This window comes from Oncorhynchus mykiss, chromosome 2, assembly GCF_057628025.1.
Source record: "Oncorhynchus mykiss isolate SJ-2025 chromosome 2, ASM5762802v1, whole genome shotgun sequence".
NCBI lineage: Eukaryota > Metazoa > Chordata > Actinopteri > Salmoniformes > Salmonidae > Oncorhynchus > Oncorhynchus mykiss.
Window position 1 is genome coordinate 41,976,345 of NC_143023.1, and position 72,089 is coordinate 42,048,433.

Below are 72,089 nucleotides of genomic sequence, written 5' to 3' on the forward strand. Positions count from 1 at the left end.
GAGACGGGTGAGATGGAGGACCGAATGTACCCCTGTCCCAGAGACTCCGTGATATATGTCTCCATAGCCAACGTCTCCTCCTGGGATAATGGGTACACGTGACTCTTGGGAAGCGCAGCGTCTACCTGGAGATCTATCGCACAATCCCTTCCCGGTCGATGTGGTGGTAATTTAGTCGCCTTCTTTTTACTGAAAGCGATTGCCAAATCGGCATACTCGGGGGGAATGCACACCGTGGGACCCTGGTCTGGACTCTCCACCGACGTGGCACCGATGGAAACTCCCAGACACCTTCCAGAACACTCCTCTGACCACCCCTGGAGAACCCCCTGTCTCCACGAAATTTTAGGATTGTGCCGGGCCAGCCAGGGAATCCCTAGCACCACTGGAAACGCAGGCGCATCAATAATGTAGAGACTGATACGCTCCCTATGATTCCCCTGCGTTACCATGTCCAGTGGAACCGTGGTCTCCCTGACCACCCCTGACCCTAATGGCCGGCTATCTAGGGAGTGCACGGGAAAGGGAGAATCTATCGGCACAAGCGGAACACCTAATTTAATAGCGAGTCCGCGATCCATAAAGTTCCCAGCTGCGCCTGAATCGACTAGCGCCCTATGCTGGGAAGAGGGGAAAAATTTAAGGAAAAAAATCAAGACAAACATGTGACCAACAGGGGGTTCTGGGTGAGTTTGGTGCTGACTCACCTGGGGTGATCGAGAAATGTTCCGCCTGCCATCTCGACTCCCAGACGGACCCCCCCAGCACCGATCGGCCGTGTGTCCTCTCCGACCACAGCTGGTGCAGAGGGAGCCTCCTCCTCCGGTACCCCTCGGCACAGTCCCTCCCAACTCCATCGGAACGGGAGTGACGGTGCTGGGTGGTGGAACACACAGGACCCTCTCCGAACGCCCGCGGGCAGCCAGCAGATTGTCCAGTCGGATGGACATGTCAATTAGCTCATCCAGGGAAAGAGCGGTGTCCCGACACGCTAGCTCCCTGCGGACGTCCTCCCGGAGACTACACCGGTAATGGTCGATAAGAGCCCTGTCGTTCCACCCAGATCCTGCTGCCAAGGTCCGGAACTCCAACGCGTAATCCTGGGCGCTCCTCTTCTCCTGCCGGAGATGGAATAGTCGCTCTCCCGCTGCTCGGCCATCTGGAGGGTGGTCAAACACTGCGCGGAAGCGGCGGGAAAACTCTGGGTAGTGCTCCTTCGCTGAGTCTGGGCCATTCCAGACTGCGTTCGCCCACTCCAGAGCACGACCCGTGAGACAGGAGATGAGGACACTCACCCTCTCCGCTCCCGAGGGAGTGGGTCTGACGGTGGCTAGGTACAGTTCCAGCTGGAGTAAGAACCCCTGGCACCCCGCCGCCGCTCCATCATAGACCCTCGGGAGCGTAAGACGGAGGGTGCTGGAGTCGGGAGATGGGGAGTCCTGAGGGGGGGGAGCCGAAGGTGGAGAGAGGAGACCACTTCTCTCCCATCGGTCCATTCTCTCCATCACTTGATCCATAGCCGTTCCGATCCGATGGAGAACGGTGGTATGATGTAGAACCCTTTCCTCCATCGATGGGAGGGGATTGGCTGTTGCTCCTGCTGACTCCATTCCTCAGGGTGCGGGATTCTGTAACGTTCTGAGTGTAGTGGGTGAGAAGTCAGGCGCAGGAAGCAGAGAGTTCAGGGGAGTGCTATTTTAATGCACCACAACGGTGAACATAAGCCAACCCCACGAAAACACAGGGCGTAAACAAAACAAACGCCCCAAACAGGGGGACTTAAACGGTCCAGAAAAGACCCACGAAATGGGAAAGCACGTAACTCACAGACGTGCACACAAGTTTACACAACACAGAAGGTCACAATAATTAATCCCGCACAAGGAACCAGGCGGGCCGGCTGACTAAATAAAGCCTCACTAATTATACAGAATTCAAAACAGGTGCACTCAATGAACACATAAGGGAGGGGGAGGAAATAATCAGTGGCAGCTAGTAGGCCGGCGACGACGACCGCCGAGCGCCACCCGAACGGGAAGGGGAGCCACCTTCGGTCGGAGTCGTGACAGGGACAACCTGTATTTGCCCAACAAGAAAATTGTTTCCATTTACCGTGGCAAATGTTTCTCTACGTTTTGCTACAGTGTGCACTACTGAATACGACCCAGGTTTCTCTCCTTGTCTCCTGTCCTTCTTGATCTCTGATCTTATCTGTCTGGATAGAGTGATACAAAAAGAATGGCAAGAAAAATGATTCAATCTGCTCCAAGTCGTCTCAGATCATAGATCATTATATCAAACCTTGTTATTAGCTTTCAATGGGTGGTAACTCCACCAGTTATCTATGGACCTTTGGTTCAGGTCCGAGCCAGGGTGGCTTTACAGTACCCTTTTCACACTATGGTATCGTCCTGAAACGTGCTGTGAGAGTGCAGTCCAGTTCGACACAATCGTCTGGAAAAAAAGGAACTGGTAGGACTGAGTTTACCCTTCTGTTGTCACATTTTTTTATTTATTTACCATTAACACCACCTTCAGAATTACATCTTGAATGCCTTTAACAATCACTTTTTTTCTCTCTCTCACATAAACAAATTTGTGGGGGGAAATTATTTGCATTCCGCAATTTCGTAGGAGGTAAAACGAGATACAGGTTACACAGCCATTGTACCTGTCACATATTGCAGTTCCGTCACGAGGGACCGAACCATATCAGTCTGCCTGGAGCGTCGCGGGCCTCCCCTAATATATAATCTGTTGTTACTCTGTCACCGCGAGGAGCTCGTCGAGCCCTGGGAGACGCTACAGAAATTCATTAATCTAATTAAATACGTCGCATTGCCCAAATGAGACGCTGCCCTGGCTTTGCTGCAGGATACGTGCAAAGTAAGGCTTTATTCCACAAGAGAAGCATACAGCCGACTAGCACTAACGCTCACATGCTTCATTAAACTCTTAATGACCTATTGTTTCTAACTAGTTTGTGGTGTTTTAATGTGAATCTACAGGAGGTTAAATGTAATCTACATTTTCTAATCTACTGGTCCATTACCAAGGAGTCAAAATGTTATTGGTTTTGTGAGTAAGAAGACTTTAAATGGCACTGATAACACTCCCGAGGGGTAGTAGTGGGGTTTCAGCTGTGTAATTGAATTCAGCTTTTTTTCTTTCTTTTTGGGGGAGAGAAAGGGGAAGCATTTTCTGTTGCGCTCAGTCACTCAGGTCGTGGAGTGTCTCTCTTCAGTTCCGGTTGGATCACACTCTCAGTGCTCCGCATCCTCTTCTTACGCCCGGGTCACCATGACAACCTATTCAGAAGAGCGTTATCTGAAGATGCCATAGGAGTGTGCGTGTGTGTGTGTGTGTGTGTGTGTGTGTGTGTGTGTGTGTGTGTGTGTGTGCACACACGCATCTGTGTGTGTGTGTGTATGCACACACTTACAGTACATGTGCGCTAGTGTGGGTGGGTGTGTTTTTGTCCTATGCACTTCCCTGTGCTGCCACCTGGATCCAGATAAGCCAAAGGATTTATCACCCAGTGAATTGCCTTTGAGTGGTGGATAAAATGGCTCCAATACATTCTCACATGAAAACGCTGCGAGGTTAACGAGTGCCAAATTCACAGAGGACTAAATCTATTAGGAGTTTCATGGATGGAATCAATCAACATGCACCACTCTGATGCACTGATTTGTCATTTTGAAGCATTGCCTATTTGAATTCCAAAACACAATCTGCATGGAATGTTTCGCTTTGATTTTGATTGGCTCTTCATCAATGAGATGGAAGGAATTGAACTAATTTGATTTCTATCATGTTACACGTTTATTAGCACGGGCTGTCTGTAGCAGTTGACTGCTGTTTCTCACTCTGTTATGAAGCTGGAGTCTGTTTTCAAGTCTGTCATAATAGCAAAACAGCAGAATACTTCTAGCAGGGGTTATTGCACATCACCTATAGTGGGGTATTGGCCTATTGCTTAGTTTTAGTCTCATCAACAACTGACTTACACCTGTTTTCCAAATGTTGCAACCCTCCACATCCACATTCTGTTGTTTAGAAGTACAGTACTCTCTATTGTTGACATTGATCTGTTTTGACATAAAAACTTGTGAGGCACTGTGAGTGGAGGGATTGCTTGCCACAGTTCATTCTAGGTAGCAAAGGATGAGGAAGAGGTAGAGGGGGAGAAATAGTAGTTAGTAGAAGATCACTGAGATTGAGTGATGATGAAGTGTCCAGTAGCAGGCCCTGGTTCACTAGAAATAGCCTGTTTTCATGTTAGCTCAGGCTTGTCCTCTCTGGGATGTGTGGTTTGGAAAGTGGATTACATGTTTTCCAATCGTGTTGGTGCAATATTCACAAGTATGTGGTGTTCACAACGCTTAGTACAAAACTCAAAACAGATCATCAAAAAGGCAGTTCTTTCAAAACTCTAAGCACATTTTCCATTGACTAAATAAACACACAAAATCATACACATACACTTTTTCACCAAATGTAGTCAGTGTTTCATCTAGAAATACATGTTTCACATAGCAATACATGCTCATATAAAGTAATTGCTTTTCACAAATCAATGCTCATATTACTTTTGATATGATTGTCTTCTCATTTGTTAAAATAGATTTGACTTAATCTGACTGTTCTTAATTGATAATCACCTAACTATTTTGGTTAAGTGGTTTGTCTGGTTTGTCTGACAAACTGGTTTGTCTACAACAGATTTTGAGAACTACACAACGTAAATGTATGTTTTCATATAAAAAAAAAAATTAAATCTGAGATCGACAAGATCAGCTATGTACTGTATTTAATGCATCCCCTAAATGCTGACCACACCGCTTGTGTCAGGTGCGCGAGCATTGCAAAATAAATGTAAACATCATTGCACCCACACTGCTTGCACCCTTCAACGAGCGTCTGTGTAGCCAGGCGCTAAAATAGAACTTGGTTCTATTTGTGACCCTTGACCCGCTGCAAGTCCCACCTCTCTCATCTCCTCATTGTTTTTTGGTAGCATATACCCACGTGGGTGAGATGAACTGAGGTCCACACTCCAGTCCAGTTGGTAGTGATAATGCACCTTAATGCACCTGGTTGCCAACCACCATATAAAGTCCACAGAAGGAGAAGAAGCCTGAAGGAGGAGAGATGACTAGAAACTAACTTGGTTTACCCTTTTATCTGTGGATTCGTTTTCAGAGTAGAGGACCGTGTGCATTTCAGGTAAAATAGCAACCCCATTTTTATATCCCAGGACAAATTAGCTAGCAACAGCAAGCTAGCTAGCTAAATTGCCAGAAATGTTTAATGGTTTTCGAACTGTCGCCAAATGAATATAGTTGGTTCAGAGTTTGTTTTCACATTTCAACCTGCTTGTCCTGATCGTGTCTGGTGTGGGTGGACAAAATCAACATTTGCGCGATGGTGCACGCAGACGCACTTGCGCAAGCGGTCTGGTCAGCATGTTATACAGTACTTGTATCCAAAGTTTCAGTTTTTTTTGTTGATGGGGGCGTTTCACACTGTTTTACTAAATTGACATTGGCCGATGCAGTACTGTAAAACTATAATATATGCCATTCACATAGCAGGCGTTTTTATCCAAAGTGACAACAGTGAGTCCACACATTTCTGTGTGTGACCCTAGTGGGAATATAACCCACCACTCTTGCGTGTTGCTAGTGCCATGCTCTTACTAACTGAGCCACACAGGACCACTACAATACATAAGTACAATACAATATTGTAAAATACAATACATGATTACAATACAGGTGGAAGGTATGATCGCCATCCCATGAGCATGCCACCCTGCTCCAGGCCGTACATGAGGCATGCAATGGCATCAATACAGACCTATGTCAGGCTTAGATTTACCATGCCAGGTGCATGAACAATGGGATGTCGATGAGAACCTATGGCCAAATGCTCAAGACAGGCTTGATGCAACCTAATGCCCGTTAAATGTTTCTTTCATTCATATAATTTGTTTCATTTAATTACAGTACACCTACATTAAAATGATATCTGAACAATGCATTTATTTTTGCATCAATGATTGTGAAATAGGTATTCAATGACGCCTTTGATCACACATGGGATAGAAATGATGGAAATGGGTAGTGCAAGTCTATTGCCTAATGTAAAAGCAGTGTAATGTACATATAATATTCAAAGGACAATTTTGAAACATGTATCTTGCTTTTTTTTGCTATTGAATTAACTGGTTGTTAGAACATCAATGCTCTCATGGCATTTCACAGTAAACTGGATCAATGGTTGTGTGGTGAAAGATGTCTCCAAACAAAATGTCTGCACAATATAAGGGTTTGAATATAAGACTTTCTGTGTTACAATAGTTACCAGTTTATAGTTTTGTACTAAGAGTTTTGAAAATTCACTGTGATGTGTGTGTGTGTGTGTGTGTGTGTGTGCCTGGGCACAGATGTCAGTTCAACGTCTAGTTTTGATTTACATTTGTTTGGGTTGTCAACTAACGTGAATTCAATGTGAACTCAACGTAACATTTCACCCTGTCATTGGATTTAGGTTAGAAGAGGTTAAAAGATGACATTCACTTCCGTTGATGACTTTTTGCAAATCCAATAAGTTGTCCATGTTGATTCAAATCAAATCAAATCACATGTTATTTGTCACATGCGCCGAATACAACAGGTGTCGTAGACCTTACAGTGAAATACTTACTTACAAGCCCTTAACCAACAATGCTTTATGAAGTTAAGAAAAAAATAGATAAGTAAAAAATGTCAAATATAAAATAAAAGTAACAAATAACAAACAGCAGCAGTAAAATAACAAGCGAGGCTATATACAGGGGGTACCGGTACAGAGTCAATGTGTGGGGGCACCGGTTAGTCCAGGAAATTGAGGTAATATGTACATGTAGGTAGAGTTAAAGTGACGACTATACATACAGTGCCTTGCGAAAGTATTCGGCCCCCTTGAACTTTGCGACCTTTTGCCACATTTCAGGCTTCAAACATAAAGATATAAAACTGTCTTTTTTTGTGAAGAATCAACAACAAGTGGGACACAATCATGAAGTGGAACGACATTTATTGGATATTTCAAACTTTTTTAACAAATCAAAAACTGAAAAATTGGGCGTGCAAAATTATTCAGCCCCTTTACTTTCAGTGCAGCAAACTCTCTCCAGAAGTTCAGTGAAGATCTCTGAATGATCCAATGTTGACCTAAATGACTAATGATGATAAATACAATCCACCTGTGTGTAATCAAGTCTCCGTATAAATGCACCTGCACTGTGATAGTCTCAGAGGTCCGTTAAAAGCGCAGAGAGCATCATGAAGAACAAGGAACACACCAGGCAGGTCCGAGATACTGTTGTGAAGAAGTTTAAAGCCGGATTTGGATACAAAAAGATTTCCCAAGCTTTAAACATCCCAAGGAGCACTGTGCAAGCGATACTATTGAAATGGAAGGAGTATCAGACCACTGCAAATCTACCAAGATCTGGCCGTCCCTCTAAACTTTCAGCTCATACAAGGAGAAGAGTGATCAGAGATGCAGCCAAGAGGCCCATGATCACTCTGGATGAACTGCAGAGATCTACAGCTGAGGTGGGAGACTCTGTCCATCGGACAACAATCAGTCGAATATTGCACAAATCTGGCCTTTATGGAAGAGTGGCAAGAAGAAAGCCATTTCTTAAAGATATCCATAAAAAGTGTTGTTTAAAGTTTGCCACAAGCCACCTGGGAGAAACACCAAACATGTGGAAGAAGGTGCTCTGGTCAGATGAAACCAAAATTGAACTTTTTGGCAACAATGCAAAACGTTATGTTTGGCGTAAAAGCAACACAGCTCATCACTCTGAACACACCATCCCCACTGTCAAACATGGTGGTGGCAGCATCATGGTTTGGGCCTGCTTTTCTTCAGCAGGGACAGGGAAGATGGTTAAAATTGATGGGAAGATGGATGGAGCCAAATACAGGACCATTCTGGAAGAAAACCTGATGGAGTCTGCAAAAGACCTGAGACTGGGACGGAGATTTGTCTTCCAACAAGACAACGATCCAAAACATAAAGCAAAATCTACAATGGAATGGTTCAAAAATAAACATATCCAGGTGTTAGAATGGCCAAGTCAAAGTCCAGACCTGAATCCAATCGAGAATCTGTGGAAAGAACTGAAAACTGCTATTCACAAATGCTCTCCATCCAACCTCACTGAGCTCGAGCTATTTTGCAAGGAGGTATGGGAAAAAAAATTCAGTCTCTCGATGTGCAAAACTGATAGAGACATACCCCAAGCTACTTACAGCTGTAATCGCAACAAAAGGTGGCGCTACAAAGTATTAACTTAAGGGGGCTGAATAATTTTGCACGCCCAATTTTTCAGTTTTTGATTTGTTAAAAAAGTTTGAAATATCCAATAAATGTCATTCCACTTCATGATTGTGTCCCACTTGTTGTTGATTCTTCACAAAAAAAATACAGTTTTATATCTTTATGTTTGAAGCCTGAAATGTGGCAAAAGGTCGCAAAGTTCAAGGGGGCCGAATACTTTTGCAAGGCACTGTACATTAGAAACAGAGAGTAGCACCAGCGTAAAAGAGGGCTCTGGGTAGGCCTTTGATTAGCTGTTTAGGAGTCTTATAGCTTGGGTGTAGAAGCTGTTAACCTCTACAGGATGGGTGAGTCCCCCGCCGAGACTATTTAGCTAACATAGGCTAATGTGATTAGCATGACGTTGTAAATAACAAGAACATTTCCCAGGACATAGACATATCTGATATTGGCAGAAAGCTTAAATTCTTGTTAATCTAACTGCACCGTCCAATTTACAGTAGCTATTACAGTGAAAGAATACCATGCTATTGTTTGAGGAGAGTGCACATTTATGAACTTGAAAATGCATTAATAATCCAATTAGGCACATTTGGGCAGTCTTGATACAGAATTTTGAACTGAAATTGTCACGTCCTGACCATAGAAAGCCTTTATTTTCTATGGTAGAGTAGGCCAGGGCGTGACTAAGGGCTTAGTCTAGTTTATTATTTCTATGTGGGGTTCTAGGTTTGTTTTTCTATGTTGGTGTTTGTGTAAGATTCCCAATTAGAGGCAGCTGGTGATTGTTGTCTCTAATTGGGGATCATATTTATGTAGCTGTTTTTCTCACCTGTGTTATGGGATATTGTTTTGAGTAAGTGTATGTAGCACCTCTGTTGTCATGGTTTGTTGTTTCGTTTGTTTGTTTATTGTTTGTTTTGATAAGTTTCACTATTAAATATTATGTGGAACTCAACATACGCTGTGCCTTGGTCCGACCATTATTACGAACAGCGTGACAGAAATGCAACGGTTCATTGTATCAGTCTAAAAATGTGCACATACACTGCTGCCATCTTGTGGCCAAAATTGTGCCTGGGCTGGAATAATACATTATAGCCTTTCTCTTGCTTTTCAAAGACGGTACAAAATTATTATTATTTTTTTCAATAATTGTTTTAATTAATGTAGGAAAATATAGCACATTATATCTGGTAAAAGATAATACAAACTTCAAAGTGTTTCCTTTCAAATGGTATCAAGAATATGCATATCCTTGCATCAGGTTCAGAGCTACAGGCAGTCAGATTTGGGTATTTGGGTCATTTTAGGCGAAAATTGAAAAAAGGGGCGGTTCCTTTTAAGAAGCCCTTTTGGACCTCGACTTGCCTCTAAGGTACCGCTTGCCGTGTGTTGGCAGAGAGAACAGTATATGACTAGGGTGGCTGGAGTCTTTGACAATTTTTAGGGCCTTCCTCTGACACTGCCTGATATAGACTGTGTGTGTCTGTGTGTGAATGTGTGTGAGCTGTCGTATGTGACACTGAGCAACACTCACTCGCTAGCTGTTCAGTTTTGGAAATATGTCTGGTTTACATTTCTCGAATAATAAATTATCGTTAATTGCAATTATAAATTATACTTTAAAATGTACTGGAGTTTGTTTCAAGCTGTGTGGAGACCAGGGTTTCAGATAGGGGAGAACGAACGTGAAAAGTAGAGAAGTCGTATTATTGGTGAGGAAATAACAAGGCAGAAATGCATTTGTCTTGCACTGCTTCATACCTCTCTCTCTCTCTTTCTCTCTCTCTCTCTCTCTTTCTCTCTTTCTCTCTTTCTCTCTCTGTTGATGGATGACAACCTTTCTGCTCAGTTGCCTTGTTTGTCTATTGTGGCGGAGCAAAGTGACCATGGATAGACAGGAGCAGAAAAAAACCTCTCCCCAAGCTAATAAGCAGCATTATTCAAATAAAGGCTGTGTTGTCAGAGCAGAACTGTCTACAGCAGTGTACTCTACATCACTTGTTATCTGAGCTGCTTCCTTCAGTGGACACAACATCCTCTTTTTCATTTTGCAGAAATGTACTCCATCTACCACGACTTATAGAAAAGTACAATAGCAACTTTTATGCTGGATACTACACTGACTGGTTCAACATTTAGATTTTGCTTGTAGAATAAACTGCTTTAAATGAAATGGAGTATAATGAATAACTACACAGTAATAACTAAAAGAACCCCAGTGTTGTTAATACCAGAGTTGAACCAAAGCCACACCCACCATATCACAATTCCCAGCATGCTCTATTGCAGGTTGATTTTTCAAATTGTTTGTTTCAATATCTATATTTTTGCTTGTACATTGATTGATTTAATGTTAACATCTTCGCTAAGGATCTTACTTGGCGAAATCCACAGGACTGAAAATGGATGAACACAACAACCATGTCTCCGTCACTAATAAATACTGTCATGAGTGGTAACTCTACGATTCACTCGAAAGGCAAAATATATGCAATATATGCAAATAAGGCTTTACACTAAGCAGTGAGTTAATGTAATACTCTTCCATTGCTTATTAGGGTAAACACTCTCAGTGTCAAATTTAACACTATCTGTTTTCATTTAACACAAGACGTGACACCTTAAGGGGGTGTGCTAAAGTATTTGGCTTACCAGGTTACAGTACTTTTACACCCTTACATTGTTGTCATACATAGTGTCCTAGATCACAGATGGCCACTGAGCTAAAAGCACATAACACTACTTCAGGAACTGCAATTTCACACAGTTTGTCGATGGCAGTGATGTGGCACATGGTGAAAACCAGGAGCTTTGCTTTGCTTTCAATGGCTGCAACAGTTGACAGGAGGAGCAGTGGAGAAGAAAGGAGTAGAGAACTGGTCTTTGTAAAAGCTCATTTTGGGGGGGTGGGGGGTGGGGGGGCTTTGGTGGGTGTTAGAGGAAGCTCTTCAGACAGAGCCCCATCTCCGTCTGTCACAAATCATTTCTGCTCGGGCAGTGAGGAGAGGCGAAATGTCAAAATATTTGAATAAATTCCGCAGAAGCCTGTTGAGAGGGAGGAGGAGGGCAAAGGAGGGAAGAGAGGTGTATGTATTGTTGTCAGTGGTGGGGTGGATAGAGGTGGTGAGGAGAGGACGGGTGGCATTTGAAATAGCCCTCACAGCTGGAGGTGGAGAAATATGGACTAAATAGAAACTGGTCAACATAGTTGTATTATGGCCTGTTTTGACGACCATGTATCTGCCGTGTTTGGATATGACTGTGAATCTTCAGTATTAAACCTCTGTGGCTGTTTATCCACCCTTTCACCGATGTACCGTTACATAGCAACAACGTATTTTCTGGCTTCACCTTGCTAATGCCCTACCCCTGACCATTTGTCCATACCATTCTACTGACCACAGCCCTCCACTACCAGCTCGAGTGAGTCCAGAGAGAGGGAGAGAGAGGATGACAAACATAATCCCCTCTGTGCAGCCATGTTAACCTTTTGGATGGGAGAACCTCCAGGAGTGTGTGGTGTGTTAGTTCACTGTGAGTAGCTAAGCGCCTGCTGTGAGGTTCGTGGTGTAGCGTGTGTCCTCTGTGTCTGAGGCTGTCATAGCGACGAGTCGACGACGCACTGCGTCAAGGCTGCTCTGCTTTACGGTATAAGAGCATCCCTGAGACCTTGAGAGGTGAGAGAGTTTTCCTGCACCAGGACTGGTGTTTACTGTAACCCTGGCTCATAGCAATAGAATGACTAGATAAGAATGCCATTCTGTCTACTCCATGGATGAATTGGGAGGATGGGAGATGCCCTGGTACACTGCATTTCTGAACTAAAAGGAAAGTGGGAGGGGTGGAGAGACGATGTTGGGAGCTCAAAGGAACAATATATCTATACAATATTATAATTGTCAATATGGATCACACTCTGTGGACGGTTTATTGGGTTTAGACTATTAACGATTTTGCATGCTGGGGTCCCGCATAGGCCTATACTCAAGTACCTACCACCCCCCAAACTCAAGAAACCCCCCTCCCCCCACTCAAGAGCTCATCATCGCTGACCAAATCCAACTGTGGGCTATTTTTTTAACCTCTTTTGTTTTCACCATGAATTGTAATGGCTTTACATCACAAGCACTTTTGACTCTCCTTCCTGTTCTAGGCATGACATTTGAATGTGTTTGTGTCGACACTGCCGTGAGCTGGAACAGTGCCAAGTTGATATACAGTATATCATCAACCTAATGAGCTAATGTTTGGTCGGCTTCCTTTTCCTTTATACCCCCATTGATGTTCAGTTGTTAGGTGAAAAGTAAATAAAGAACAGGATCTGATAATAACAAAGGTCTAATGATGGTTGTTTGTTAAAGACTCTGAGTATATGCTCTTTATTCCGGGGTGCATTTAATAATCTCTTTGTTTAGAAGATCTCTGGGGTCTATGAGAAGTTGCAGGGTCAGAGTCTCCTCTGTGTGCTTGGGAACTCTTTAACAGTGTATTTAATTAGGCTTCTAATCAGCCACGAAACACAAAATAAAATGAAACATTCTGTGTCTGTTTACTTTCCACCCCAACCCACCTCCAATTTGCATGTACCAGGCAAAAAAAAAAAAAAAAACATTTATCGAAAGGAAAGATCAAGGTCATGACTTTTCTCCGCAACCAATTTCCTGAAACCAATGAAAGAGTTAGCGGTGAAGTTCAGTTGTAGGACGCGCACTGGAAAACAATAGCAGAAGGAGATGACAGCTCTTCGGCTATCTTGCTGTATTTCTTCCTGTGCTAATTATATTTGCAGATTCTGTCATTTAGACAAAAGCCTGAGAGCTTTTGTAATCAGGGTGAAGTATTTCAAATGCTCTTTAGATAGTATTGCCAACCTTTAAAACTGGAGTCAAATGCTAGATATGGGATCAATTTGATTGGGAGGTTGGAATTTAAAACTTAATTAATGGGATTATATCTTATAAATGATTACAAATGATGGTTGGCTCTGATGAATGGTGAAAGGTATGGCCTAATAATAACGATTGTTTTATGCAAAGGCTATTGCCGCCCTCAAGTCAAAATGGGTTTTGTTCTTGGATTTGGACAAACCTTTACTAACAAAAGTGTAACTTCTGCTAAGCATTCTCAATACACATTGAAGTACAGTTGAAGTCGGAAGTTTACATACACTTTAGCCAAATACATTTAAACTCAGTTTTTCACAATTCCTGACATTTAATCCGAGTAAAAATTCCCTGTTTTAGGTCAGTTAGAATCACCACTTTATTTTAAGAATGTGAAATGTCAGAATAATAGTAGAGAGAATGATTTATTTCAGCTTTTATTTATTTCATCACATTCCCAGTGGGTCAGATATTTGCATACACTCAATGAGTATTTGGTAGCATTGCCTTTAAATTGTTTAACTTGGGTCAAACGTTTCAGGTAGCCTTCCACAAGCTTCCCACAATAAGTTGGGTGAATTTTGGCCCATTCCTCCTGACAGAGCTGGTGTAACTGAGTCAGGTTTGTAGGCCTCCTTGCTCGCACATGCTTTTTCAGTTCTGCACACGAATTGTCTATAGGATTGAGGTCAGGGCTTTGTGATGGCCACTCCAATACCTTGACTTTGTTGTCCTTAAGCCATTTTGCCACAACTTTGGAAGTATGCTTGGGGTCATTGTCTATTTGGAAGACTCATTTGCGACCAAGCTTTAACTTCCTGACTGATGTCTTGAGTTGTTGCTTCAATACATCCACATATTTTTTCTTCCTCATGATGCCATCTATATTGTGAAGTGCACCAGTCCCTCCCGCAGCAAAGCACCCCCACAACATGATGTTGCCACCCCCACGCTTAACGGTTGGGATGGTGTTTTTTCGGCTTGCAAGCCTCCCCCTTTTTCCTCCAAACATAATGATGGTCATTATGGCCATACAGTTCTAGTTTTGTTTCATCAGACCAGAGGACGTTTCTCCAAAAAGTACGATCTTTGTCCCCATGTGCAGTTGCAAACCATAGTCTGGCTTTTTTATGACGGTTTTGGAGCAGTGGCTTCTTCCTTGCTGAGTGGCCTTTCAGGTTATGTCGATATAGGGCCTGTTTTACTGTGGATATAGATACATTTGTACCTGTTTCCTCCAGCATCTTCACAAGGTCCTTTGCTGTTGTTCTGGGATTGATTTGCACTTTTCGCACCAAAGTATGTTCATCTCTAGGAGACAGAACGCGTCTCCTTCCTGAGTGGTATGACGGCTGCGTGGTCCCATGGTGTTTATACTTGCGTACTATTGTTTGTACAGATGAATGTGGTACCTTCAGGTGTTTGGAAATTGCTCCCAAGGATGAACCAGACTTGTGGAGGTCTACTATTTTTTTTTAGGTCTTGGCTGATTTCTTTTTATTTTCCCATGATGTCAAGCAAAGAGGCACTGAGTTTGAAGGTAGGCCTTGAAATACATCCACAGGTACACCTCCAATTGACTCAAATGATGTCAATTAGCCTATCAGAAGCTTCCAAAACCATGACATCATTTTCTGGAATTTTCCAAGCTGTTTAAAGGCACAGTCAACGTAGTGTATGTAAACTTCTGAAATTCACTGGAATTGTGATACAGTGAATTATAAGTGAAATAATCTGTCTGTAAACAATTGTTGGAAAAATGACTTGTGTCATGCACAAAGTAGATGTCCTAACCGACTTGCCAAAACTATTGTTTGTTAACAAGAAAAATGAGTTTTAATGACTCCAACCTAAGTGTATGTAAACTTCCGACTTCAACTGTGGGTGCCATTCTTTGCAAGGCATCGGAAAACCTCCCTGGTCTTTGTGGTAGAATCTGTGTTTGAAATTCACTGCTCGACTGAGGGACCTTGTGTGGGGAACAGAGATGAGGTAGTCGTTCAAAAATCATGTTAACTATTTGCACACAGTGAGTCCATGCAATTTATTTTGTGACTTAAGCACATTTTTACTCCTAAACTGACTTAGCCTTGCCATAACAAAAGGGGTTGAATACTTGTTGACGCAAGACATTTTTTATTAGTTTGTAAAAATGTTGATGTCAATTAGCCTATCAGAAGCTTCTAAAGCCATGACATAATTTTCTGGAATTTTCCAAGTTGTTTAAAGGCACAGTCAACTTAGTGTATGTAAACTTCTGACCCACTGGAAATGTGATAGAGTGGAATATAAGTGAAATAATCTGTTTGTAAACAGTTGTTGGAAAAATGACTTGTGTCATGCACAAGGTAGATGTCCTAACCGACTTGCCAAAACTGTAGTTTGTTAACAATACATTTGTGGAGTGGTTGAAAAATAAGTTTTAATGACTCCAAGTGTATGTGAACTTCTGACTTCAACTGTATATCAGATTAAAAAATGCAAAGAATGCTCTTCTTCGTCTTCAGTCCTTTTTGTTTTTTTTCCCCTAGCATCTCCTCCTACAACCTCACTAAAAGCCTCCTGTGCCCTTGGTTGTAACGCAATAGGTGTATGATTTCAGGTGAGTATGTGTGTCTTTTGCTGTGTTTCTGTGCCATTCCACTCACTTTCTTGACTTTTCCTTCATCTTCTCTTCTATTCTTCATATTGATACAGTATACACCTACCCTCCTCTATTATTCACTGCATTCACTGCTTTTCCCCCCACTTACACATTACCTCCTCTCTTTTCAACCTCAGTCTTTCTTCACCTTTCTTTACCCTCTGTGTTTGTAGAGGATACCTTGTGCAGCAGCCTGTGATGTGACTTCAATCGAGCATCATGCTGGGGTGATGTGCAGCATACATTTGTTAACACCTGTTGGGATATCAAATGCATGTGAATAATAAACATGCTGGCACCTGGAAGTCAAGTTTCTAATAACTGGGACGTTTGACCGCTGACTTATTTGATGTGAGAAAAATCAAATATATATATATATAAATATATATATATATATATATATATATGTGTATATATATATATATATATATATATACTGTTTTGACATTGTCTACCATTGTCTGTTTTCTGTATTCAACTTCGATGAGGGTTGGTGAACATACTGAGTGCACCCTATCTATTTCTATGGTAAGGCATGGTATTGGTCAGATTCTATACTAATGTCGAGGGGGATGGGCACTAGGCATGGCTGGATGTTCTATGCACCCCATGAGATGTTACCCCATGTGGCTTGACTAAGGCTGCCTGGGAGGTTGAGCATGGCTATAACAATGCAGAGTGGCTTCTCTCTCTACTGTCTGTCGGTTTCCAGGGGAAATGGAAGGAAGCCTGTGATGTGACTTCCGCTTTTGGACGATAACAAGGCTACACTCTCTCTGAACTTCTCCTCGACATTTACTGGATTGGTTGAACAGTGCAGAAGAGAACCTCCCCCGACAACCCCCCCCCCCCCCCGTCCTTTACAATGGTGCCGTGACCCAAACCTACAGTTGCGCTCAGCTCAACGCTGGGGTCGCTGTTGAGTAAGTTTGAGGGGTGAATGTAGCACATGTGGATGTGTGAAACTTTGTCCTCAGCTTGAAGTGTCCCCACTTGCCCCAGCGAATAGCCAGCTTGAAGTGTGGCACCGACCGGTAAGACGCTTCAGGAGGGTGATCACATGTTCTAGTAAGGCAGAGGTCCCAAGTTTGCGCCAGGTATTGGCCGAATCGGGAGGAAGTGGTACTCGCTAAGCAAGCCAGTATTTTACATTAGGTTAGTCTGACCCCCTCTTTAGCCTCTCCACAGAGGCAAGAGAGGGGCATATTCATTATTTAACTAAGCTTCTGACAGCTGGGGCAAAGCACAGGGACAGAAATGAACTTTTTTTTGTGTTTGTGTCTATGTGTGTGTGGTCATTTGCATTTGTGTGTGCTCACCCATGTGTATATGCATGTGTGCACAGTGGGCCGGAACAAAGGCCTGACAGTAGACAGGCTAGGCGGCGGTGATGCCTAGAGGAACTGTCAATCACAGAACTGGCAGCCCCGGTGCCTGCTGGCTCCAAATCATCCCCCTCCTCTCTCGTTAACTCTGCAGCTGGATGGACACCAGCTTCTCCTCTGATACTCTCCTCTGTTCCAGTGTCTTGGTAATGTACCTCAGCCAGTGTCCAATGACCACAGCAGTCTCAAAGCCTATTCTAGGGATAAGAAATAATCAAAGGAAATTATTACAATTTTTAACATATAATATAATTGAACGCATTGAATTGTTCTCCTTTCTAATTTTTGTCTGACAAGAAAAATATGCTAATCGTGTCAATTAATTTATCATGCCAAATATATTTGGCTATTTGAATTGAAATCAAAGCTTCAAAGATAAAAAACGTTTTTGATGTTCATGAAAATGATGTATTTTTTTTTACAAAAAACCCCCAAAAGGTTCAAATTGATAGAAAGAGAGAAATGCAGCTCTGTTAGTCAAAGGTAATTAATCGGCTCTCTTCACCCACAAAGGACGCCTGCTAATGAGAGCTTGGCTTGTGATTGGCTGCTGAGGGTTCCGTAGAGACCCACTGCTCTTTTGTGGTGACAATAGGGCCTCAATGCACCAGAGAGACAAAGTGACTGGACAAGTCATTCATCTATGCAAATGCTAGCCAAGACATGACCATAAGCATCCATTAATCTCTCTCTCTCTCTCTCTCTCTCTCTCTATATATATATATCTCTATATCTCTATATCTCTATATATCTATATCTCTCTCTCTATATCTCTATATCTCTCTCTCTATATCTCTCTCTCTATATCTCTCTCTCTCTCTCTATATCTATTTATTTATCTCTCTCTGTGTGTGTGTGAGTGAGGGACAGCCAACAATGCAGTCCCTCTGCCTTGAGAGGTCAGAGGCAGGTTGTGGCAGGAGAGTGCTCTGTTAGGAGAGGATAAATGTCACATCACTACATTCTCAGTCAATTCTGACAGACAAATGTTTTATTCACACTTTTTTTACATTCCTGATTATAATCACACACACAACCAGAATAAATATATTTCCAGTACAAAAGACTATAATTCCCACAATGCTCTGCTTCATAGGCATTAATACTCGATGTAAACAGAAGTGAGAACAAAAGTCTGCCGTTTTAGGATTTCTGTTAAAATAATCTCAGATATGGAACAAAGACAGTCTTGCTATATGAATGCTTAGTTTGATCTACTGTTAACGTAAGTACATATTAAACCTTGTTATGTTTGTTTTTATTATTGAGTCTGCCACAGTAGTTGGTCGTTTGCTAGCTAGACAAATCATGCTAGCTAACGTTAGCTATCTGGCTACAATATCCATTTACATGTTATTCAGTTACAAACGTCACATTATCATGTCTTCTGAATAAGTGAGCATTTGCATCAATTTTAGCTGAAATGATATTTATTTTTACTGGTTTATTTTTGGTCCACCATATGTCAAGATAATCACAGCTAACCTAGCCACATTCCTGGGTGATTAACGTTAATGTGTGTTCCATGGTTTCTCATTAGCTAGCTATAGTACATCACAAGAACAACTAATTAACGTAACAACAACGACGTCGACGTAACAAGCTATATCTGGCATTGCTGCAATGGCATGTTCTGTCGCTAGTTGACAGATGTTTGGGGTAGGGTTAGCTTAGCTAGCTATGTCAAGAATTTGTGGAAACTAAAGGGATTCTAGCTACACAAATTGTCTGGGGTGGGGGTAGGCCCACGGAGAGGGAAGTAGAGGAAAGATAATTTGACAAACATCTGTGAAGGAACATCAAAAGCTTTGATGTTTCAGCTCAACTTTTAAGTATTGTTTATCAATAATACAATAATTTTACTTTTTGAAGGTATTATCTATCTGGTGCTGAAATGTTTTTATTCTTTTGCCAGTGTCTTTGCAAGGAAACTTGCTTTCCAATCTGTTGGTTTGAGACTAAATTCATGTGGTGGAGCAGGCTATAATTTATGATTGCTTTATGACATTGATATAGCCTAGGCCTAACCAAAGAGGAAGATTGTGTTATTGGAAAACCGAATGGTTAGGCAGGAAGTACGACAGCAGTTCTTCCTCATTTTAGACATGTAACATTAAGCCTAGGCTAGGCGTTTTTGTGTAAGACTGAAACTACAGTGTGAACTTCGATAATAACATGAGTGGTGTGATCTCATTGGGGAGTGTTTTGTGTGCTATCTGACCAAAAACTGAGGGGTGTACTACATTTAGCATTTTAGTCATTTAGCAGACACTCTTATCCAGAGTGATTTCTAGTAGTGAGTGCATACATTTTCAGAATGTGTTTTCTTCATACTGGTCCCTGTAGAACCCACAGTCCTGATGTTGCAAGCACCATGCTCTACCAACTGGCGACACAGGACCACAGAATCAATAATTAAGCCAGCTATCTGGTTCATTAGAAAAGCTAAACTAAGAAATATGTTTTTGGTTGTTGGGTCAATCAGACCATGCCTATTTCAAGCTCATCTTAAAAAATAAAATGTAAATGTTTTTTTCAGAATATTTAGACAAGTTAGCTGGCTAACTCATTGATCTTGCTTTGTAGTATATCCCTCTCCTTGAGCCATTTGCTACTTACCTCCAACCAAAGTGACATCATCAGGACTAGTTATCAAGGAGAGTTAGCCCATTTTCTCCACCGTGTGGCAGAGTGGTACTGTAGCAAACATCTGTTCGTTGTGAAGAAACAGACAGCAAACCAAAAAACATACATACTGCTAAGGTAGAGAATAGTTTAGGGAGTAAATGTTATCTTAAGGGTTACATGGAGAAAGTCTGACCTCTGAAATGAAAATGGATGGCCCTCCCTCAAGCAAAATATATTTAACCTAAACCCTCCCTGAATGCTTTGAAAAACAAGTGACCCTCCCCTAAACCCCAAATAATAATTAAAACAATATGGATAGCAGAGAACATGTCTACCATTTGCCTTCACTTCTTTGAATTTTTTGTCCTGTTGGCGTTACATGGCAATGCAGAAATTTTGATAATGCTCAGGGCTGCGAGCCAGAAGGTTGTGGGTTCACTGTGGAGAAGAGTAGGGGTGGAAAGATCTCATTTATAGTAAAAACATTAGATGAATCTATCATCGTATTTGCTGGCTTACATTTGTCTGCGTGGGTAAGCATACTCTGTCTGGGCAGGCCTAACTTTTGCAAGTACCAAGCTCAGATTCCTAATTACGCCTCAGATTTAATTATTAACAGGGATAGTTTCTGTAAATTGTGTGGTATAAAATTACACAGAATGATGTGGAATTGCATGCCAAATCAGTGTGTCTTGTTTGCAACGAAACTCTCCATGTTAATAATTAAATCTGAGACTTCATTAGGAATCTGAGCTTGGTACTTTCAAAAGTTAGGCCTACGCAGACAGAGTATGCCTACTCACGCATAAAAATGTATGTTTTAACTGCTGGCTACTTTTCTTCCGTGGCTTAACCCAATGAGAGAAGGTTACAAGTGTTTCCCTAAAACTGTCTGGGTTTAAACATATTTTATTGTACAAAAAGTGAGTAGCTTAATCAATTGATGGTGACAATTAGATTACTTCCCAAGTAAAGTCTAGTTTTTGTTTCTTCGGCTATAGAAGGTTTTTTAGCTCAGCCTCTGAATGTCAACTAAACAATGATATTCCCATATGCATCCGAGTCAAGTCATTCCTCTGTATTTTACAGCTTGTTTCCAGCATAAAACATTGCGGACCAAAGCGCTGTTATACAGTGCCTTCGGAAAGTATTCAGACCCCTTCACTTTTTCCACATTTTTGTTACGTTACTGCCCTTATTCTTAAATGGATTCAATTGAAAAATCCTCAGCAATCTACACACAATAGCCCATAATTACGACGCAAAAACAGATTTTTAGAAATGTATTAAAAATACAAAAACGGATACCTTATTTACAGTAGTAATCAGACCCTTTGAGCTCAGGTGCATCCTGTTTCCGCTGATCTTCCTTGAGATGGTTCTACAACTTGATTGGTGTCCACCTGTGGTAAATTAAATTGATTGGACATGATTTGGAAGGGCACACACCTACCTATATAAAGTCCCACAGTTGACAGAGCAAAAACCAAGCCATGAGGTCGAAGGAATTGTCCGTAGACCTCTTAGACAGGATTATGTCGAGGCACAGATCTGGGGAAGGGTACCAAAACATGTCTGCAGCATTGAATGTCCCCAAGGACACAGTGGCCTCCATCATTCTTAAATCAAAGAAGTTTGGAACCACCAAGACTCTTCCTAGAGCTGGCTGCCCGGCCAAACTGAGCAATCGGGGGAGAAGGGCCTTGGTCAGGGAGGTGACCAAGAACCCGATGGTCACTCTGACAGAACTCCAGAGTTCCTCTGTGGAGATGGGAGAACCTTCCAGAAGGACATCCATCTCTGCAGCACTCCACCGATCAGGCCTTTATGGTAGACGGAAGCCAGACGGAAGCCCCACCTCAGTAAAAGGCACATGACAGCCCACTTGGAGTTTGCCAAAAGTCACCTAAAGACTCTGACCATGAGAAGCAAGATTCTCTGGTCTGATGAAACCAAGATTGAACTCTGGCCTGAATGCCAAGCATCACGTCTGGAGGAAACCTGGCACCATCCCTACTGTGAAGCATGGTGGTTATCATGCTGTGGGGATGTTTTTCAGCGGCAGGGACTGGCAGACTCGTCAGGATTGAGGCAAAGATGAGCGGAGCAAAGTACAGAGAGATCCTTGATGAAAACCTGCTCCAGAGTGCTCGGGACCTCCGACTAGGGCAAAGGTTTACCTTCCAACAGGACAATGACCTTAAGCACACAGCCAAGACAATGCGGGAGTGGCTTCGGGACAAGTCTTTGAGTGGCCCAGCCAGAGCCTGAACTTGAACCCGATCGAACATCTCTGGAGAGACCTGAAAATAGCTGTGCATCCCCATCAAACCTGACAGAGCTTAAGAGGATCTGCAGAAAAGAAATGGGAGATACTCTCCAAATACAGATGTGCCAAGCTTGTAGTGTCATACCCAAAAAGACTCAAGGCTTCAACAAAGTACTGAGTAAAGGGTCTGAATACTTATGTAAATGTGATATTTTCATTTTTTAATTTTAAAAAAAATAAATTAGAGAAAATGTCTTAACCTGTTTCTTTGTCATTGTTTTTTTCCCCCAATCAATTTTAGAATAAGGCTGTAACCTAACAACGTGGGAAAAGTACTTTCCGAAGGCACGGTTTTAAGACGACAAAGAAGGCCTCTGCTTTTTGACATTTTCTTTAATAAAAGGCAGGCTTATGGCACCCTCTCATACCCCCTCAATTTGAGTCTTGGATTTAACTTAACAGCCCTTCACTGACATGGAGGTAGGCTATTTAAAGAGTGCATGGTGGGTGGAGTAATTGAACAACCAAATCTATGGACATATCAGCCTATTGCCTAAATCTGTCTGTCAAACAGGTAGGCCAACCTTTTATTTCTTAAATAGGAAGAAATAGGCTCCAACACGAAGCCCTCTTGTTCAAATGAAGATTGAAATGAATTATGCAATTATTGATTGTGCCACAATGCTTCAAGTTTCAGAACCACAGTGGAAGTTACTTGAATCTGGCTTATTGTGAGGTCAAGAACTCAATAACATCATGAGCAAGAAACATTTTGTTTTTAATAAAATCTATTATTGTGATAGCAAGCTATAAATTTGACTTCGATCCATTACTTAAGACAGATACATTTGCTTATTTGTGATGAATTTGTCAAGAAAAAAAAGAATATGCCCAAGGTTTTACTACTAGCACTTGAAGATTAATGGGGAATCTTTTTCTGTCTTGCTTTTCTAACTCTTGCCTTGTGTGTCTTTTTGTCTCTTTCCCTAACCCACAGGTCCTGTATGTGGCTGGGCCTGTAGCCTGCGCTCTGGGGCCTCTTCCCACAAGCCACACCCAGCCCACTGCTCCCCTGACCCACTGTTCCCTATGCTAACCCTTCTGAGCATGTTTTACTATATCTGTCTGCGGCGCCGGTCCAGGAGCGGAACTCGGGGTGAGGCGCTGACCAGCAGGCGGGCCGTGGAGTCAGGCCAGCGGGCCACCCTGCCCATCAGCGTGGAGGTGGAACAGTATGCCAAAGGTATAATCTTTCACCTGCTATTGTGCCCTTGAGAAAGGCACTTAGTCCAACCCCTTAAAATAGCTCCAGGTGTGCTGCACTGGAGCTGACACTGTGCTCCTCCCAAAATGTGTGTTTGTGTGCTTTTGTCTGGTGGATTGGGATCAGATGGACTAACCTTATCCTATCCTATAGAGGTGCTGGACTTCAGCTCCCACTACGGCAGTGAGAACAGCATGTCGTACACCATGTGGAACCTGGCCGGCATGCCCAACGTCTACCCCAGCTCTGGGGACTTCACCCAGACGGCCGTGTTCAGGGCCTACGGGACGTGGTGGGAGCAGTGTGCCAGCGCACCTCTGCCGTTCCGCCGCACGCCCAAGGCCTTCCATAGCCAGGACTACATCGAGCTGGCCTTCGAGGAGCCCGTCTACCCCACAGCTGTGGAGGTGCTGGAGACCTACCACCCGGGGGCCATTGTCCAGATCATGGCCTGCTCCCTCAACCCCTTCTCTCAGAACCCTCCCACAGACGTCAGGTAAGGAGGACCAGTGGTGGTGTGGGACTCGGGTTGTAGAAATGTAGTTTGACAAATCTTCTATTGTGAAATCTCTGCTTTTCATCCATAGCCACTTTCACACCTTCCCTATATACCACCCTCCATCCCACTGCTGGCTTGCTTCTGAAGCTAAGCAGGGTTGGTCCAGGTAGGTCCCTGGATGGGAGACCAGATGCTGCTGGAAGTGGTGTTGGAGGGCCAGTAGGAGGCACCCTTTCCTCTGGTCTAAAAAAAAAAGATCCCAATGCCCCAGGACAGTGATTGGGGTCTTTCGAATGGATGTTAAACGGGTGTCCTGACACTCTATGGTCACTAAAGATCCCATGACAATTATCGTAAGAGTAGAGGTGTTCACCCTGGTGTCCTGGCTAAATTCCCAATCTGGCCCACATACCATCACGGTCACCTAATCATCCCCAGCTTACAATTGTCTCGTTCATCCCCCTCCTCCTCTCCCCTGTAACTATTCCCCAGGTTGTTGCTGTAAATGAGAATGTGTTCTCAGTCAACTTACCTGGTAAAATTAAGGTTTAAAAAAAAATATACCGTGAAACTTAAGTTAATAGCCGGGGTGTTCGTTTACTTCAATCTCTCAACACAACCGGTGCGTATTATGAGACAGGCTTCTATTTGAGTCAGTCGTCTATTTCCTTAATGCACACAGCGCTTGCTCAATACAATTTTGAAAAGACTACCACATTGTTTGTTGTGACCATTATAATAACAAATCTATCGCAGGTCAGACTTGCAAAGACTAAGCTGCCTATCATACACCCCAATTTCGCCATTCAGCACCATGGAGAGCGGTACCGGTAATCACAAGCCGTGTTTTCTTTTTGGTGGCGCCATGGCTAGCAACGATGACAGCATTTTTAAAGAATGTTTTTAATGCACATGACTGTAGGAATATCAAAGCTGTGTCCATGGTAACCTCAAACAATTCATTTACACCCAGCGTTTATTTGAAACAGGCGTTTATGTGCTGAAATTTGTGCCGATGCCCGGCTATTAAAAGGGACAGGCAGCTATTTGAAACACCGTTTAATTGGAGTTTTAGGCATCAGGATATGTAACAGACAGAGCGTTTGTGTGTTTACAGTCAGTATTTGTGTGTGTGTGTGCAAATTTAAGGACTGATTGGGCATAGAGTGAGTGTGTGCATAGTCTGTGCAAAAATAAAAATGTAATACAAGGTTCAATGCAGATAGTCCATGTAGCCATTTTGTTATCTGTTTAGCAGTCTTATGGCTTGGTGATAGAAGCTGTTCAGGAGCCTGTTGGTGTCATACTTGTTGCTCCGGTACCAGTTGCCGTGTAGAAACAGAGAGAACAGTCTATGGCTTGGGTGCCTGGATTCTTTAACAATTATCCGCGCCTTCCTTTCACACGGTCTGATATAGAGGTCCTGGATGGCAGGGAGCTCGGCCCCAGTGATGTACTGGGCTGTCCACACCACCCTCTGTAGTGCCATGCGATCGAGGGAGGTGCAGTTGTCAAACCAAGCAAGGATGCAGCCAGTCAAGATGCTCTCAATTGTGGAATGGAGTTTTTCTATTAATTAGTTAATATACCAATAAGATAGAGTTCCAAACCTCTCTGCCAATAACAGCTAGTTTTCAGTTTCCCCCTCTCTACTCAGACCACTCTGACAGTCCTAGAAAAATGATTGCTTGAGAAACTGCTCTTTGCTAAGAAGCTATTTTGTTTGTTATCAATTAAAATTGTCAAAAGTAATCACAGTAAGGTTCTTAATTGTTACCCATAAATGATTTGATATTGAGATTAAAATGGCTGCATTGGACCTTTTTAAAGTCATGGGTGCACATTGTTTTTGTTATTTTTTTTACAAATGGGTAGTCCTGGGACTCTAACCCATGCCTGGCGTTGCAATCGCCATGCTCTAGTAACTGAGCTACAGGGGACCACAACGAAATTTGTGTTTGTACTCTATGGGCTGGTTTCCCGGACACAGATTAAGCCTAGTCTCGGAATAAGAAGCACTTTCACTTAGATTCTCCATTGAGCACGTTTTATTAGTTTAGGACTAGGCATAGTATGTGTATGGGAAAACTGCCCTGAATGTCTCAGATTAAAGAGTGGTGAGTGCGTGTGTACCTCCTGAAAGATGTACCTCTGTCTGTCCCCAGGTGGGAGGTGTTGTGGGCTGAGGAGCCCACCAATGTGCTGACCCCCCAGGCCAGGCAGTTCTCCCCCAGCATCAAGCAGCTGAACTTCCCCACCAACTTGATCCGCGTGGAGGTCAACAGCTCCCTGCTAAAGTACTACACAGAGCTGGACGCCGTCGTCCTGCGTGGCCAGAAAGAGAGGCCCATCCTCTCCCTTTATAAGATGCCCAGGATCGACATCTGTGACCTGAGTGACAGTGATGAGGAGCTGTCTGACCCGGGAGCCTCCTTCCGACAGGCCGGGGATGGCAAGCACATTAACCTGGGGAATGGATACTTCGATAAACTGCCCTACGAGGTAGGGAGAATACGCTATTAGACACTCACATATACTACAACACTCGTATATGGCTGCTGGCTGCATTTTCTGTCCACGAAACAGCAATAGTTGCAGGACAATTGCAAGATGCTGTTTTTCAAACAATTCTCGCTTTGGTTTTAAAGATGGACTATGCAGAAATCGCTCCGCCATTTCCTGGTTGCAAAAATGTGAATAGTTCGCCTGATTTCAGTTTGTGACTAAAACAAGCAAGTACAGTGTAGAGAATCATTGTACCATCTAAACTGCTATGAAAAATATTTTCCATAACCAAAAATATTGTATGTTCAGCTGTTTGAAACTGGTGTACAAAACTGAAAGTAAAAAATGCAGAAGTGAAACTTAATGGAAACATAGAAATAGCACACATAGAACAGATATAATGCTTCTTATACTTGCTTTTAATGAGAATGACAGATCTATAACATGTGATATAGATTTTTTTTATGTGAATTCGGTCGGGTCGCCCAAAAAGTGACATATTGCAGCTTTGAGTGTAGTCCTATCTACTGAAAATGTTTATGCTTAGGATATCTTGGGCAGTTTTTGCACTTTGCGTGGACTTAATTGGACAAAATATATCTCCCATAGACCTAAACATACTGGCTTGGACCCATGGAGATATTTGATATTATGCTTAGTAATTTTCATGTCATAAAGACATGTCATATTTTCTAAGACAAGCTTAAAAACACTGGCTATTCTCTTGGTTTTATGTACTACTCTCCAAACCAGTGTGTGTGTGTGTGTAATACAATCTAGCTATTATCTGCTTGCTGATACACTGTGTTCAACAGGGTATTGTTTATTCACTGCACACATACACACATCTATTCTCTCTCTACCTCTGTCTTACTGAGAGAAGCACACATCCACATTGCACAAACAAGCAGATTCACTGCCACAAGAATATTGCTTTGTGTGTGTGTGCCACGTACACTTTTTTTATATTAATCTGCTCTTCCTGACATCATCCCGTCTGTTTACATTTGTCTTGTTTTCTTTCTTGCTTTCCTTATCCCTCTCTCTTCCTCCATTATTTATCTTTCTCTCTCCCTCTACCCCCCTCTCCCACCATCCTCCCTTCTCTCTTATTCTCTTTCTGTAATTATCTCTCCCTCCCTCTCCCCCTGCAGTTGATCCAGCTGATAGTCAGCCACCTGACCCTGCCCGACCTATGTCGCCTAACCCAGACCTGTAAGCTACTCCACCAGCACTGCTGTGACCCCCTCCAGTACATCCAGCTGAGCCTGCAGCCATACTGGGCTCGCCTCAGTGACACCTCCCTGGGCCACCTGCAGGGCCGCTGCACCCTGCTCCAGAGACTCAACCTCTCCTGGACCGGCAACCGCGGAGCCCTCACCCTCACTGGCTTCAGCAGGTGAGTTATGGGATTGGGGGGCTAGAGGATCTGGACATTTGTGGTTCATTGGTCTCCGTCTTCAGTGTGGCATGTGTGTGCCCATCACTTCTGTTGATTTCAGGGTGAGGAGCCATCTGTGTAAATATTGGACTATAAATTGTACCTTTCTGTATATTACTTGTGCTAAAATCTTTATTCTCCTGAGCCATTTACTTTATGCTCATATTCTGACCTTTTATTATTTATTGTTGTTGCATTGTCGAGAAGGAACCTGCAAGTAAGCATTTTTTAGTTGGACGGTGTATACCATGTGTATCCCGTATATGCAACTAATAAATCTTGAGACTGAAACTAACATAAAGTTGTCAAATCCGGAACTTCCCTGTTAATATTGTGTTGCCACGCCACAACACAGGTCTGACTTCCTCCCCCTCCTCCCCCTCAGCTTCATGAAGGCATGTGGTGGGAGCCTGGTGTGTCTGGAGCTGTCGTGTTGTCACTTCCTGAGTGAACCGTGTCTGGAGGTCATCTCCCAGACGTGTCCCGGGCTACAGGAGCTCAACCTGTCCTCGTGCGACCGCCTCCACCCCCAGGCCTTTACACACATCTCCAAGCTCACCCAACTGCGCCGGCTAGTGCTCTACCGCACAAAGATAGAGGTACAGTGCCTTCTGAATGGAACCCTGGACTTATTCCAGATTTTGTTGTTACAGCCTGAATTCAAAATTGATGAAATAAAAATAAAAAATCACCCATCTACACACACTACCCCATAATGACAGTGAAAACTTTTTGCAAATGTATTCAAAATTAAATACAGAAATATCTCATTTATATAAGTATTCACACCCCTGAGTCAATACTTTGTAGAAGTACCTTTTGGCAATGATTACAGCTGTGAGTCTTCCTAGGTAAATATCTAAGCGCTTTCCACACCTGTATTGTGCAACATTTGCCCATTTGTTCCTTTCAATATTCTTCAAGCCATGTCAAATTGGTTGTTGATCATTGCTAGACAACCATTTTCAGGTCTTGCCATATATTTTCAAGTAGATTTAAGTCAAAACTGTAACTCTGCCACATTCACTGTCTTCACTGATTTTGCCTGTTGCTTAGCTCCGTTCCATTAGATTTTTTTTATACTGAAAGACTCCCCAGTCCTTAATGATTACAAGCATACCACCACTATGTTTGAAAATATGGAGAGTGGTACTCAGTAATGTGTTGTATTGGATTTGCCCCAAACACAACACTTTGTATTCAGAACAAAAAGTGAATTGCTTTGCTAAATTTTTTGCAGTATTATAGTAGTGCCTTGTTGCAAACAGGAAGCTTGTTTTGGAATATATTTATTCTGTACAGGCTTCCTTCTTTGCACTCTGTCAATTAGGTTAGTATTGTGGCGTAACTACAATGTTGTAGATCCATCCTCAGTTTTCTCCTATCACAGCCATTCAACTCTAACGTTAACTGTTTTAAAGTCACCATTGGCCTCGTGGTTTCCTTCCTCCCCGGCAACTGAGTTAGGAAGGACGCCTGTATCTTTGTAGTGACTGGGTGTATTGATACACCATCCAAAGTGTAATGAGTAACTTCACCATGGTCAAAGGGATATTCACTGTCTGCTTTTTTTATTTTTATTTTACCCATCTACCAATAAGTGCCCTTCTTTGTGAGTTATTGGAAAGCCTCCCTGGTCTTTGTGGTATAATCTGTGCTTGAAATTCAGTGCTCAACTGAGGGACCTTACAATTATCTGTATGTTTGGGGTACAGAGATGAGGTAGTCTTTCAAAAATCATATTAACTTTTACAACCCAAGCGGCCGTCAACGGCCTTTCTTTAAATTACTGTAATGCCACGAACGGCCTTGTTTTTCTAACAATATCTCTGTCAATATTGAAAAATTAACTTTCTAACAACCTGTTGTCATATTGCCGTGGCTGTTGTCATCAACCGGAAACAGGGTATGATGTCATTTTGACTTTTAAAAAAAAAACTTCATTACTGAATATGACATCGCAGAAGCAGACATGACTTTTCAATGTGAAAGAGGCTTTATCTATGTTGGTTGGGGAGTCGCACACGTCCTTGCACTTCGAAAAGTGATGATGTCGAGGTGAGTGAAATAAGTAAACAGCAGTTTGGTGTCTTCAATGTTTGATGCTGTGAAACTTGGGGAATAGCTCACAGATTAGTAAATCATAATTTGGTTGCACATCCGTGCCAGTGGTCAAGCTCGAATGATTGCTCTCTGTCTCATGGAAATAGTTGCAGTGTTTAACGTTAGCTGTATATAGTCAACTAACTAGTTGATTGTTTTCTCTTGTTTCTACCAATGTAATTATACGGAAACTGCTTGCTATAGCTAATTAGTTAATCTGTCAGACAAGAAAAGTTGTGTGTAGCGAGCGGTACATTTGGACGGCGCTCACGAAACGTCAACCTCAGCTGTCACTTTCACCACTACAGACAACCTGCAAACTAGCCACTGCAATGAAGGCTAGAGTAAATTGTGTTTATCTGTCGGTCTTAGGTTATGGTTTGCTAGGTGCAGATAGCCAGCTAACACGCTGCTTGTTTTGCCCCGTTTCTACCGATGCAGTTCATTTGGAAACTGTCCCAGCTTCTAACAAATCGCCTAACATTGGTGAACTTTGTAGTTCGTCTCAGGCAAGAAAGCAGGAGTTGATTTGGAGGAGAGAGAGAGTGTGTGTGCGTGCATGTGTGGAATGGGAGGCGTGTAGCTAACTTTATCACACAATTTATTATGGACACCCCTTATTAGGAAGAGAGTGTGTGTGTAGAGGAAGGAAAAGCGAGACGGGGAGCGAGATTATGTTCCTGACTACAATGGTATCCTATTTGTTGCTCCTCTCCTCTCCCTCTGTTACTGTTCCTCCAGGTCAGTGAAAGTGAAGGAAGTGATGTGGAGAGTCAGGGCTCAGCAGTAAAAGGCAGGGTGGAATAGGAGTTGTGAAGAGGAGGGAGACAAGAGTAGAGGGAGAGGGGGCACACCCGAGAGGGGAGCCTACACTTCCATGGCGTGTCTGCCTTATGTCCCAACATTCACCCTTGTACCACACAGCCTGGGCCTAAAGTGACAGTGGCATGGGTTTTGGAGTTGTTTTTAAAAGTAGTAGGAACTTCTATCTGTTCCAGAGCTTGTAATGGATTACAACAAGAACGTGGGCGGGGTTGACCATCTTGACCAACTGAGGAGCTATTACAATGTTGGACGCACAGGTAGAAAATGGTGGACGTATGTGTTTTGGGGGATGCTCAACATTGCCATCATAAGCGTACATTTTATGAGGGATCCTGCAAAGGCCCCTTCCCAGAAAACACAGGCGCTGGTCCCTGAAGGCAATTCAAAATGCTGCTTGTGCATTCACTTTGATATTGCTACAGTGGCAGGAAGAGGGGAGATGGGTGTGGCACCAGGGTGCGTGGACCAAGATGTAACTCATTTGAAAGCAGGTGAAGTTTGAAGGGCACAAGAGTGGGTGTTTGGTGTGCATCCAGAGTGGACGCAGTGTAAAAAATGGGAGATATGTAGAAACCTCCTTTTGGGTGGTCTATGCCACTTTGCAGGATGGGGCCATGCATCTAGAAGTTCCATGTTGTAGGCTAAATGCAAACGCTAAAGTGACAGTGTGAAATATGAATTTGTCCTACAAGTCTTTTGTCTCTGAACACTTGTTGTGTTTTGTATATTCTCTTTTTTCGTCTCTATCTAATACTTGTTGCATTCACTGAATTGTCAAAGTAGGCTACTATTTCTATTTGTGTCAGCCCTGGTCTGTACTAAATCTTATTGAGAGGGGTTACCTACATTTTGAAATACTGTAGGCTCTGAATAGTTGTTTGCATTTCTACATTGTTACAGAAGTAAGAATCATTGTCAATCAAATGGACTACTTTGTGTGTGTGTTTTTGAAATAGTTTCTGGATATTGTCCTCTGATCACATTTTGGATAATTTGATTTATTCATATGTAAATAATATTTATAAGTATGGGTTGTGCTTGGTACATTTTTAAGTGAGTAATTTAGTCAGATGTACTGAAATGTAAAACTCTAGGGTTTTTTGTTGTGTTAATTGTTTTTTGATAGTGTCTTTACACAATGGAAGACAAAATGAGTGTTATTCCCATTGACATGAATGTGGTGTCATAGTTTTAAAGAGCCCAACCTATTCGATAATAAGTTCACTTGTAATTGTCATTTTGTTCTTTGTTTTGGAGCTTTGTCTGTTTGTTTGAAATGTGTGAGAATGAGCTTTATCTTGAAAATTGTCAGTAATCTACAGCAGCATTCTAGAATTTATATTGGGGTTTAAAGGGTTAAACACTATTGCACACCATGCAATTTGTGATTTGTTAAGCAAATGTTTACTCCTGAACTTATTTTGGCTTGCCATGAACAAAGGGGTTGAATACTTATTGACTCCAGACCTTGCAGCTTTTAATTTTTAATTATAATTTGTAAACATTTTGAAAAACATTCCACTTTGACATTATGGCGTATTATGACAAAAAATCTAAATTTAATACATTTTAAATTCAGGCTGTAACACAAAATTTGAAAAAAGCAATGGGGTGTGAATACTTTCTGAAGGCACTGTATGCTAAATAGGGATGCTAATCGGTTAGCCAACAAAAATACATTTGACCGGTCATGCTTATCGGTCTGTAGGTTAATTTGCATAATTTACTGGAATTAAATTGGCAGGTGTGTATTTTCGTTAGCCATAATCATGCATCTTACTTATCACACGCGTACATCATACAGAGCCTAGTCTGAGGAGCGGAATGGCCTGTCAACTGTCGGACAGCTCGAGAGCAGCTCCTCAAAAAGCTGGTAGCCTACTGGAGTGAAACATCCTTTTATAAGCCCAGTCATTGCGTAACAAATAGCACATGATTGCATTTCGAATTGTTAACTGTTTTGATGGCCACACTTTTTAAAAAGAGTTACAATTTGTATTTCTCAACTCGTAATTAAAGCAAGCCTCCCATTTGCCATTCGAGTGCATTGGCTATAGTCAACGGTAGGCAGGCTACTAGCGTGTCACTCACCACTTTGCAACGTAAGCATGAGGCTGTATTTTTTTTTTTTTAACATTTACATTTTTTTTGTTAACCTTTTATTTAACTAGTTAAGAACAAATTCTTATTTACAATGACGGCCTACCCCAGCCAAACCCTAACCCGGACGATGCTAGGCCAATTGTGCTCCGCTCTATGTGACTCCCAATCACGGCCGGTTGTGATACAGCCTGGATTCGAACCAGGGTCTGTAGTGACGCCTCTAACACTGAGATGCAGTGCCTTAGACCGTTGTGCCAATTGTTTGAAACCTGAAAGTTTTACTTCCCTGTAACGAGGAAAGTCTTACCCTGCTTCAAAGTAGCCTACCAAAAATCCAACCATAGAAGTGTGGAGGCAATTCTTTTATGAAGACTTCATGCCATTAAACAGCATTTCTCTCTTGTTCTACAAAAGCATGTGTTTTGTTTGAATTTAGTACTAGCTTTAGATCCAATAGTGTCCTCCGCAGTGCTTATAATCAGACTTCAAGTGTGAAAGGGCTTGGCCAACCGATGGTTCAATGGAACACTGTTTCATCTGCATTTTTCAGCATTACCGATGTTATTTTATATAGATTGTAAACAGTAGTGGGCCGAGTATCGATCCTTGGGGCACCCATAACTTAAGCATGATGCCGGCGCTAAGGTTGTGGATTCATTTCCCACAGAGATCACACACTAAAAATGTATGCACTCACTGCGTTGTCACTTTGGTTAAAAGCGTTTGCTGAGTTGCATATACTCAGACGATGTTGTAACACAAGTTCTGCCTTATTTTTAGGCTAATGCACATGGGTAAATTGGCGGTGTGAATGGGTTAAGAGGTAGTTGTGTTTCCTATTAGATGCATGACCTGTGGATGGCATCATTGTGGTTTACGTAGGACTAATTCTCTGCTGTCATCATTTGTAATGAACTCAGAGCTCGGGTCACTGTTCTCGCCCAGGCTTGCTACACAACCTTACAGAGCATTTCTGAGTGTTGTTTTCATGTTTCAGCCTTTTCCTAAGGCAGACACTATACCGTAGTCTTTCCAGTGCAGTGAGGTTGAGGTCTAGGCTTTCAGGTTGTTTACTGCAGGCAGACTGAGCAGGCTGTGTGTGTGTCTGCAGTCCTATGTGTCATCCAGCCCTGTTGTCTGTCATTAAGCTGTCACTGGTATAATTAAATAGTTCTCAGACTGTCAAAAGGTAAAGAAAGAGACCACAACATACACACACACACGTACACCTTCGAGATATTTGCTAAAGTACACGTCACGCACCCTCAATTGCCATTCGGTGGCATGTTGACAGTTCCACATTGAAATCTCACCTCTATCCCTGTCTTACAATGGTGGATAGGTGATAAGCAAATGTATTAATTTACGTTTTGAAATGTTCTACTACCCTAATACTGTTGTGCGTTTGCCAGACCAAGTCATCTTGGAGAGATATTGAATAACATGGTGTAGACCTGTTTTATTGTACTTTTTGAAGTGACACCTTTGACACACATTCCTGAGTCTCTCATTTTACTGTGTTTGTACAAAAAGGGGTGCAATCATCATATTTTGGGTGAGTAGATAGAAACTTAACTCAACTTCGTGACATTTTCTCTCTCTCGCTTTGTTTATGCTGCTGCAGCAAACAGCCATGTTGAGCATCCTAACATTCTGCATTGAGCTGAGACACCTCAACCTGGGGAGCTGTGTGATGGTAAGATTCCCCCCACAAATGCACTCAGATAGACATTTCTAGGATCAGCTTCACTCCTAACCACAATCAAGAATCATGACAATTGATTCAGTTATTCTATGTTAGCTGACAGCCCTGAGGTCACCACCCCTATGTTCTCCTTTCAGATAGACGACTATGACGTGGTGGCCAGCATGCTGGCTGTCCGCTGCCGCTCACTGCGCTCCCTGGACCTGTGGCGCTGCAGAAACCTGACGGAGCGCGGCCTGGCTGAGCTGGCTGCAGGGTGCAGACTACTGGAGGAGTTGGACCTGGGCTGGTGCTCCACACTGCAGAGCAGCTCGGGCTGCTTCCAGCACCTGGCTCGCAACCTGCCGTGCCTGAGGAAGCTCTTCCTCACCGCCAACCGCACCGTGTGCGACTCGGACATTGAGGAGTTGGCTGCCAACTGCCCCGCACTGCAGCACCTCGACATATTGGGTGGGTACTACCTCCCCCTTTCTTTCTTAATCTATATCTCTTTCTCTTGGTCTCACACAAGTTTATATAAAATCATTTTATGTTCACACCCGATATTTGATATCGTATTTTACTTGGAGCGTTTAAAACACAGTATTCACTATTATTTGTCTGTAATTGCCTATCTGATTAATCTATGTATTTCTGAGTGGTCACATTAATGTTGCTCACTCCTGTGGTATGTTTGTGTTGTTGATTGACAGGCACCCGGATGGTAAGCTCCTCTTCCCTGAGGAAGCTGCTGCAGGCGTGTCCTAAGCTCCTCCTCCTGGACGTGTCCTTCTGCTCGCAGGTGGACGCCCGCATCGTCCAAGAGCTCTGCGGACTCTTCCCCAACGTGGCCATCAAGAAGAGCTTTACCCAGTGACCTCACTCAGCCCCACCCTCACACAGGGGCAGTGACACAGGGACACCAGGGGGAGGTGCTAATTTAGATTAGCAGGGTAGAGTACTACTGGATTTCCAGTGGGTAGAATGAATGGGCCTGATGGCTGAGAGCACTGAGGCCTATTGTAATGTGGACTGAATGGTTAGGAGTGTTGTGGTGCCCTAAGCATCAGCTGAACACCTCACCCACACCTCAACACAGTCTCCTCGTGTCAAGCCGCTGAATGCAAGAAAGAGTCTTAAGAGTAAAACTGGTTGAAATCAGGGTCACGGCTGCCAAAGCCGCTAGATTTCATCATTGGTCAGCCGGTAACTGACACATCTGGTGGCTGCTTGTCATCTGCCCACCCCCCACCACCCTGTGACGCATTTAGTAAAATGGGTGACCTCAATGTTGCATCTGAATCTGAAATCTCAGGGTTTTTATTTTGTTTATATTGTTTTAATTTGTTTTATTTATTTTTGTCCGCGAAACATTTGAGTCCTGTTTGATTTCCACTGCCACAGTTTGTTCTGAGACAACAAAAATTATGGGAGTTCATAAAAATTTACATTTGGCACTGATACTGAGACAAAACATTTTTGGGGTGTATTTGATGTTGAATATTGTGCAAATTGTATGATTGTAAAATTATATCACTTTCCTTAATTATTTATTGATCTTGTAGTATATTATTGCACATCTCCAATGCTATGAAGCATTTCCTTTAAACTGAAACAAAGCTATTGAGGAATAAACGCTATACAATAGGCTGTACTTGTGAGCACCCACATTCCCATACAGAACATCTTCGCATGTGCATGGGAGGTCGTTTCACTCTCCTGCAAATGTGATAATCGAGGGGCAACTACTGCGGAGTAGATTAGCCTCTCTTATCCCCTCTCTTCACTATCTTTGTTGTTGTGGATATCGGCCTGATATGCAGCTACTGAAATTTTTTATAGCTGAATCTATCTTTATGCAAAACCTGAAGTTTCATTTTGAGCACATGCTAGCTAGTATGTGAAGTATTTTTGTGCCTTATATTCATGACTGAATGTGGTGTCCATGTGTGTCAGTGATTTGTAATGCTTTGCTTCCTGCCCTCTACCAAAGTTACTAGCAAATCCCAGGTCCCTCACTATAGCTTTATTTGACCAGTGAAGAAACCCATGCAGATCTGTCATCTTGATTGACACATGCAAAGCCATATTTATTTTAAACAGAATCTTATCTCCATCTTTCAATTCCCTTTTTATTAAGTGGCAGTTATGTGAATGTCTGCTTTTTGGATTACATTTTCTTTTATCTGTGGAAACGTGGTCTGGTCACACTCAAATCACTAAAGTAACCTGCAGAGGCAAACTATTGAAAAACATATTAATGTCAACACTCGTACAACGAACACACACACACAACAAACGCACACAATCTGTCATCCTGCTACACAAATCTAGTTCCTCTCCTTTGTCCGGTCACTAGTTGACCAAAGTCACCACAATTTTCACATTGTAATGCTACTTTTATTTAAAGGCATTTATTTATGTGGACCTGCTCTTTTTTGCAGTGATTGACCTTTCCCAGTTAGTTTTGGATGTGTGTGTGTGTGGTCAAACTTTGTGCCATTTGTAAAAACTTTAGTAATGTACCCTTAACTAAGTGTGAATGTCAGGTGTGGTGTCATCAAGACTCGCCGGCAAATAACCGCTCTAAAGTATTGAAAAAAGGTTGCACCTCTACTACGACAAAACTGGGTGCTTTAATTTTAAATAAACAGAAGGTTGATGACTGAGACTACATATTTATCCCCAACTGTATATCCATTGAAATGCCAGGTTTGACTGCCTTGTATTTATGGCTCATAGTGTACATTGTGCTGACATTACACCACCTTGTTTTGATCACTCTTTAAATAGAAAGGTGCCATACAGTGTTCTCTGGCTTGTCCCTTGTAGGATAATTCTTCTTGGATCCAGGTAGAACCTTTTCACCCAACAACAAACCCTAAAATGACTAGTTTCTTTACATGAAAAAGGTTTGATGTAGAACCCTTTTTTCTGAGGTGCCTTATCATGAGCGGTGACTCAACAGAAATAACTATATTGAAGGGTAGGGGTAGAGTCTTCTTGCCTTACGACTCAAACTGAATTTTTTTTGCCGATGCTCTTTTGTTTGCTACGAACTTCAGTCTGAGATTGCCGTCATTGAAGTCGTTTGTGGTGATGTCAAATTGAGGGGTGTTGTACCAAACAAAGTAATCAGTGATTGGGATCACCTCTAACCAATCGGAGTAACCAAGCCATTGACACATTTTCACCCATTTACCCATAGGCTTTACACACGTGTGTTCTGGCTCTTTGCTCAGCCCATCGGTTTCTGGGACCAATCAGAACGGTTAGAATGTTTTTTCCATTCTAGAAATTGTCATGGAGTTACTCAGATCCAGACTCATTGCAGAGAAGAAACTAATGTCTGTGGGTGTGGCAAAGCATTAGGCCAGAGCAAGGAGTTTGGGTAGCCAGGCAAAGGGTCATCTTGTGTTTTTGGAACAACTAGAGGCCATTAGTCAGGTTGACTGGAAGTTCAGCATTAGCCTTAAGCCTCTGCCGTTTTACTGCCTATTAATACTACAGGGAGAAGTGACATACTCTTGTCTCCTTAATTGCCTTTTAATAAATTGTTTGTGCCCGAGTTTAATGATGTATATTGTGGCCCTGTAATGTGCCCTAATGATGGAGAACGAGGCGGCTGCCGGTGAAGTATTCATTTGGACTGCCTCCCCGATGATTACTGATCCGCCACTACCACCGCCGCTGCCCCCCCCCCTCAGACAAGACGTGATTCATGGAGACTTTCTGCTCGATGCAGCGGCTTGATTTTTCACTGTCATGCTCTACTATAATCCTAATGCATCCGTAGGGGATCCTCAGCAATTAGTTTAGCTTGTATTTGTTTTGCAAGAGCCAGGCCAGATGAATCTAGAAGTAAAAAGTCTGGATGAAATGATTGCCTCTTAAATTAAAAGTTCTGAAGTCAATTTTTTTTTAACCCTAAACAAGGAAGGAGCAGATGTGAACTCTCCCAACAGATGATGTTGAACTGTTGTGGTTACTGCTGGTCTAACAAGCAAATATCTAAGCATGGCATAATGAGAGCTTTCACACTACTGAGCCGAACCAAACCAAGCTTGGCCTGGTTACGGATCCATCATAGTTGCTGGAACTAGGGGGGAAAGGATCATGTGAAATGAAAATATCTGAGCCTGCACAGGTCAGATCTTGTTGGCACACTTGTGTGAAAATGCAGTGCATGGGGTCAGTGATGTCACTGTTGGAAATTTCCCTCTGTCCAAGCTATAGTTTTTTCAGAAAGGTGGGGTTCCTTTGATGTTCAATTTATGGTTTCCACTAGTTACCACAGCCAGAAATGGGCTATATATGATTTTATGATATTTAATACATGTTTCTGTAGGTTGCCAAACCTTTTGTAGTTTTTTTCAGACACAAATTAAACAAAATAAAAATTTCAAATTCAGATTACAGACATTGTTATGCAACATAATTACATTATTAAACAATTCTGCAAACGTAAAATAACAGTATAATCTCTTGTAGGCAGATTCTGCGTGTAGACCAAAGAATCAGTTGGAACTGAATGGGATGCTTGAGATGACAAGCAGCAGAAGTTCTGCTTTTTTGTTCTTAGGATGTTTTAGGATTGGGCGAAGGCAGTGCTTAAACTGCTTCAATTCAAGTGCTTTGCACATGGGAGGGGGGTTGCTTTGGCTTTGGGAGAAATATATTCAGATTCTCTTTAGCCGAAATCTGCATAGATGATGTTTTGACAGTGTCAGAGGTGGTGGGACTGCTTTTGAGCTGTCAAATCCAGAAGTGGCTCCCAGCGTTATACCTAAAGCAGACATTGCCATTGGCTGCACCGAGTCACTTTAATTAAGAGAAATGCCATACAACCATGTTTACAAGTCCGAACACTGGAATGTGAATTTGTATCTACACCTCGATTAGGCTGATAGAAATCGTCATGATCACATTTAATGATTTTCAGCATCATTATTTCTATATAGCGTACACTTTCACGTTCTGAACTTCCAACGCAAGTGAGGTGGGTGTGGCTTCGTGACAATGATCACAAGAGCAGCTCCTTGCCAATTTGACAATTCCAACACAGTTCCACCTCTTACACTGCCAAAACATCAGCTATGCATGCGGGTGTTGGCTATCGCCGGTTAGCGCTTGATCTGATTGAATCTAGGCCTTCGTCTTTGCCGAAACTCTCAACTTCTAACACGTTTTGGCCCGGAAATTAATCATGCAGCTGACCAAATTACACAATATTTTACTTCTGGGTTAACCGAGATTACATAAATTAACATAATTATTACAAATGACAACGTTGTTTACAAGGACGATCTCCCTTAAGCATTGCAAAGTCCAATTGTATGAATTGGAATTCGTAACATATCTTTTTTTTGCAGGACGTAACATATATGAAATGAATGACGTTACACACAATTGTGCAACATTTTGGGGGCCCGTTTATACAAAACCTCTAGAGCATCACTTTAAGGGGAGCAGTACCTGCCACAGAAGAGGATGGTTTGAGTATTGTTGTGGCGCATGAAGAACAGAAAGGGGTGGTCTGTTTTGAAGGTATGTATATTTAACATTACTGATCAGGGAGACCGCCTTGTGGCAGCTGCAGCCTTCGGTGCCTTCCTCATTCACCTCTACAAAGGCATCTCCAGGTTGTTGGGTGGGTGTTGGGTGACGTACCTGAGAAATTGCTCCTGAACTCTTCAAAGGAGTCCATCATGCCCATGCTGACCAGAACTGCTTTTAGGTCGCAGGTCTTCTCCATCTTCAATCTGGGGAAGTGCATATGTCCCACCTGGTCCATGCAACAAACGTATCATACGTGAGCTCCCTCTTCAGCTTCTCCAGCCCAGTTTGTCTTCTATCTCTTCTGGGATCATGCTCAGATCACTCCAGAATCTAGAAGTTGACCTCAGGGATTAAGGTCAAGCAGAACATGCTCTCCTGATACATAATTTTCACTGGTTTACTCTAATTTCTTCTCACCTTGAACTGATCTTTTCTGGTGGATCTCTCCTTGAACTCCTTGCCTCACTTGCAATAAATGGCATTCACCAACGAGTTTTGGTTGTTGACAGCTCCCTTTTGCAACCGGTCCTGGAGTTTTCCCTCTGTCTTTTTATCCACCCAGTTAATATTAACCCTAGCTGCCTCTGCATTTGACTCAAAGTTGACAGACTCTGACCTGGCACCGTAGTACTTCCTAGTTTCACAGAGAAAAGCTTTTGTAAAGGCTTTGCCAGGTTCAGTGCATAGGGGGTAGTGCGTACGGGGACCAGACAGGAGTTTTCTGAACACCTCCGCTTTGTGGCGGGGCAGGGTCTCTAACATCCGTGCGGCAATATTGCCCCTGGCCCCTTCAAACTGGCGGTTGGCCAGGCTCAGTGTGTATGGGGTTTGTCTTTGTTCAACTCAGGATTTTTTTTTTAACCCATCATGGATGTCACCATCAGCTTTGTGGAGGTGCAGCGCCTCTGATATCTGTGTAACAGGATTGCCCTTGGCCTCAAGGAATGCCATAGCCAAAACAGAGGAGAGAGGATGTTTCCTTCGCTGTTCCTCTCGCTGGTCTTCTCGAAGAGATTCAGTGAGAATTTGTTGTTTGACACAGACAGAGATGCCATCGTAACTGTTGTGAGCGACAGGGAGGAACTGAAAATGAACTGATGTGAGACTTATAGAGCGGGGCGTGGTCTCAAAGGTGAAGAGGAAATGCGTTCAGGTCAAAAGTACAAGGGTGCCAATCTTTCTTTCAAAGCAAAGCCCACCGCTGGTGCGCATGGCCAAAGAGCTCTATGTTCATGTCATTGAACAAATGTAAACGCCTGGAGTTTGCTTAACAGCATTGGCACTTTGATTGGAACTGGTGGTATGGTCAGGTGACATGAAAATAGAGCTCTTTGGCAACACGCACCAGTGGTGGGTTTAGCGTTGAAATAAAGAAGCATAATAAGAAAAGAACCCCATACCTATTGTAAAAAATGGGATCTTTGATGTTATGGGTCCATTTTGGTTCCACTGGTCCTGGGGCCCTTGTTAAGGTCAATGGCATCAAGAACTTTACCCAGTACCGGGACATTTTAACCAAAAACCTTGTTGCCTCTGCCAGGAGGCTGAATGTTGGCCTCAAGTGGATCTTCCAGCAAGACCATAGCCCCAAGCACACATCAAAATCCATAAAGAAATGGTTAATTGACCACAAAATGTTGCAATGGCCATCTCAGTCTCTGGACTGGAACCCTAATGAAAAACTGTGATTTGAATTGAAGAGGGCAGTCCATAAAGCACAGAGGAAGGATATCCAGGATCTGGAAAGATTCTGTATGGAGAAAATGGTCTAAAGATCCCTCTTAATGTGTTCTCCAATCTCATAAAGCATTTTAGAAAAAGGCTAAGTGTCATTATTCTAGCAAGGGGGATAAAATAATATAATTGTTTTAAAAAAATGTAGCATACAATATAGCTAAGTATTTGTATTATTTTATATAGTCTTTTTTTGCTCATCTTTAGAGAGAGGGAGAGAGATTCAACCTAACCTGCCCGAGGGAGGCCTCACCATGACAGTTGTCTGTGTATGTGACTTTGTGTCCTCTCTGATTACCCAGCATTGATTTGGAAGGAGACCAGACTGGGTGGGACAACAATGCATGTATACGATGTAAAGACAGACAAATTGCTAACATCATGCCTTTATTATTATTATATCCATTTTAGATGTGAGAATAAAAAAATTAAACATGTATATCCACCCCCTCCTTCTTTTCAGCACCATATGCTTTTATCTTGACAACTAGGATCATAAGAGACATTGAACCATTAAAATGCTGTTAATGTTTCTGTTGAGGAGACAGCCAGTGAGTGCTTCCCAAATTGCACCCTATTCGCTATATAGAGCACTGCTTTTGATCAGGGACCATAGCGCTATGTTCAAAAGTGGGGCACTATATAGGGGATAAGGTGCTATTTGGGACACAGCCAGTGAAATGAAGGCATGTGAGATGGCCATGCTGAGGGATGAGCCGTGCTTTATGCTCTGTGAACAGGGCCAGCAATTAGGCTGAATAATTACGCGCTGAAGGGGAGACATGCTTCGCCCCACTGATCAGCAAAGTTCACGCAAAGTTATAATTAAACAATAACTTGTTTACAAATGAACACACAAACATTTGTGTACTTAAGGGCGCACAGTGTAGTTAGCTCAGATGCGTCTGAGGTTGAAAAACAACAATGTCAAATGGTGGAATTATAGGAGCTGGTGGAATTATGGGCGCTGGTGAGCCTTTGTCACGGTTATCTAAGGGAGAGAGAGAGGGAGCGAGAGAATCATCCCACTGGGCACAAACATCTAGTTTTGATTTACATTTGGTTGAGTTGTCAACTAAGGTGAATTCAATGTGAAATCAACAAAAGATTTGACAATTTCATTGGATTTAGGTTAAAAGTTGGGTGAAAAAAAATACTAAATTCCAATCAGTTTCCCACGTTGATTCCCACGTCATCACAATGATTTGGAAACAATGTTGATTCAACCAGTTTTTGCCCAGTATTTGACTAAAATTTAATAATTTTGTTGTTACGTTACAGCCTTATTCTAAAATTGATTCAATAAAAACAAATCCTCAGCAATTTACACACACTACCCCATAATGACAAAGCGAAATAAGGTTTTTAGAGATTTTTTTGCAAATGTTTAAAAAAAATTAAACAGAAATTCTGACCCTTTGCTATGAGACTGGAACTTGAGATCCTGTTTCCATTGATCATCCTTGAGATGTTTCTACAACTTGATTGGAGTCCACCTGTGGTAAATTCAATTGACTGGACATGATTTGGAAAGGCACACACCTGTCTTTATAAGGTCCCACAGTTGTCAGAGCAAAAACCAAGCCATGAGGTCTAAGCAATTGTCCGTAGAGCTCTGAGACATGATTGTGTCGAGGCACAGATCTGGTGAAGGGTACCAAAACATTTCTGCAGCATTGAATGTCCCCAATAACACAGTGGCCTCCATCATTCTTAAATGGAAAAAGTTTGGAACCACCAAGACTCCACCACCAACACCAAACTGAGCAATCGGAGGAGAAGGGCCTTGGTCAGGGAGGTGACCAAGAACCCGATGGTCACTCTGACAGAACACCAGTTCCTCTGTGGAGATGGGAGAACCTTCCAGAAGGACATCCATCTCTGCAGCACTCCACCAAACAGGCCTTGGTGGTGGTAGAGTTGCCAGATGGATGCCACTCTTCAGTAAAAGGCACATGACAGCCCGCTTGGAGTTTGCCAAAAGGCACTAAAGACTCTCAGACAATGAGAAACAAGATTCTCTGGTCTGATGAAACCAAGATTGAACTCTTTGGCCTGAATGCCAAGTGTCACGTCTGGAGGAAACCTGGCACCATCCCTACTGTGAATCATGGTGATGGCAGCATCATGCTGTGTGGATGTTTTTCAGCGGCAGGGACTAGGAGGCTAATCGAGGAAAATATGAACGGAGCAGTAATGAGAGATCCTTGACGGAAACCTGCTCCAGATCACTCAGGACCTCAGACTGGGGCCAAGGTTCACCTTCCAACAGGACAATGACCCTAAGCACACGGCCAAGACAACACAGGAGTGGCTTCAGGACAAGTCTCTGAATGTCCTTCAGTGGCCCAGTCAGTGCCTGGACTTGAACCCGATCGAACATCTCTGGAGAAACCTGAAAATAGCTGTGCATCCCCATCCAACCTGACAGAGCTTGAGAGGATCTGCAGAGAAGAATGGGAGAAACTCCCCAAATACAGGTGTGCCAAGCTTGTAGCGTCATGCCAAAGAAGACTCAATGCTGTAATCACTGCCAAAGGTGCTTCAAGAAAGTACTGAGTAAAGGGTCTGAATACTAATGTAAATGTGATATTATTATACAAAATATATATGAATTAGAAGAAATGTAATGTCTTTAATGCCGTATTGTGTGTAGATGCCCCCCCCCCCTCAATATAATCAATTTTAGAATAAGGCTGTAAAGTAACAAAATGTGGAAAAAGTCAAGGGGTCTGAATACTTTCCGAAGGCACTGTGTACACTAACTGACTTATAGAGGGTGCTGTGTTGAAGCCACCTTACCTTCATCTTGGCGCTCCCCCATCCCCCTACATTTGTTTTTGCCACGTTATTCTATTACAGATACTTTTAAATGATAGATATATATATATTTATATATTTTTTTACAAATATATAAAGATTTCCTGAAAGTATAATTTTTTGAGATAACTAATGTTACTATCCCCACTACAACAAAAAACTACTTAAATACATGTCATTTTGTCCTTGAAACATTTAATAGAAATACTGTAGAATTACATTAATTCCTATGGAGGACTGCTTCTACTGGGGAGTGCCAATGGCCAAAACATAGCATCAGCAATCCAGTTTTGTACTGTATTTCAAGTTCTAAAAGTAGCCTTATTCTAAAGTATCGTTTGGCACAGAAAGTGAAAAAAGAACACAGAGTTGAGAGAGAGAGAGAGAGAGAGAGAGAGAGAGGACTCACCAGTAATTTCTGCTCACCTGATATAGTCCAGCCGATAAGAACCAAACCTCAGATTGTTCCACTTCATGATATAGGTATCAAACTTGGTACACTAATACTAGATACCTTTAAGAACATATTAAAGATTGGAGGCAGCAGGGTGCGAATTATGAGGGAGCCACGGGGGCTCAACTCCCCTGAATGAGACATTAGCTCCCCTAAATGCAACAAAAGTCAAACTTGGGGGGGGGGGGGTGTCTCTAAGTAATGTTAATTTAACCATTCTCCTATTTGTTAAAATGCAGTGGTAAATAAATGCTTCCAAATGAAACTAACACCCCCAACCCTCTGTCATGGTTTAAACCATGTATTTCTAGGTGGCTGCACAAACGTCTCCCTGTTCATTCAGTATAAAAATAGCCTTTATTCTAATGCATTAGATTTATCCGTTGATTTATCATTGTTTGCTTTTGTCAGTCAGCTGTTTAGAGAGCCGTGCCAGCCGTGGCCAGAAGAAGTCGACCATGTATTTAGCTTCATTTATTTTCTATCACACACTATTTTTTTCATCATCAGCTGATGATGATGGTTGCCAATATCACTAGACTACTAGCCTACAGCTAGACACCAATGTGCATCCAATCCATCCAACATTAATGACAATAGGCCTATAGTTGACTCTTTCGGTTAGAAGCATTCCATTTTACATTGGCATAGGCCTACATTATTTTGGGCTTGTGTGCCCATAAGAACTGTTTTCACAGGGAAACATAATGAAATGCAACGTAGGCAGAGTTACACTTGCATTTTCCAGATCTCCAAGATCCAGGAATTGTACAGGGATCAAGTTCAATGTTCTAATCCAATTGTTAAATGCTTATAAATGACTAAGAACACTGTCATAAATGCCATTAAGGAAAGAAAGGTAGTGTTTTATGTCACAGGATCTGTGAAGACTCCGAGCATTCAACCCATAAATTATGGACAACTCATGAACTACGGTGTAAACATGTTTCGATTCAACTACCTGCTCTGCATGTGTTCATGTATGTAATATTGCCTCAGAGGGTAGGCTACCAGTAGTGGTGTAGGCCAAGTGGGTAAACGCAGATTATCCACCTTTTTCAAAAAAATGCATTGAAAGTACAGGTGTTACTATTTTCACCCCAACCACCAATCAGAGTTTACCAAAACATTTTTTACCACTACATCACTGGCTACCAGTAGTATGAATTGACCATAAACTCAAAAAGTGTGCCTAATGACGTTCAGCGATTGCCATTGATTAGGGCTACATTAATTGATGTGTCATGCTGACAAATGGACCTTTTTTGTAGCCTAACAAGTCAAGAACTCCTGAAATGGGGCTGAAACTGTCACAGGAAAAACGAGATGGTCACCCTAGCACTTTTTGTGTTTGGTTAACAGATGTCTATTTCCATTCCTCAAATGGCTTGAGTGTACGTACATGCATTGCACTATTTGGATTATTTGGAAGTGGAGAAACACACCGGTAGCATACTTTTTGAAGTGATTTGTTTGACAATCAGACGAAAGCATCATGACTGGTTGTGTTCATGCCACATTAAAAGGTCAGTCATTTGTATTATAAGGGCCATAACCCCCCCCCCCCCCCCCCCCATCCCTTACATGTCACTTTAGGTGAATTGTCAAGCAGAGAGACCCATTTCCACCTCTACTCAAAGTAAGTAAAAGTCTAAACGAAGATGTCCAGCCATTGCAGATTTAACCTATTATACTCAGTAGTGTAGTGCAATATTTTTAGGTGCCTGAGCGTAAAAAAAATAAAATTACACCATAATTTCTCGATCAAAGTTTGCACCGTAGCCTGTGGAATAATGTCATTTTATGCGCATAAAACCCATCATCCAAATGCAACGTCTACCTATGCCGACACACATTGTATTTTAGTATTTTAAATTTCCAACCTGTGTCTGAATGCCAACCATAACCATTTGATCTCAATCGGTTTCATGAGAATATGTATTCAGATCTCTTCTTGAGTGATGTGATTAAATACTCTATGAGCGGATTTCAGAGCAGATGATATTAACAAGCTCTTGGGCGGCACTTTGGTTTTAGAAGAGGGGGGGACATAACCTAGCGGGATGTCTGGGGGTCCTCTCCCAGAATTTTTTGGGGCATCTAAAGCTAATTTCCTGTATTTTTACACAATCCAATATGCCATCTCCATTTAGAACAAAAAGAAAGCAAAAATTCCCACAGTCATCAAGCTAGGTAAGAGATCATTACTACGTATGTTTAAGTGATTAATAAGACTGAACTAGATCAAAGGTAACTGAAAAATTAATATTGTGTTATTCCTTTTAACCAATACCCTGACAAATGAACAAACCTTCCTAAATACAGTGCCTTGCGAAAGTATTCGGCCCCCTTGAACTTTGCGACCTTTTGCCACATTTCAGGCTTCAAACATAAAGATATAACACTGTATTTTTTTGTGAAGAATCAACAACAAGTGGGACACAATCATGAAGTGGAACGACATTTATTGGATATTTCAAACTTTTTTAACAAATCAAAAACTGAAAAATTGGGCGTGCAAAATTATTCATCCCCTTTACTTTCAGTCCAGCAAACTCTCTCCAGAAGTTCAGTGAGGATCTCTGAATGATCCAATGCTGACCTAAATGACTAATTATGATAAATACAATCCACCTGTGTGTAATCAAGTCTCCGTATAAATGCACCTGCACTGTGATAGTCTCAGAGGTCCGTTAAAAGCGCAGAGAGCATCATGAAGAACAAGGAACACACCAGGCAGGTCCGAGATACAGTTGTGAAGAAGTTTAAAGCCGGATTTGGATACAAAAAGATTTCCCAAGCTTTAAACATCCCAAGGAGCACTGTGCAAGTGATAATATTGAAATGGAAGGAGTATCAGACCACTGCAAATCTACCAAGACCTGGCCGTCCCTCTAAACTTTCAGCTCATACAAGGAGAAGACTGATCAGAGATGCAGCCAAGAGGCCCATGATCACTCTGGATGAACTGCAGAGATCTACAGCTGAGGTGGGAGACTCTGTCCATAGGACAACAATCAGTCGTATATTGCACAAATCTGGCCTTTATGGAAGAGTGGCAAGAAGAAAGCCATTTCTTAAAGATATCCATAAAAAGTGTTGTTTAAAGTTTGCCACAAGCCACCTGGGAGACACACCAAACATGTGGAAGAAGGTGCTCTGGTCAGATGAAACCAAAATTGAACTTTTTGGCAACAATGCAAAACGTTATGTTTGGCGTAAAAGCAACACAGCTGAACACACCATCCCCACTGTCAAACATGGTGGTGGCAGCATCATGGTTTGGGCCTGCTTTTCTTCAGCAGGGACAGGGAAGATGGTTCAAATTGATGGGAAGATGGATGGAGCCAAATATAGGACCATTCTGGAAGAAAACCTGATGGAGTCTGCAAAAGACCTGAGACTGGGACGGAGATTTGTCTTCCAACAAGACAATGATCCAAAACATAAAGCAAAATCTACAATGGAATGGTTCAAAAATAAACATATCCAGGTGTTAGAATGGCCAAGTCAAAGTCCAGACCTGAATCCAATCGAGAATCTGTGGAAAGAACTGAAAACTGCTGTTCACAAATGCTCTCCATCCAACCTCACTGAGCTCGAGCTGTTTTGCAAGGAGGAATGGGAAAAAATGTCAGTCTCTTGATGTGCAAAACTGATAGAGACATACCCCAAGCGACTTACAGCTGTAATCGCAGCAAAAGGTGGCGCTACAAAGTATTAACTTAAGGGGGCTGAATAATTTTGTACGCCCAATTTTTCAGTTTTTGATTTGTTAAAAAAGTTTGAAATATCCAATAAATGTCGTTCCACTTCATGATTGTGTCCCACTTGTTGATTCTTCACAAAACAATACAGTTTTATATCTTTATGTTTGAAGCCTGAAATATGGCAAAAGGTCGTAAAGTTCAAGGGGGCCGAATACTTTCGCAAGGCACTGTAAGCCTATGATCTGGCCATAGTTTACTACGTTGCCTAGAAATAGGCCTAAATATTGATCACTCATATTCAGTTGCGATTTTAGCATTTAAATCTATGTGGGGTAAGAAAAAAAAGTGGGATGCATGCCAGCAAAGCCACAACACTAAACAATACATTAATTGCACTCAAACGGTGCCCATAAACTGTTAGGGCCTACATAAAGCTATCCCAACAGCAGAGTCCAAACAGGCTATAACTAGACAGATAACTAGAGGCTAGAGCTGACCTAGCTGTAGAAGCTACTAGCTAGTGTAGCTTATTCCTTCACCTCAGTCGAGAAGGAATGACACATTAGCTAACATTACATGTCAGGTTACAATAATAGCTCAGCACTGCGAACAAACACTGGTCTTTTTCTGTTAAGTTAAAAATCAGTTACCTTGCCAGCTACATCAGTCAACTAAAGGGTAGCCAATTTCTGCTCTGCTTGCTTTTACAACACACTGAACTATTCCCAACTCTCCAGTGCTGGTCCAGCCAGCCTTCCAGTAGCTTTGCCTTCACACAGGTGGTCAGCCTGCTTTGTGGTTGCGGACTTGTGGACACAAGTGGTCCTAAATCTATCTGTCTGAACACTCCAAATAGTCTACCTGACCGCTCGGGGGACAAAAATACAATTTCAGAATGTGGGGGGGACATGACCCCGTCCCCAGTGAAAGTTGCTCAGCTGAGCAAGCTACAGACTAGCCTGCCTGTATTGTTTTCATCAGAGCATATTTATTGTTTGCCGCTCGTTGTTTCGTTTTGGCCGCATCATGAGAAAAAAACGCAACCATTCAGCACAATCATCCTTAAACCTCATAAGAAATGACGTGGTGTTTTTGGTCATACAGTAATGTTATAGTATGCTATTATTTTCAGGCTGTTGTGCAGAATACTAATCATTCATTAAGTGATGTTGTGAGACATTAATTCATCGCTCCAGTGGGCTCCAGCAATACTACACTATACTCAGGTTTCCAAAATGACCACCAACCAGCTCCAAAGGGCCATAATGAACAGGATTCACATGGTCATATCTCAATAAATAATTGGTAGGCCTACATACAGCCCAATGATGGCTTAAAATATTTGAGGGGTTCTGGAGAACACAGAAAAATGGCCCAAGTTTGCCATATACTGTGTTGTGTCTTTGGCTATGCCGGATTAAGTGATATGACATGCTATTCTATAAAATAATTTCTCCGTAATTAATATCACCTGATTGAGCTAATCATGTAAATGTAATTAACTAGAGAGTCGGGCACCACAAAATAATATTCATAGAGCTGTTATCTTCTGAATAAACTCTTAAAGACCTAGTAATATTTTACATCAATAGCAGTCAATATCAATCGTCGTCTTAATTCAGTCTCATCTGAAAGTTGTAAATTCTTGGTCATCTGCACAAACCCTGGCTAACAATTTGAATCAGAAATACAAAATTGGGTTTAATTATTTATTTACTAAATACCTAACTAATTACACATACACATAATTAAATCATAACTTGATTACAAATTACGTCATAAAGGAAAATGTCCCTAGCGGGCGGAACAGATATGACAGCTTGTTACACAAAGGAAAAGGGCTGGGTTTGAGTGAAAGAGCGGGAAGACGGAGGGACACAGGGAGAAGCTGTACTATTGTAAATACAGTATCTAATGCATTCTAAATTACCGCCCATTTGGAAAAGGAAAATGCAATAAATATTTACTCTGAGCTGCGCTTCGGTTGGTTGGTGGTAGATGGAAGGCGGGGTTGGTGGTAGATGGAAGGCCAAACCGAGTTCTTTGAAGACTATCTCTGGTTGTCAATTGGATACGTTGTAGTAACCTCGTTGGGTGATAGACGGGATACTCTGTCTGTTCCTTCCTAACCCTTGTTGCATCTGCTGTTGCTAACTCAATGGCTAGGAGGTATCACTTCTGTAGTGAATAAGAGTTCAAAGTTCATACCATTCGCAACCAAGCTCACGCTGATGTTAGCTTCATTCTGTAGTTATTATCTGAACCATTCTGACATCGGACCGTCGTCCTACATACTCGGAACAGGAGGTTATATTGTCGTCAAGGGCTTATATAGGAAGGGAGAGGAGGGCGTATTTGAAAAGTTTTATAGCCCATGTCCCTTCACAGCCACTGATTGTGCAGAGCCCTGTCTTATGAAAACCCAATTCTCACATTTTAGAAGCTAAAATCACATTTCATCCCATCACGAATAATTTCATATTCAAACATTTAAATTGAACAACAATTCCATGTGAATCCGATAACTCTGATGTGTAGACTTTCCACTGTAGAGTGTATGTCATCTTATCATTGATGAGAATGTCTCAGATGACAACCGAACTGACATCATATTCATTAAGTACCACCGCATATGTTCAATTGTTCGGATTACCAGAATATATTTCATTTCCCCCCCACCTACTGATGTTCCCAGAATCTCTATGTTAACCAAGGATTTTGCAAATGTAACCTCAGTAGGGTAGAGAGAGGAAACCGGGGGAAAGAGGTATTTATGACTGTCATAAACCTACCCCCCCAGGCCAACGTCATGACAACTGTATATGTATTCTTTAAATATTTGGTAGGAAAGGGGTGAAGTGCCCAAAAATCTACCCAAATGACCAATTCTTATATGTACTTTTATCTACAATTTGGAACTATGGACATGAAGCCATTTCAATATTACTCTACTTAAGTGATAATGCACTTGAAGCCGGTGTTTGGAGGATATATCGGCATGGGCGTTGTTAAACCCGAGACGAAGTCGAGGGCTGGCAAACTGTGCCAATATATTCTCAGAAGACCGGCTTTGAGGGCATTGTCACTTTTATACAACGGGTTACCAACATTTTCAAATAATTATAAATGTTTTCATTAAAAACGTTATTTTGATTAATTTATTCATACCATTTCATCCTTCCACAAGATAGCCGGTTGGTCGTTTGTTCTATTGGTTCGGTTGCCAGGGATGGGAACAGTCTTTTTGTTCAGAAGAGCTAGCCAACAACACAGCTAACACAATCACCTCAAACTGATGCTAGAAAGACAGCAAACTAGCTGTTTTACCTGCTTTCTATTGATAATTTTTTATGGATGTATACAAAACTATGTTGATTCATGATTTGACTGGCTTAGAAAAGCTGCCTGTCTGTCTCATCTTGACTCCGGACACATTCCTTACCATGGGACAGCTAGATATCGAATTTGAATATTGAAACAATGTTGCAAATGTCGGAGAGACAGACCGCAAGGTTTATACAAATCCCCGCTGTTGAAAACTAAATGTTAGTATGTATAGGTATATTTTTTTCTCCCCTTTTTCTCTTTTTCTCCCCTTTTGTGATATCCAAATGCGATCTTGTCTCATCTCTGCAACTCCCCAATGGGCTCAGGAGAGGCGAAGGTCGAATCATGTTCTCTCTGAAACATGACCCAGCCAAACCAAGCTTCTTAACACCTGCCCACTTAACCTGAAAGCCAGCCGCACCAATGTGTAGGAGGAAACACCGGCAGCCTGCTGGCGCCTGGCCCGCCATAAGGAGTTGCTAGAGCGCGGTGAGCCAAGTATAGCCCCCGTAGCCAAACCTTCCCCTAACCTGTGTACCGCCCTATGGGACTCCCAGTCACGGCCGGTTGTGAAACAGCCTGGATCGAACCCGGGTCTGTAGTGACGCCTCAAGCACTGTGATGCAGTGCCTTAGACAGCTGCGCCACTTGAGAGAAATGGTGGTCTAAAAGAAATGTGAGATAATGTCTAGATACTTTTTGTAGTGGAGATCAAGTTCATAAATTGCCTGGCTGGTCTGATGAGACAGTGGATTGCACAGTCAGATGGAACAGAGTAAATACATACATGATCCATTTGATTGTATTTCCCACACTACATTGAACATTTTAAGTCATCATTAGGCTTAATATGCCACTTACTAATTAAGATATGGCAAATTCAAATTACAGAACTGTAATTTTAGGGGACAGGTGTGTGTAACGATGGGAAGCAGGTGTGCTCCCTGACGTGCGGCTCCAGCCGCAGGACGATGCGGGCCAGGGGGACATCCCTGAGGGTGAGGAGTGGACCGGTCTAGACGGCGGAGATGGAAATCTCTGACGATGTTGAGGTCCAGGATGTCGGCCGCCGGGACCCAACAGCACTCCTCTGGGCTGTAACCCTCCCAGTCCACCATGTACTGGAGCCGACCCCCACGATGTCAGAAGTCCAGGAGAGACCTGACGGCATAGATTATTAACTTCTCCAGGTCTCTCCTGGACTCCCGACGATGTAGGGGTCGGCTCCAGTACCTGGTGTACTGGGAGGGGTGCAGCCCAGAGGAGCGCTGTTAGATCCCGCCCTGACCGGACCGTTTCCATTGATGTCCAGGGGAGGCAGGGGAGTGTCGCGGGGGACGGCTCCAGCCAGGGGACCAGGAACCACCAGTCTGAGTAGGGAAACATGAAAAGAGGGGGGATCACACAGATCCAAGATGGCGTAGCAGTAAGACGTTTTTGTCCAGTGTAAATATTCAGTTATTTTCATTTTTTTGTATACATTTCAATCTCTTTTTTCCATTTTCGGATTAAAAATATCTTCCTGCTATCCGCCTCACCCAATGTGGTATGGATCTGCTATTTTTTTTAGACCTTATAACTGGAACCTCCATCAGAAGCTAGCCATCAGAAGATAGTAGCTAATTAGCTGGCTAGCTATTTAGCCATTGTTAGCCACTGCTAGCGGTCTTTACCTTTAGCTCAGACACCAGCCATTTTAACCCGGATAATACCTGCCAGTCTGCACAGCGCGATATCAGCCCAGAGCATATCGGACTGCTTTTTTTCACTACATCACTGGATTCCTGCCACAAGCTCTGGACCATTACACCGGATCATCGCAGCTAGCTAGCTGCTACCGAGTGGCTATTGTGGCTAATGCCCTTGCCCAGAAGCAATCACCAGTTAGCTTAGCACAAGGCTAGCTCGATGCTATCTCCTGGCTAGCAAACAAAGTACACCAACTACAATACCTCTCTTGCCAATTGGCCTGGACCCTTTGTCAACTCGGAGCCCCGCCGATCCATCATGACTGGTCTGCTGACGTAATTCAGCCAATGTGCTCTCAACCTCTGCGTCGTGGATGTCGGTGAAGATGCATCTGCTAACCCCGGCCCGCTAGCTTTTCTGAACGCTGTGTCTCCCGCTCGCCTGGCGTAGTAACGACTACCGAACGGCTCCCTGTTTCATCTATTGCTGCTCATGATCACTCGGCTACACAGCTGATGCCTGCTGGACGGTTCATTAACACGGTACTTCATTTTATTTATCTGTCGGCCCAAGCCTTGAACTCAGGTCCTGTGTGTAGCTAACTGACCCTCTCTGCCCATTCATCGCCATTTACCCGTTGTTGTTGTCTTAGCTGTTTACCCGTTGTTGTCTTAGCTCTCCCAATCAACATCTGTGATTGCTGAATGCCTCACTCTGTCAATATGCCTTGTATACTGTTGGTTAGGGTAGCTATCAATGTTTTATTTTACTGCAGAGCCCCTAGTCCCGCTCAACATGCCTCAGATAGCTACGTTGTCCCACACCACACACATGCGGAGACCGCACCTAGCTTAACTGGCGCCTCCAGAGATGCAGCCTCTCTCATCGTCACTCAATGCCTAGGTTTACCTCCACTTTACTCGCACCCTACCATACCCTTGTCTGTACATTATGCCCTGAATCTATCCTACCATGCCCAGAAATCTGCTCCTTTTATTCTCTGTTCCCAATAAACTAGACGGCCAGTTCTTATAGCCTTTAGACGTACCCTCATCCTACTCCTCCTCTGTTCCTCTGGTGATGTAGAGGTTAACTCAGGCCCTGTGTGTCCCCAGGCGCTCTCATTTGTTGACATCTGTAACCGTAAAAGCCTTGGGTTCATGCATGTTAACATCAGAAGCCTCCTCCCTAAGTTTGCTTTATTCACTGCTTTAGCACACTCCGCCAAACCCTGATGTCCTTGCCATGTCTGAATCCTGGCTTAGGAAGGCCACCAAAAAATCTGAAATTTCCATCCCCAATTACAACACTTTCCGTCAAGATAGAACTGCTAAAGGAGGCAGAGTTGCAATCAACTGTAGAGCCTGCAGAGTTCTATGCCCAAACAGTTCGCGCTTCTATTTTTATAAATACAGTTGAAGTCGGATGTTTACATAAACTTAAGTTGGAGTCATTAAAACTCGTTTTTCAACCACTTAGGACATCTGCTTTGTGCTTGACACAAGTAATTTTTCCAACAATTGTTTACAGACAGATTATTATCACAAATCCAGTGGGTCAGAAGTTTACATACACTAAGTTGGCCTTTAAACAGCTTGGAAAATTCCAGAAAATGTCATGGCTTTAGAAGATTCTGATAGGCTAATTGACATAATTTGAGTCAATTGGAGGTGTACCTGTGGATATATTTCACGGCCTACCTTCAAACTCAGTGCCTCTTTGCTTGACATCATGGGAAAATCCAAAAAAATCAGCCAAGACCCCAGAAAAAAATTGTGGACCTCCATAAGTCTGGTTCATCCTTGGGAGCAATTTCCAAACGCCTGAAGGTACCACGTTCATCTGTACAAACAGTGGTGCGCAAGTATAAACACCATGGGACCACACAGCTGTCATACCGCTCAAGAAGGAGACATGTTCTGTCTCCTAGAGATGAATGTACTTTGGTGTGAAAAGTGCAAATCAATCCCAGAACAACAGTAAAGGACCTTGTGAAGATGCTGAAGGAAACGGGTACAAAAGTATCTATATCCACAGTGAAACGAGTCCTATATCGTCATAAGCCGAAAGGCCGCTCAGCAAGGAAGAAGCCACTGCTCCAAAACCTCCATAAAAAAAGCCAGACTATGGTTTGCAACTGCAAATGGGGACAAAGATCGTACTTTTTGGAGAAATCTCCTCTGGTCTGATGAAACAAAACTAGAACTGTTTAGCCATAATGACCATCGTTATGTTTGGAGGAAAAAGTGGGAGGCTTGCAAGCCAAAGAACACCATCCCAACCGTGACGCATGGGGGTCGCAGCATCATGTTGTGGGGGTGTTTTGCTGCAGGAGAGACTGGTGCACTTCACAAAATAGATGGCTTCATGAGGAAGGACAATTATGTGGATATATTGAAGCAACATCTCAAGACATCAGTCAGGAAGTTAAAGCTTGGTCGCAAATGGGTTTTCCAAATGGACAATGACCCCAAGCATACTTCTAAAGTTGTTGCAATATGGCTTATGGACAACAAAGTCAAGGTATTGGAGTGGACATCACAAAGCCCTGACCTCAATCCCATAGTAAATTTGTGGGCAGAACTGAAAAAGCGTGTGCGGGCAAGGAGGCCTACAAACCTGACTCAGTTACACCAGCTCTGTCAGGAGGAATGGGCTAAAGTTCACCCAACTTATTGTGGGAAGCTTGTGGAAGGCTACCCGAAACATTTGAGCCAAGTTAAGCAAATAAAAGGCAATGCTACCAAATACGTATTGAGGGTAAGTAAACTTCTAACCCACTGGGAATGTGATGAAAGAAATAAATTCTCTCTTCTATTATTGACTTTTCACATTCTTAAAATAAAGTGGTGATCCAAACTGACCTAGACAGGGAATTTTTATTCTGATTAAATGTCAGGAATTGTGAAAAACTGAGTTTTTGCCTGACCAATTTGCCCTTTAAATACACCTCTGATGTTTTCAACCAGGATCTCAGTGATCACTGCCTCATCGCCTTTGTCCATCATGGTTCCGCGGTCAAACGACCACCACTCATCACTGTCAAACGCTCCCTAAAACACTTCTGCGAGCAGGCCTTCCTAATGGACCTGGCCCGGGTATCCTTGAAGGAAATTGACCTCATCCGGTCAGTAGAGGATGCCTGGTTGTTCTTTGAAAGTGCTTTCCTCACCATCTTAAATAAGCATTCCCCTTGGTTCACTCCAGACTTGATTGCCCTTGACCAGCACAAAAACATTCTGGGGCATACTGCATTAGCATCAAATAGTCCCCGCGATATGCAACTTTTCAGGGAAGTCAGGAACCAATATTCACAGTCCGTTAGGAAAGCAAAGGCTAGCTTTTTCAAACAGAAATTTGCATCCTGCAGCACTAATTCAAAATGTTTTGGAACACTGTAAAGTCCATGGAGAATAAGAGCACCTCCTCCCAGCTGTTCACTGCACTGATGCTAGGAAACACTGTCACCACCGATAAATCCACTATAATCGATAATTTCAACAAGCATTTCTCTACGGCTGGCTATGCTTTCCACCTGGCTACCCCAACACCGGCCAACACCTCTGCACACCCCGCAACAACTGGCCCAAACCACCCCCTCTTCTCCTTCACCCAAATCTAGACAGCTGATGTTCTGTTAGAGCTGCAAAATCTGGATCCCTACTAATCAGCTGGGCTAAACAATCTGGACCCTCTCTTCCTAAAATTATCCGTCGCCATTGTTGCAACCCCTATTACTAGTCTGTTCAACTTCTCTTTTGTATCATCTGAGATTCCTAAAGATTGGAAAGCGGCCACGGTCATCCCCCTCTTCAAAGGGGGATGTCTAGAGCCAAACTGTTACAGACCTATATCCATCCTGCCCTGCCTTTCTAAAGTCTTCGAAAGCCAAGTGAACAAACAGATCACCGACCATTTCAAATCCCACCGTACCTTCTCTGCTATGCAATCCGGTTTCTGAGCTGGTCACGGGTGCACCTCAGCCACGTCCTAAACTATATCATAACTGCCATCGATAAAAGACAGTACTGTGCAGCCATCTTCATCGACCTGGCTAATGCTTTCGACTCTGTCAATCATCGTATTCTTATTGGCAGACTCAATAGCCTTGGTTTCTCTAATGACTGCCTTGCCTGGCTCACTAACTACTTCTCAGATAGAGTCCAGTGTGTCAAATCGGAGGGCCTGTGTCACGTCCTGACCTTAGTTCCTTTTTTATGTCTTTATTTTAGTTTGGTCAGGGCGTGAGTTGTGGTGGGCATTCTATGTTTTGTGTTCTATGTTTTCTATTATGTTCTACTATGTTTGGCCTGGTATGGTTCCCAATCAGAGGCAGCTGGCTATCGTTGTCTCTGATTGAGAACCATACTTAGGCAGCCTGTTCTCCCACTATGGGTTGTGGGTAGTTATTTTCTGTTTAATGTTTTTGTTGCACCTTACAGAACTGTTCGTTTGTCGGTTTGTTGTTTTTGTTCAGTTTTCATCTTTATTAAAATTATTATGAATACGTACCCCACGTTGCACTTTGGTCCTCTTCTCCTTCTCCCGACGACAATCGTTACAGAACTACCCACCACCAAAGGACCAAGCAGCGTGGTGAAAGGGAGTCCTGAACAGGTGAGCAGCGCTATCTGGAGTATGAGACAACCTGGGAGGAGATAGAGAGGTGGTCGGTCGACCCAGGGAGTGTGCCGGAGCCCGCCTGGGATTCTCTAGAACAGTGCGAGGAGGGATATCGGAGAATGGAGTTGGCGACACAAACAAGGCAGCGCAACAGGCACGAGAGGCAGCCCCAAATTTTTTGGGAGGGGCACACGGGGAGATTGGCGGAGTCAGGCAATAGACCTGAGCCAACTCCTCGTGCTTACCGGAAGAAGCGCAGTACTGGTCAGGCACCGTGTTATGCGGTCAAATGCACGGTGCCGCCAGTACGCGCTCATAGCCCGGTGCGCTATAGGCAAGTGCCATTCGAGAGTGGGCATCCAGCCAGGGCGTGTTGTGCCAGCTCAGCGTGTTTGGTCTCCGGTACGCCGTTTCGGCCAAGGGTATCCTGTGCCGGCGCTATGTGCTGTGTCTCCGGGGCGCTGGGAGGGTGCAGTTCGCCCTATGCCTGCTCTCCGCCCGTGCCGGGCGAATGTGGGCATTGAGCCTTAAGGGAGAGGTACGAGTGGTATGCACCAGATCTCCAGTGCTCCCCCACAGCCCGGTTCAACCTGGGCCTGCACTCTGCAGGGTCCGGTTTAAAGTGGTCATCCAGCCTGGAGGAGTGGTGCCAAGGCTGCGCTCCAGTGCTCCCCTACAGCCCGGTCCATTCGGTGCCTCCTCCACGCACCAGGCCTCCTGTGTCTCCCCAGCCTGGTGGGTCCTGTGGCAGCCCCACGTACCAGGCTGTCTCTCCGTCTCTTCCCTCCAGATTATCCCGCCTGTCCGGCGCTTCCAGAGTCTCCCTCCAGTCAGGAGCTACCAGAGCCACCCGTCAGTCAGGAACTGCCAGAGCCGCCCGTCAGTCAGGAGCTGCCAGAGCCGCCCGTCAGTCAGGAGCTGCCAGGGCCGCCCGTCAGTCTGGAGCTGCCAGAGCCGCCCGTCAGTCAGTAGCTGCCAGAGCCGCCCTTCACTCCGGCGCTGCCGGAGTCGCCCTTCACTCCGGCATAGCCGGAGTCTCCCGCCTGTCCGGCACTGCCGGACTCTCCCGTCTTCGGGGCCCACTGCAAGGGTCCCCGGTCCGAGGTCGGCGGCGAGGGTCGCTGCTCCTAAGGCGCCACCTAAGTGGGCCAAGACTAAGGTGGAGTGGACAGATACCGCAGACAGATACCCACTCAGACCTTCCCCTATGGGTTTAAAACGGACTATCATACCGATCCTTGACGATTTCATTTACAAAATAGCCTCCAACACTCTACTCAGCAAATTGTTTCAAATATTTTTTATTAAACACACACAAGAATGGTGTATAGGTATACAAGACAGGTATACAATTCTTATCTAACCATAAAAGAGCATACAGGAACAACAAGACTCAGAGTTCTGGGTGCAGAACAAATAATACAAAACACGACATACAAAACAAGGACACGTAGAAATAAAGAGGGAAGATGTCCCCCCTATCCCCCCCCCCCCCTTATTCCCCCATTCCTAACGTAGTCTCTAATTTGTAGGTATCTGAAAAAATTACTTCTGGGAAGGTTATAAGTTTCCCTCAGCAACTCAAAGGAAGCAAAGGTCCCTTTTATGTATAAATCCCCTATGGTACTTATCCCCAACTCTCCCCATCGCTCAAAGGTGTTATCAAGGTTAGAAGGGGCAAAGGAGGGATTCCTGGCGACAGGGCGCATGAATGACATTGGTCTAAACTCAAAGTGGACTTTAATTTGCTTCCAGATTCGGACTGTGCTATGTATAATAGGATTGTTACAATAAAGTGACATCTCCAGATTGACAGGCGACAAAATCACAGCGCCAATAGAGAAGGGGTGACACTCCTCACGCTCCATACTAAGCCAGCTGGATGCCAGAAGTACGTCATCCAGCAGAAACGTAACAATGCGGAGGTTAGCGGCCCAGTAATAAAATATAAAATTTGGGAGAGACAATCCTCCTTCCATCTTGGATTTACAGAGGTGTTTTTTACCTATCCTGTGTGTTTTATAATCCCAGATGAAAGGATTGATAATTGAGTCCAGTTGTTTATGAAAGGATTTAGGTATGAATACTGGGATGTTCTGATATAGGTAGAGCAGTTGTGGGAGGAAGACCATTTTAATGGCATTAGTTCTTCCGAGGAGAGAAATTGGGAGAGTTCTCCAAAATAGTATGTTTGCTTTGAGTTTTTGTATCAGAGAGGGGAAATTCTCTTTAAATAGTAAGGAGTATTGTTTGGTAACTACAATTCCTAGGTAGGTACATTTTTCTGAAGATAACTTAAATGGGAGATGTTCTAGCCAGGAGGCATTTTGCGACCGTATGGGCATTAATTCACTCTTGTTCCAATTTATTCTGTATCCCGAGAAGGTACCAAACAAATTGATCACATCAAGAATAGCTGGGATACTAGCCTGGGGTTCTGTTACATAGAGGAGGATGTCATCTGCGTATAGGGAGATCTTATTTAGAGTATCTTTAGTATTATAGCCGTGTATTGCTGCATGAGATCTAATCGTCTGAGCGAGCGGTTCGATAATTAGGGCGAAGAGCATAGGCGACAGCGCACAACCCTGCCTTGTCCCCCTGTTAAGGTTAAATCGGGGCGACAATGATTGGTTAGTGAGTATTCTGGCACAGGGGTTCCTATATAAAAGCTGGATCCAATTTATGAACCTATCTTCAATATTAAATTTCTGTAGGACCTTGAATAGATAGGGCCACTCAACTTGGTCAAAGGCCTTTTCGGCGTCAAGAGATATGACGGCAAGGTCCACGTTGGGTAACCTCTGAGAATACATAATATTGAAGAGGCGCCTGAGATTGAAGAATGAGTTTCTGTTAGGGATAAAGCCGGTCTGATCCGAATGGACCAATTTGCCAATTAAAGTGCTAAGCCTGTTAGCCAGAGTTTTTGCTAAAATCTTTTGGTCTGTATTAAGGAGAGATATTGGTCTGTATGACCCTACCTTTTCTGGATCTTTACCCTTCTTATGTATAACTGTAATGAACGCTTTGTCCAAAGTAGAAGGGAGAGCTCCATCCTCATTGGCCTGAACCAACATTTTGTGCAGATAGGGAGAGAGCATGTTGCTGAATGTTTTATAGAATTCACCAGGGTATCCATCTGGGCCCGGGGTCTTGCCACTCTTTAGAGATTTAATTGTTTCTCGAATTTCATCAAGAGATATTTCCTTATTCAGGAAGTTAGAATCTTCCTGGTTCAGGGCAGGAAGATTACAGTCCTCCAAAAATGTTTGCATAATTAAGGGGTTAGGATCCGTTTTAGATGTATATAGAGTCTCATAAAACTGCCGGAATCTGTCATTGATGTCTTTGGGGGAAGAGAGTAATTCCCCAGATGCAGATTTAACCCTGTGAATCATTCGGTCACTCACATTTTTTCGAAGTTGTCTGGCGAGTAATTTGTGTGGTTTGTCACCAAACTCAAAATATTTTTGCTTGGCATAGAGAAAAGATTTAGCAATATTAGCTGAGAGAATCTGATTATATTCAAATTTTAAAGAGGTAATTTTTTTATGTTTCTCCATAGATGGGTGGCTAGCATTCTCCCTATCTAGTAAGTGAATTTGTCCCTCCAGTTCTTCCAGTTTTCCTCTGTTTTGCCTACTCCTGGCAGCCTGAAAGGAGATGATACAGCCTCTCAGATAAGCCTTCAGTGTTTCCCACAATAATGCTGGGGAGGTCTCTGTGTTGTCGTTGGTATCAAAGAAAAATTTAATTTGGTCTTTAAGATATTCACAGAATGTTGGTTCTGTGAGGAGCTGAGGATTCAACCTCCAGACCCTCTCGTTTGGTACAATGTCACCCAATCTCAGGGAGAAGGTGAGTGGACTGTGGTCCGAGATTATAATATCATGATACCTCACATTACAGGTATAGGGGAGTAGTCTAGCATCCAACAAAAAGTAGTCAATTCGAGTGTAAACCTTGTGAACATGAGAGTAAAAGGAGTATTCCCTACCCGTAGGGTTAGCGATCCTCCATATATCAAATAAGTTTGAATTTTTTATGTAGGTATTCAAGAATTTGCTTGAATAGGAGGTAGGGGTTCGCCGGGTAGAGGATCTATCCAAATATTGGTCTAGCACACAGTTAAGGTCCCCTCCAATGACCAGGTTAGTATGGGAGATATCTGGAATCAGGGCAAGGACTCTTTTGAAAAAAGAGGGGTTGTCAATGTTTGGCCCATAGATATTTAGTAGAGTTACTGAGGTAGAGTGGATTTCTCCTATTGCGATCACATACCGACCCTCTTTATCCGCAATAGTGGTTTTATGTAGAAAGGGAATTCCTTTCCGTACCAGAATCGCTGTGCCTCTCGTTTTGGCAGAGAAGTTAGAGTGATACACTTGCCCCACCCACCTACACTTAAGTCTGCTATGAGAGTTATTCTTCAGATGGGTTTCTTGCAAAAATATAATATCAGACGAGAGTGCTTTCAAGTGGGCTAGGACCTTGCCCCTCTTAATTGGTTCGTTTAAACCCTTGACATTCCAGGAAGTGAATGTAAGCCCCGCCCTCCTCTCGTTTGTAGTTCCTATGGTGGCCTGCATACCATGTAACTTGATAAAAAGGTAAGAAAGCGCACCAAACCATCACGATCAGCATATGTAGCACCTACACCCGAGCAGTATCCAACCCACCCCTCCCCCCCTGCAAGCACCTTTACTTCCCACCCTGTTCCCCTAATTTCCCCAACACTTACCCCCCCCGCCCATCAACCCACATTTAACAGGCATGTACAAACAGGAGAGAAAAAAAAGGATAAATAAAAATAATAAACACATTGTCTGGCCGATGCCAAAAAAGCACAGCGCGACCTCGAACAAGAGGTAAAACAAAAATAAAATCCCAACTATACGTTCACCTCTCACTATCCTAGAACTTCTACTAACATATGAACTGAGGAGGCTCCCGCGAGTTAAGTGTTCAGTTAACATCTAATAAACCTAAACAGAATAAGTTGCAACTTAAACATATTGCGCATTTAAGCGTCATCCTGGGTCAATCCCAGAGATAAGCAAAATATAGCCTCAAGATTATATTGCTAAGCACTGCCGGTCAAAAAATAAACCATCCGCAACCGACATAGTCAGCCGTACCTTTACATACTATGGGTCAGGAGACACACATACACATATACATATATATATACATATACATACATACATACATACATACATACATACATAAACACATACATATACACACATACATAAACACATACATATACATACATACACATACACACATACATACATACATATATATACATGCATACATACACACATATATACACATATACATACACAGAACGGCACAAAACATCAACCTGCTAACCAGGTGTCTTCCCCCTCCCAACCATCACCCCCAGTCCCCTGCAAGCAATAAATAAATGGTATGGTAGTAAGAATAATGTAAGGATTGTAAAATAAATAACGAAACAAAACAAAAGTGGGGGAGTATAAGTATATCTGTCCGAAGGTGTCAGTGATCAAACCTGGAAGTAAAAAATATGCATAGCTCTGAGCACAGCCGGGATGAAAGTGAATGTAACATTAATTGAGAGCTCTGACCGCCATCCATTGGTCTGCTCAGCGTCTTACATGTTCGGTAGCCCTTGTTGAGCCCGTTTAATACGTTTTCACCCAATATGGTATAGTATGGATTCGAGTCCATGAGCAGACCCTAACACGCAATAACAAGGCACTCTAACCTGTACCAAAACCGAGGAGAGCCAAATCTTCTCACCGGAAGGCGGGGTAATTCTTAGTCTTGCAGGGAAGAGTAAGGCTGGGCGAAGATGGAGTTTGTAGAGTTTGGTCATGACATCTCTGTAGTCGGCGCAATGCTTTGCCACATCGGGCGCATAATCCTCATAGACACGGAATGGATGCCCTTTATGTGACAGGTTGCCCCTCATTCGAGCTTCACGCAGGATAAGATCCTTGGTCTTGAAACTGTGACAACAGATGATTACTGGGCGAGGACGTTTGCCCGGTCCAGGCACTGGGACAAGGGAGCGATGTGCGCGGTCCAGCTGGGGATCCGAATCCAAAACATCCGATCCCATTGCATCCTTCAATAGCTTGGCGAAGAAGTCGGTGGGGCAAGAGCCCGCCTCTACCCCCTCTGCCAGACCAACAACGCGAAGGTTATTACGTCTGGATCGGCCCTCCAGGTCCACCACTTTCACAGAAAGCCTCTGTACAGTATCCTGCAATGACGTGCATAGCTTCTCTAACTCGTCGATCCTACCAGCGTTGAATTCAGAAGCTTTCTCAAGGTCCACAATACTCTGGCCATGCGAAGCGACCGTTCGAATGATGCTCTCGATTTTGGTGTTCAGCAATAGTGGCCTTAAGATCCTCAGCTATAGCAACACGTAGCTCCCCCAAAGCCCGGGTAAGTTCTGTAAGTGTCACGTTGTTGCATGTGCCTCCCGCCATGTCTGTCTCGTTGTTTAGTGGGGAGTAGGCCTCCGCTGTGGATTTATTGTCCTTTGGTCGCTTATTACTCTGCATTTTCATATAGAAAGTTACAATCTTGTATTAGAAAGAAACGTTTGTTGTAAAAAGTGCCATAAAGTAGGTTAAATTAGATTATTTCGCAAAAAAGTTGCAGGAGCCTCTCACGCACAGCCGTTCACTCCAACATGCTAGCTCCGCCCCCCCTACTCAGCAAATTGGAAGCAGTCTACCACAGTGCCATCCATTTTGTCCCAAAAGCCCCATGTACTACCCACCACTGCGACCTGTATGCTCTCATTGGCTCGTCCTCGCTACATATTCGTTACCAAACTTACTGGCTCCAGGTCATCTATATGTCTTTGCTAGGTAAAACTCTGCCTTATCTCAGCCCACTGGTCACCATTGCAACACCCACCCGTAGCACGAGCTCCAGCAGGTATATTTCACTGGTCATCCCCAGTGGCCGCCTTTCCTTCCAGTTCTCTGCTGCCAATTACTGGAACGAATTGCAAAAATCACTGAAGTTGGAGACTTATATCTCCCTCACTAACTTTAAGCATCAGCTGTCAGAGCAGCTTACTGATCGCTGCAGCTGTACACAGCCCATCTAACCAACTACCTACCTCATCCCCATATTTGTTTTTCTGCTCTTTTGCACACCAGTATTTCTACTTGCACATCCCCATGTGCACATCTATCACTCCAGTGTTATTTGCTAAATTCTAATTACTTCACCACTATGGCCTATTTATTGCCTTACCTCTTACTACATTTGCATACACTGTATACAGATTTTCTATTGTGTTATTGACTGTACATTTGTTTATCCCATGTGTAACTCTGTTGTTTTTGTCGCACTGCTTTGCTTTATCTTGGCCAGGTCGCAGTTGTAAATGAAAACTTGTTCTCAACTGTCCTACCTGGTTAAAGGTGAAAAAATAATAATAAAATAATGTAGTTGATGTTACCTAATTGACCCACTGCAGGACCTTGAAGGGCCCCAACCAGGGGCTCAGCTTCCAGCAGGGCAGGCCGAGCGGGTGGTTCCTGGTGGAGAGCCAGATGCGATCACCAGGATGGAACACGGGAGCCTCACTGCTGTGGCGGTCCGCTTGCTCCTTTTGGTGGGAGACGGCACATTGGAGCCTCACGTGGGCAGTGTTCAAACCTCATCTGTGCGCCGGAACCACTCGTCGACAGCAGGGGTTTTGGTCTGGCTCAGGGTCCATGAAGCCAGGGCCGATATCCCAGGATGCACTGGAACGGAGTGAAGAAGTGAGTTTTGGGCATACTCCGCCCAGGGAAGGAACCTCCCCAGCTCCTGGTTGGTCCTCTCCACCTTACCTGCTACCCTAGACCCACTTCAGTTTGCATACTGCCCCAACAGGTCCACAGACGATGCAATCGCCATCACACTGCACACTGCCCTATTCCATCTGGACAACAGAATACCTATTTAACAATGTTGTTCATTGTCTACAGCTCAGCATTCAACACCATTGTACCCTCCAAGATCATAATTTAAGCTTGAGGCCCTGGGTCTCAACCCCACCCTGTGCAATTGGGTCCTGGACTTTGATGGGCCGCCCCCAGGTGGTGAATGTAGGAAACAACATCTCCACTTCACTGATCCTCAACACTGGGGCCCCACAAGGGTGCATGCTCAGCCCCCTCCTGTACTCCCTGTTCACCCATGACTGATTGGCCATATACACCCCCAACTCAGACAACACAACAGTATTGGGCTTGATTACCAACAACGACGAGACAGCCTACAGGGAGGAGGTGAGGGCACTCGGAGTGTGGTGTCATGAAAACAACCTCTCACTCAACGTCAACAAAATGAAGGAGATGATCGTGGACTTAAGTTCCTGAAATGGTACACCCACACAGACAGTGTGGTGAAGAAGGTGCATCAGTGCCTCTTCAACCTCAGAAGGCTGAATAAATTTGTCTTGTCACCTAAAACCCTCAAACATTTACAGATGCACAGTTGAGAGCATCCTATTGAGCTGTATCACCTCCTGGTATTGCAACTGCACTGCCCTCAACCGCAAGGCTCTCCAGAGGGTGATGCGGCCTGCGCAACGTGTCACCGGGGGCAAACTACCTGCCCTCTAGGACACCTACAGAACCCGATGTCACAGGAAGGCCATCAAGGACAACAACCACCCGAGCCACTGTCTGATCACCCCGCTACCATCCAGAAGGGGAGGTCAGTACAGGTGCATCAAAGCTGGGACCGAGAGACTGAAAAACAGCTTCTATCTGAAGGCTATCAGACTGTTATACAGCCATTACTAACACAGAGAGGCTGCTGCCTACATACAGACTCAAATCATTGGCCACATTAATAAATGGATCCTTAGTCACTTTAAACAATGAAACTTTAACAATGTTTACATATCTTACATTACTCATCTCACATGTACAGTATATACTGTATTTTATACCATCTATTGCATCTTGCCTATGCCGCTCAGCCATCGCTCATCCATATATTTAGATGTACATATTCCTATTCCACCCCTTATACACATGAATGTAAAGTTAGTTGTTGTGGAACTGTTAGACTACTTGTTAGATATTACTGCACTGTCAGAACTAGAAGCACAAGCATTTCACTACACTCGCAATAACATCTGCTGACCATGTGTATGTGACCAATAACGATTTGATTTGATTTGATTTGGCACCTAGATGTGAGGCTGGCCATGGCCCCCAACTTCTTCATGAAGGCACCTGCAACGTGAATTGGGGGCCAGTGTCGGAGACGTCCTCCGGAAGGTCATAGTGCCGGAAGACCTGCTGGAACAGTGCGTCAATGACCTGGAGAGCAGTAGGGAGGTCTGGGGATAAAATGGCAGGATTTTGAGAATTTGTCTTCAACAACCATAGCAGTGATGATACCATCAGACGGGGGAAGATCAGTAAAGAAATCTATGGACAGATGGGACCAAGGCTGCTGAGGCACAGGAAGGGAAAGGAGTTTCTCTGCTGGAGCGTGCCGGGGAGATTTGGTTTGGGCGCATATGGAGCAGGAGTTGACATAACGGGAAATGTACTGCGCAAAGGTGGGCCACCAGTACTTAGTGGAGATGGATTGAATGGTGCGGGTGATAACTGGGTGTCCAGTGGCAAGGGATGTGTGCGTCTAGGTCAACAGCCAATCCCTTACCTCCGTGGGGACGTAGGTGCACTCCGGAGGGCAGGTAGCAGGCACTGGTTCCCTTTCCAGAGCCTGGTGGATCTCCACGTCTATGTCCCAAAGCACGTGGGCAACGATTCGGGAGGGCGTAATGATGGGCGCACTCAGGACAGGAACCTCTCCCGAATCGTAGAGACGGGACAGGGAATCGGCTTTGATGGCCTTTGAACATGGGCAATATGACAGGGTCAGTTCTGATGGTCGGTGAGGATAAGAAAGGGGTCTTTGGCCACCTCCGGCCAATGCCTCCACTCCTCTAATGCCAACTTCACAGCCAGGAGCTCCCGGTTGCTGGAGTCATAGTTCCTCTTTGTAGAAGACAGTTTCTTAGAGTAGTATGCTCATGGATGCAATGTCTGTGGGTTACCATGGTGTTGGGGCAGGATGGCCCCCACACCCACTTATGAGCCATCCACCTACACCACGGAGGGCAGTCTAGGATCTCGGTGTTTCAGCAACAATGCGGAGGTGAAACGCCCTTTCAGTAGGTGGAAGGCCTCATCAGCTGCAGGACTCCAGACCAACTTATGGGGACCACCTTTGAGTAGAGACGATGGAGCTGAAGTTTTTATTGAAGTGACAGTAGAAGTTGGCAAACCCCAAAAACCTTTGTAGTCCCTTTATGGTGGTTGGGACTGGCCATGACCTGACTGCCTCAACTTGTCTCTCCTCCATCACCACTCCCTGTGGGCTGATCTGGTATCCCAGGAAGGAGATGGCTATCTGATGGAACTGCCACTTCTCCGCTTTGACATACAGGCGGTTCTCCAGGAGGCATCCCAGGACTACCCGGATGTGGGCGATGTGATGCTCCAAAGTGTCCGAGTAGACCACGATGTCGTTGATATACATGACCACCGGGCGCCCGAAAATGTCCCGGAACACCTCATTCACGAATGACTGGAACACCGATGGCGCATTGGCTAATCCATAAGACATCACCAAGTTCTTGTAGTGCACAGACATTGTGCTGAAGGCCGATTTTCATTCATCCCCCTCCCGCATGCAAATCAAATTGACCAGTTTAGTAAAGAAAACGGGCCCTGCAGAGTTATTCGATGGCACCGACTGGAGATGGTAGCGGTACTTGGTGGTGATGGAATTGAGGCCTCTGTAATTGATGCACGGACGTAGACCTCCGTTCTTCTTGGCCACGAAGAAGAAGCTTCCCGATGCAGGGAATTTGGATGAGCAAATGAAACCCTGTTGGAGAGCCACATGGATGTACTCCTCCATGCCTTGGTTTCAGCCACCGGCAGAGGGAGAAAACCTCCTGGAGATCCTGGTAAACCTCTGGGATGTCGGGCTGGAGAGCAACCACAGCACTCTCAACTGACGTTGAACCACAGGGTAAGGGAAATCAGGTCTTCCGACATCCTCGACCAGGACATGGTGGGGTCATGACGTTGGAGCCACGGGAGGCTGAGGGTGACTTGTGTACGGGTGCATTGATGATGAGGAAGGGAAGGCTTTCTTGGTGCTGGGCACCATGCCGGAGTTGGATTAGACGCTCACCTCCCTCTCTGCCCTCCGGTGGATGGTTGAAGAGCACCCTGAACAGAGCCATGAACTTCTTGTAGAAACCCAGCTCTTCCTCTCCTGTCTACCAGACTGTTGTAGCCCACTCCAACGCCTGCCCGGTCAACAGGGATATTACAGTGACAATCTTGGAACTTTCAGTGATGGGTGAAATAGAGGGAGCACAGGAGTAGGAAGCCACAGCATTTGGATGGAGTCCAATCTTACGAGCATCGCTGAACTGGATGGATTGCTGGGTAGCCTGGGGGGCTGGCTTGCTGGGATGACTCGTGGTAGGAGGCGAATCCTCTTGGGTGGTGTGGAGGACGTGGAGGACCTCATCCATAGCTGCACCCAGTTGTGCCAACTAATCGTGGTGTTGGCAGAGTAGGTGTCCCTGTTCGTCGACCATCTGGGATATGTCATTTTCTTCTGCTGCTTCCATATGGTGAGGCATTATTATATATCGTATATGTTTGGAGTCAGGAAGCAGGTACAGACGGTGAGTTTAATGTTAAGGCAGATAAACAAAAACAGGAGCAGTGTACTGAACGTGACTAAAACCAATACTGCCTGACAGCTGAGGCTACTGAGGGCTAAATAAAGGGAGAAAAATCAAGGTGATGATGAGGTCCAGGTGTGCGTAACGATGGGGAGCAGGTGTGTGTAATGATGATGCCAGGACCGGTGGTTAGTAGACTGAGTGGTGGAGAGGGAGTAGGCATGACAGGATGGCAGCCATTTTACTAAACTGACTGGTTGACTGACGGGCTTCATCGACAGCCTCCATCTTTAAAATGTTCCTTAAGGTATGTAGTATTTGACTGATACTTCTATCATAAAATGTAGCAATTATTTAACCTACAGTGCCTTGCGAAAGTATTCGGCCCCCTTGAACTTTGCAACCTTTTGCCACATTTCAGGCTTCAAACATAAAGATATAAAACTGTATTTTTTTGTGAAGAATCAACAACAAGTGGGACACAATCATGAAGTGGAACGACATTTATTGGATATTTCAAACTTTTTTAACAAATCAAAAACTGAAAAATTGGGCGTGCAAAATTATTCAGCCCCCTTAAGTTAATACTTTGTAGCGCCACCTTTTGCTGCGATTACAGCTGTAAGTCGCTTGGGGTATGTCTCTATCAGTTTTGCACATCGAGAGACTGACATTTTTTCCCATTCCTCCTTGCAAAACAGATCGAGCTCAGTGAGGTTGGATGGAGAGCATTTGTGAACAGCAGTTTTCAGTTCTTTCCACAGATTCTCGATTGGATTCAGGTCTGGACTTTGACTTGGCCATTCTAACACCTGGATATGTTTATTTTTGAACCATTGTAGATTTTGCTTTATGTTTTGGATCATTGTTTTGTTGGAAGACAAATCTCCGTCCCAGTCTCAGGTCTTTTGCAGACTCCATCAGGTTTTCTTCCAGAATGGTCCTGTATTTGGCTCCATCCATCTTCCCATCAATTTTAACCATCTTCCCTGTCCCTGCTGAAGAAAAGCAGGCCCAAACCATGATGCTGCCACCACCATGTTTGACAGTGGGGATGGTGTGTTCAGCTGTGTTGCTTTTACGCCAAACATAACGTTTTGCATTGTTGCCAAAAAGTTCAATTTTGGTTTCATCTGACCAGAGCACCTTCTTCCACATGTTTGGTGTGTCTCCCAGGTGGCTTGTGGCAAACTTTAAACAACACTTTTTATGGATATCTTTAAGAAATGGCTTTCTTCTTGCCACTCTTCCATAAAGGCCAGATTTGTGCAATATACGACTGATTGTTGTCCTATGGACAGAGTCTCCCACCTCAGCTGTAGATCTCTGCAGTTCATCCAGAGTGATCATGGGCCTCTTGGCTGCATCTCTGATCAGTCTTCTCCTTGTATGAGCTGAAAGTTTAGAGGGACGGCCAGGTCTTGGTAGATTTGCAGTGGTCTGATACTCCTTCCATTTCAATATTATCGCTTGCACAGTGCTCCTTGGGATGTTTAAAGCTTGGGAAATCTTTTTGTATCCAAATCCGGCTTTAAACTTCTTCACAACAGTATCTCGGACCTGCCCGGTGTGTTCCTTGTTCTTCATGATGCTCTCTGCGCTTTTAACGGACCTCTGAGACTATCACAGTGCAGGTGCATTTATACGGAGACTTGATTACACACAAGTGGATTGTATTTATCATCATTAGTCATTTAGGTCAACATTGGATCATTCAGAGATCCTCACTGAACTTCTGGGAGAGAGTTTGCTACACTGAAAGTAAAGGGGCTGAATAATTTTGCACGCCCAATTTTTCAGTTTTTGATTTGTTAAAAAAGTTTGAAATATCCAATAAATGTCGTTCCACTTCATGAT

The 72,089-nt window shown here is 43.5% G+C and overlaps 1 protein-coding gene and 1 pseudogene across 1 annotated transcript; one reads left to right on the plus strand and one right to left on the minus strand.

Annotated features, from left to right (window-relative positions):
• Nucleotides 1–18,325: 18,325 nt before the first annotated feature.
• Nucleotides 18,326–37,256, plus strand: LOC110490029 (F-box/LRR-repeat protein 4). Its single transcript, XM_021563119.3, has 9 exons — nucleotides 18,326–18,483; nucleotides 23,153–23,398; nucleotides 23,573–23,915; nucleotides 26,084–26,420; nucleotides 27,578–27,822; nucleotides 28,250–28,463; nucleotides 34,520–34,591; nucleotides 34,738–35,050; nucleotides 35,293–37,256. Exons 2-9 carry the CDS (start codon nucleotides 23,245–23,247, stop codon nucleotides 35,454–35,456), a joined length of 1,842 nt encoding a protein of 613 aa, XP_021418794.1. The 5' UTR covers nucleotides 18,326–18,483; nucleotides 23,153–23,244; the 3' UTR covers nucleotides 35,457–37,256.
• Nucleotides 37,257–40,015: 2,759 nt separating this feature from the next.
• On the minus strand, nucleotides 40,016–40,900 carry LOC118936750 (serpin B6-like; annotated as a pseudogene).
• Nucleotides 40,901–72,089: the final 31,189 nt, after the last annotated feature.

Excerpts from the sequence above, each read along its gene's own strand:
- LOC110490029 (XM_021563119.3), top strand. The coding sequence starts at position 23,245 with ATGCTAACCCTTCTGAGCATGTTTTACTATATCTGTCTGCGGCGCCGG. Across the intron at positions 27,823-28,249 it reads ACCCTCACTGGCTTCAGCAG|CTTCATGAAGGCATGTGGTG; the intron begins GTGAGTTATGGG and ends CCTCCCCCTCAG. Across the intron at positions 28,464-34,519 it reads TCTACCGCACAAAGATAGAG|CAAACAGCCATGTTGAGCAT; the intron begins GTACAGTGCCTT and ends ATGCTGCTGCAG.